Source organism: Trematomus bernacchii, unplaced genomic scaffold (genome assembly GCF_902827165.1).
Source record: "Trematomus bernacchii unplaced genomic scaffold, fTreBer1.1, whole genome shotgun sequence".
NCBI lineage: Eukaryota > Metazoa > Chordata > Actinopteri > Perciformes > Nototheniidae > Trematomus > Trematomus bernacchii.
Genome location: NW_022988082.1, coordinates 480,961 through 553,049, shown reverse-complemented (window position 1 = coordinate 553,049; position 72,089 = coordinate 480,961). Strand labels below are relative to the sequence as shown.

General features: G+C 39.6%; 2 protein-coding genes, 2 long non-coding RNA genes and 1 pseudogene across 5 annotated transcripts; 3 read left to right on the top strand and 2 right to left on the bottom strand.

The window, feature by feature from the left end:
* The first annotated feature begins 11,116 nt into the window (after positions 1-11,116).
* Positions 11,117-24,668, top strand: LOC117474930. 2 transcript variants are annotated; one of them, XM_034120965.1, is made up of 6 exons: positions 11,117-11,362; positions 19,000-19,368; positions 23,019-23,150; positions 23,401-23,451; positions 23,670-23,732; positions 23,816-24,668. In XM_034120965.1, exons 1-6 carry the CDS (start codon positions 11,311-11,313, stop codon positions 23,878-23,880), a joined length of 732 nt encoding a protein of 243 aa, XP_033976856.1. In that variant the 5' UTR covers positions 11,117-11,310; the 3' UTR covers positions 23,881-24,668. The 2 variants fall into 2 exon arrangements, with proteins under 2 accessions (XP_033976856.1, XP_033976855.1); XM_034120964.1 differs by having other exon boundaries at positions 11,128-11,362; positions 23,856-24,668.
* LOC117474889 lies at positions 24,294-30,317 on the top strand (annotated as a pseudogene).
* A 21,833-nt stretch (positions 30,318-52,150) lies between these two features.
* Positions 52,151-54,501, top strand: LOC117474873. The gene is made up of 4 exons (XR_004555125.1): positions 52,151-52,279; positions 52,889-52,953; positions 53,243-53,286; positions 54,393-54,501. It is a non-coding gene; the product is annotated as an uncharacterized LOC117474873 (long non-coding RNA).
* Positions 54,502-56,551: 2,050 nt separating this feature from the next.
* LOC117474922 lies at positions 56,552-61,910 on the bottom strand. The gene is made up of 16 exons (XM_034120957.1): positions 61,779-61,910; positions 61,454-61,552; positions 60,989-61,221; positions 60,684-60,862; positions 60,426-60,519; positions 60,224-60,333; positions 59,826-59,951; positions 59,559-59,673; positions 59,366-59,428; positions 59,015-59,069; positions 58,688-58,779; positions 58,330-58,447; positions 58,098-58,199; positions 57,832-58,002; positions 57,408-57,584; positions 56,552-57,042 (listed from the first exon to the last, which is right to left on the bottom strand). Exons 1-16 carry the CDS (start codon positions 61,903-61,905, stop codon positions 56,831-56,833), a joined length of 2,073 nt encoding a protein of 690 aa, XP_033976848.1. The 5' UTR covers positions 61,906-61,910; the 3' UTR covers positions 56,552-56,830.
* Positions 61,911-62,014: 104 nt separating this feature from the next.
* On the bottom strand, positions 62,015-63,044 carry LOC117474880. Its single transcript, XR_004555128.1, has 3 exons — positions 62,923-63,044; positions 62,468-62,542; positions 62,015-62,168 (listed from the first exon to the last, which is right to left on the bottom strand). It is a non-coding gene; the product is annotated as an uncharacterized LOC117474880 (long non-coding RNA).
* Between the last annotated feature and the right edge of the window lie 9,045 nt (positions 63,045-72,089).

The window sequence follows — 72,089 nt, the reverse complement described above, 5'->3', positions numbered from 1 at the left end:
AGCAAGAGAAATCACACTTAAGCTAGGATAGGCTACAACAATCAGCTCTACCGAGTGAGACGGAATTATCTGGCACTGGAGTGTGAACATGACCGGGGTTTTATGGAGGAGTTGATTAGGTGAGAACAGGTGCACGAACGAACACCACACTGCACAGGAGAGAGAGAGAGAGAGAGAGAGAGAGAGAGAGAGAGAGAGAGAGAGAGAGAGAGAGAGAGAGAGAGAGAGAGAGAGAGAGAGAGAGAGAGAGAGAGAAGAATGCAAAAAACCTAAACCATAACAACTCAGTTGGCAACGGCGTGTGGGATATATTTTTTGGCAACAGACAAAAATTTAGAGCAGTTGTCTTACTTACTTGTTTTCTTGGTGGCAGTCAAACACCTTTTTTTGCCACGACGGAAGTTTCATTTGAAATATCCTGGAAAAGATCTGTGGAATAAATTATGTTTTATATGTGTTTAATAACAATCAAGTGTTGCATACACAATCTAAATAGCACATGTTTATATATTTTCCAATGCTATTACAAAGCAAGTCTTGTTCAAGTCCAAGTTCATATTTAAATTTAATCATGTTAGCGATGGGACATACCAAACTTAACTACTGGACTTAAGAAGACTACATTAAGTTAGCCCTACATTTCTAGGTCTCTGTCGGCCTTCCTTTTTATTTATTTATTTTTATTTAGCCTTTATTTATACAGGTGTACAATCTCATTGAGACACAAGGTCTCATTTGCAAGAGAGACCTGTCAGTGGTAACACTACCACACAAAGTTACAGACAGACAGGACACTAAACACAGAGGCAACAATAAAATACAACATCATAAAAAAAGTAGTCATTGAAATCCATATACAGTAGTCAGATATAGCAGGTGCAAACACCCACAGATGATTTCTCCAGCTTTTTTAAAATGAGTTTAAAATCCGTAATGGGTATCAAAGTGGTCAGCTTAAGTTCCTGCTGAAGTGTGTTCCAGGTCGAGGGGGCAGAGTATGATATGGCTTTTTTCCCAAGCACCGTGCGAACTGAGGGGACGGACAGAGTGATGTAATTTTGAGATCGTAGGCTATAGCTGTACTGTTTGTGTGATATGTAAGTGGATATGTAGAGGGGCAGCAGTCCAAGCATAGCGGTATAGATGAGTTTGTACCAGTGTAGTGATCTGCGCATTGATAATGATGTCCAGTTGACTAAAGAGTACAGCGTGCAATGGTGTGTGAGGGGTTTACATTTGGTTATGAACCTCAGAGCCCCATGGTAGACAGCGTCCAGCAGATGAAGGGAGTGAGCTGTGGCGTTCATGTACACAACATCCCCGTAGTCCAAGAGCGGCAAAAATGTGGCAGCTACAAGCCGTTTCCTCGCACTTGTGGAGAAGCAGGCCTTGTTTCTAAAAAAGAATCCCAGTTTTAATTTCAATTTCCTTAAGACACCAGCCGCTTGCGGCCATAGTGTTAAGCAGCAAAGACACCAGGGTTGCAGTCGAATAGTCCATTTAGCTTAGGAACCTTCCTAACGGAGTGAAATGACCCGGAAGTCCCTCAGTGGCAGCCATGATAAGTGCCGTTCGAATTCTCTAGATGATAGGAAAGGAGGTTTCAAACTTCCTTTATAACCTCCTTTAGCTTAGGAACCACTGGACCTCCCTTTACGAAAGGAGAGGAAAAAATGATGACCCACAATGCCTTGCAGCCGCAGCATTTGCCGTCACACAACATTCGGCCGTTCACGGAAACAACCGATTATGAACGAGAAATGATATCCTGAAAGTTACGGTGCTTATTAAGCATTTTAAAACGTATGTGGTAAGTTGCCAAAATGCTTTGTTTTGAACGATCATCAGTATTATAATCAAAAAGACAAATATGAACGTTAGTTTTTACTGAAATGATCAAATAAAGTCAACATTTCACAGTCTTTACTGAACTGTGTGGGGTTTGTTCAACTTTTAAAAGATGTTTGAATGGTGATATACACAGTGATAGATGTTAAGGACTAACGTTTATAATAAATACATTTGTATTGATTTTAAGATCTTTTCATACAGTCATACGTATTGGGATCATTTGTATTAATGTAGGGAGAGGGTGACGAGCATAAGTTTCACTTTCCTTTTCTATTTCAATTCCAACTTTGGTCATGAAGAATATGTTTCTCTGTTGTCCACGTTCATAAAGCATAAAACAACAGCATCAGAGCATGGTGCAGAGTCTCTGGATGAGTTTACAGTGACATTTGACCTTTTTAGAGAGGTTTAGCAAAAGAAAACCCACCTCTGGGGTCATTTGGGTGGAAATGGGTGTATCTGCCGTTTCTCTGGAACCCTTTGGTCGATTTTGATGATTGACATCTCTTTTGAACCGTTAGAGCCAATAGAATCGAAGGGGGATTTCCACATACACACACACGTTACCATTAAGAAGTCAGAGCTATGCGCACGCAGTTTGCCCAAAGCGAAACCTATCTTACGCTCTGAAATCTGTAAACTAAAAACTAGTTTTATTGCTGATGGATTATCAGTAATCATTTCAAAGTGACACAGACACATTGGATTAACCTATGGATTAACCTTCAGCAGCGTTGTTATCGTTTTAATGCCATTGAAGACAACTTTTGATCAGAAAACAACAAAGGTAAGACATATTGCCGTGTTGGCTACCTAATGCTACGTGGTGTGATGTCTTTGTTAGCTTCTCATGTCGCGAGTTCGGATCGGTCAGTAATGATACTAATACCTGTCGAATCTGTGGCAGGTTCCCTTGTCCAAGCGGGCACAAGAAATATCGGCATTTATCACACCAGCTGGACTTTATTCATATAAAGTAATGCCATTTGGGTTAAAAAATGCTCCCGCTACATTCCAGCGTTTGATGAATCGCGTGGTGTCGGGTTTGGAGGGCTGTACTGTGTATTTAGACGATTTGGTGATTTGCAGTGATACTTGGTCTTCTCATGTTCAGCGCATCGAGCTGTTGTTTGAACGTTTGGCGGAGGCACATCTGACTATTAATTTGGCCAAATGTGCCTTTGCAAAGGCCACAGTGACATACCTTGGCCATGTGGTGGGTCAGGGTTGTGTGGCTCCAGTTCTGGCCAAGGTCAGGGCGATATCTGAATATCCACAGCCCACAACCAAAAAGGAACTCCAAAGGTTTCTGGGTATGGTGGGTTACTACAGGAGGTTCTGTGAACATTTTTCCACTACAGTGTTTCATCTGACTGAACTTCTTAGGGATAAGGTCAAATATACTTGGTCGGTTAACTGTCAGAGAGCGTTTGATAATGTTAAATCTCTGTTGTGTTCCTCTCCTGTACTAGCTGCTCCATGTTTTGATCGACCTTTTAGTCTCGAAGTAGATGCAAGCCAGGTCGGAGCGGGTGTGGTTTTGCTCCAGGGTGACAATGAAGGGGTGGTGAGACCAGTCAGTTTCTTCTCAAAAAAACGTAACTGCTACCAGAAAAATTACTCAGTGATTGAGAAGGAAGCGTTGTCGCTCATCTGGGCGTTGCAACATTTCAATGTATATGTGGGAGCAGGAGGACCTATTTTGGTTTACACAGATCATAATCCTCTGACGTTTCTGCATTCTATGAAATGTCCTAACCAAAGACTGACGAGGTGGTCTTTGTTTCTCCAGGCTTACAATCTTGATGTTAGGCACATTAGGGGATCGGACAATGTTATTGCTGACGCGCTATCGCATGCTCCATGGCACTAAGTAGGTGTTAGTTTGACCTTGATGTTGATACCTGTCACACTGTTTTGCTAAATCTTTCTCGCTCTGCCCATTTTTTTAAAGTGTGCTTCCCAGATACCTGTGTTGCTAAAGATGTGGCTGGTTGCTGAAGGCGGAGATTGCAGTGTAAGGTGGTATATGAATTTGTGTTTTCGTTGGGGATGGGGTTGGTTCGGTATGCCGGTGGTCCTGGGGACACCGACTTTAAGGGGGGGGGGTGTGACGACCCCTGCTTCAAGGTCTCCTGTGGGGTACATGGCCCTTTAACGTTTCTCCTCTTTTTGTGACGCCCTGATTGAGGACACCTGGCGGCTGTTGGAGGATTTAAGAGGCAGGAGCCGGAGTCTCGATCTCTCTCTCCCGCAGAGGACCTGACCGCGGAGCAGCCACGTCATTTAGCCTTTTTGCTTTTCCTTTGTGCTAGTTTTTTTGTGGTTTACGTTAAACTTTTGTTAATAAATATAATTTTTCATATATGGTCTTGTCCTTCCCACGCTTTTTGTTATGGCCAAGAGCCAGGCCATGACAGATGGGGGCTCGTCCGGGATTCTCCCAGGAAAGTTCTAGATTCCCCAAGGAAGCTGCTAGACTCTTCGAAGGTCTCTGCGCTCGACTCCCCCAAAAGCAGATTCTTTGATGTTGGTGGAAACTCTGAGCTGCTGTCCAGAAGCCGTCCAATACAGTTCTTTGATAACTCCAGCCTAGGAACCACTCCAGGGTTTTCCCTTGTCCCTGACCATCCAGACACAGAAGAAGCTTCAGGGGCAGACCGAAGAGAGGATGTGTGGCCTATGTCTCCAAAGCAAGAGGAAATGTGTAAAAGTCAGTAACATTTTTGTGTGCAATATTTTTGAATAACTTTTGTTTTGAAATGTTTCTAGATGTTGATTTGAAATTTGTATTCTATTGTTTGACTATTAAAGTATTTGTACATGAAAAAAATCTGTCATGGCCTGGCTCTTAGCCATAACAAAAAGCGTGGGAAGGACAAGAATATGTAAAAAAGGTGTTTATTTAGCAAAACTAAAGGATTTAAGAGGCAGGAGCCAGAGTCTCGATCTCTCTCTCCCGCAGAGGACCTGACCGCGGAGCAGCCACGTCATTTAGCCTTTTTTGCTTTTCCTTTGTGCTAGTTTGTTTTGTGGTTTACGTTAAACTTTTGTTAATAAATATAATTTTTCATATATGTTCTTGTCCTTCCCACGCTTTTTGTTATGGCCAAGAGCCAGGCCATGACAGATGGGCAAATGAGAAAACAACCCATCTAAATTACCCAGTGATTCAGAATTTCTCAAACGACCACAGAGCAAACTATCATCAGGTTCAGGCACTCTATCTCCCTCATGCATCAAACCAAGTGACGTCACAGCCACAGCTGGATGCACACTGTCCTTCATCACCTCTGTGTCTGTGTTAGCTTCACGCCGGTGATAAGGTTTCAGAAGATTTACATGACAGAGGCGTTTGGTCTTCCTCCGTTCTGGTGTTGCCACAACATAGTTTAAGTCAGACCTTTTTTCAATGACAGTGTATGGACCTGAATACTTAGCCTGAAATGGGGAACCAACAATAGGCATAAGGGATAGAACCTGGTCACCTGGATTAAACTCCTGTCGTGCTGAACCACGGTCATACAACTTCTTCATTTTACACTGAGAAACTGACAGCTTTTCCTGTGCCATACTCAAGGCTACAACCAAACGATGTCTGAATCCATTCACATAATCAACCAAACTCCGTGGTGGCTCAGTGTCAACACAACCCTCTTTCAGCACCGCCAAGGGACCACGTACAGCATGTCCGAAAACCAACTCATTAGGGCTAAACCCCGTACCTTCATGTGCCGCCTCCCTTGCAGCCAACATTAACCATGGAAGACCCTCTTCCCAGTCTCCATCTAGTTCAGTACAGTATGCACGTAACAAGGATTTCAACGTCTGGTGAAACCTTTCCAAGGCACCTTGGCTTTGAGCGTGGTAAGCTGTTGATTGGTTCTTTTTAATTTTCAAAAGCTTCAACACCTGACCAAACATGTGAGACGAAAAATTGGAGCCTTGATCACTCTGGATGACTTTAGGAATACCAAATATCGAAATAAACTGCGACAAAGCCTTAACCACCGCTTTAGTTGTAATCGACCTCAACGGATAGGCAGCTGGATACCTAGTGGTTTGACACATCACTGTCAGCAGATACTTGCAACCAGACCTTGCACATGGTAATGGTCCCACACAATCCACAATGAGATGTGTAAATGGCTCACTTACAACTTCTATCGGCTGTAATGGTGCTGGTTTGACCTTCTGGTTTGGTTTCCCTGTTAACTGACACACATGGCATGTTCTAATATACTGCGACACATCTCTTTTTAGACGTGGCCAAAAATAGTGTTTCAGGATGTTTAAATATGTTTTCCGAACACCAAAGTGTCCACACTCATGTGCGACTTTCAGGACAAGAGGACGAAACTTAGTTGGCACCACCAGCTGGAAAACATTATTCACCCCATCACCATCAGCCACAGGAACCCATTTTCTAAACAACAAGCCATTATGTAACAAGTATCCACTCAAAGCATTCTCCAGCTCTGCAACCGGCACAACACAGTCGAAAATGTCTTTCAATGAAGAATCCTGACGTTGCTCATCTAAAACTTCATTGTGTGTAAGTAATACCGAAAACTCAGACAAAGATGGAACCCCCACTGTATCACCAGACTTTCCATCTGGTGACCAGTGTCACTTTCCTCAGACAAAGGCAAAACAGAATCAACAATAAAGGAGTCAAATGCCCCTGTGTCCCTCAAGATTTTAACTGGAACTCTGACATCACTACCTACCAATGACACCGAGCCGTCTCTTATAAAAGGGGCATACGATGCCAAAACATCTGATCCACATAAGTGGGCTGTAAGCACATCGGTAACACAGCAGCTTTTCACAGGAGCAGCCAATGCAACCGGTTTAACGAAAAAACCTCCTCCCTTGGATTTGACCCTGAGCACAGGACAGTCTTCCTTCCAATGGCCCTTTTCCCGACAGTAGTTGCAAGTGTCGTTTTTTTATCCACATCAGATTTTACCAAACTAAATTTCCTTGGATCCATCCCAACATCCCTTCTATTTCCTTCACAAACAGTTAGTGCCCCAGAGCGCCCTCCGAACCTGCTCTTATGAAGCAACACAAACTCATCAGCTGCCACAGCAGCTCCAGCCGCGGAAGTTAACTTGTGCTCTGTTATGTAGGTAGCAATCTTGTCAGGAAGAATATTTTTGAACTGTTCCAAAATCATGAGTTCACACAAATCGTCAAAAGAATCGATTTCAAGAGCAGTTAACCAACGCTTAAAATGAACAGACAAATCCCTCGCCATCTCCACATATGTTTGATCTTGTTTTCGCTGTCGATAGGCCTCTGGCACCAGTTCATATGCTCTAAGCACCGCCGATTTTATTTTACTATAGCTAGAGCTATCTTCCAGACATAAAGAGGAATATGCAGACTGCGCTCTTCCTGTGAGAACACACTGAAGCATCAAAGCGCAGTCCGCATCAGGCCACTCTCTAGCCCTAGCTACACGTTCAAATAACAAAAAAAACGTGTCAGGATCACTTTCATCATGGGGCTTAACAGGTTAACACGATCATACTTTCAGTTAAAATTCCAACAATTCGACATGAAACTAGCGCTAAAATTAGGCTACGGATGTGTAATAAGAACGTCAACAGTCTGATGGCAACCGGAAATCCCTCTCTTTCCGTATATCAGATAGAAGATATGATTGGAGACGAAACAGAATCAGAATTGACCTTCTGGAGTTCTCCGATTGGTTGGTTTTGTGGCACATTTGTAACGCTGTGCCAACTTGAGCGAGCACGCAGGCAAACTTGAGCGCACACAGGGTGGAGAGGTTGAGCGAGGGAGAGAGAGGGAGAGAGAGCGCGTGCAGCAGTCTGCTTGCGCACAGAGCAGGAGTTTGTGAGAGGGCAAGAGTCAATATCTCTTCAAAATATAATTAATGTGCTTTCTGTGCTCAAAGATTTTCAATTGCGCGCTCAATAAAATGTTCTCTGCTCAAAATGTTTCATTGAGTGCTCAGGGTAGTGGCACAAAAATAACGCCATATAATACTACTTACTTAAAAGATCTGAGTACTTTTTCCACCACTAGTCCTCAGTAAATGTGTATGATGAATAAATACTGTGTGCAATCTGCAGAGCTTTACCCCTCTTTCATATTGTGCACGCATACCAGCATTATTTTCTTAATTTAAACTAAGAATAGAATTTAATATAGCTGTGATAATTACATTGTAATTGAGTTTAATAAAACCGAATGAAAACTATAATGAAACATAAACTTAAACAAAACACTTTATCTTGTTCTGACTGCTGCATGACACAGTCCTGATATAGCTCAAAACCACGACATCCTGGCAGTAAACACAGGGCCAACAAAAGGCCTTTTTTATGAAGACTAGACCACCAAAGCCAAACTGAGATGTACGGGTAAATTCGAACTCGGAAAAATTACGACAAAATGATCAGAGGAAAAAAGAGGAGGACTTTGATACCTACAATTTATTCAACGGGTGTGAGAGAACTGGATACTGCTCTGAGGTTGAAGGGGGGGGGGGGGGGGGGGGAAGGCGAAGTGTACGACTCCGTAACCCAGAGGTGGAGGATGAAAGAAAAGGAGAGTGACAGAAGGTAAAGAAGCAGAGCTCGGATGATTCAGAGAAGATGTTTCCCTTGCAGGGGAGCGGCAGCTCAAAGGGCTCATGTTATCAGAATGAGACATTCATTTCATTAGGTTACTTTTTTTGACCTGTTGTGGGGGCGTGAGCAGTGTGAAATGTATGAATTATATAAGTGACTCGCTCTATCAAATCAGTCACACCCCCGAAACACTTTGAGTCGCACACACTGTCAGGGTGAGGAGATGATTAAGAGGCCAATTCCAATGATGCTTGTTCGGTTTTTGTCCTCAAAATGTTAGGCTAAATACTCCATATAACATGATGACTGTAACTTAACCCGAAATTAGATAAAGGCCTTCAGAGTTTTTTTTAAATATTAGCCAGACTTATTGTATGGGGGGGCTCTAGGCTTAATAACATTGGGGCATGTTAATTGTTGTCCCCCAGTAGGAGCAACGCTGCATTTGCTGTAATAAAGGCCGATTTTCTCCTCATTACCAGGTCTGAGATGCACCTGCGTAAGTTACTGTTGTCTTTTTATTTAACCCCTCATTATTTTGACAACATTTGTGCCAATTTTGTGCTTATTAATTCACATCAACCGAGTGTCTCTCCACACCCTGTATCACTCAGAGTAGTTGTGGTGTTTTTCCATCTGATGGTCGCTGTATTTCTCGCTCAAGATTCTCACGATTGTGATTTGTTGAAACGTGCTACGTTCTAAAGCCAGCTTGTTCTTCAGATAAGATGCTTTGTTTCAGTTTCAATATATTCTTGTGCGGGAGGCCACAGAAGTTGAGCATTACAAAAAAACATCATACAGGTAATTCAAGCATGCATTACTTTTTCTGCGCTGACTTGAGAGAGACACAGTCTCTTGTGGTTCTGTTCTGAATCAAATGTAAATGTATGTTCTCAACTAGTTTACATGGTTTTTATTGCAGTTTCAGTTTCCAGAACCAATCATCCAAAGTTTGGTTTTGTCCTGTTTTGGCTGAAGAATATTCTCAGCCTTCCATAACTTATTTTATATTTAAAATGCATTTTAAAAGGGCATCAATTGTTTCAGAGTCATCAGGAAACAGGGCAATGTAGGACTACAGTATGGAAACTTATGCCGTGTCTCAAGATAGAAGCATATACAGATTAAAAAAGTGTAGGACCTAACATTGAGCCTTGGGTAACACCACAATTCATCCTAAAGGACCATTCATCCATGTAAACAAAAAACAGTAAAGTACGATTTAAGCCAATACCACAAATGCCAATAAGATTGTTATTCAAAATCAAAAGCAGCACTTAGTACAACAGAATAGAACAGAGAGTCTACATCTGATGTCATTTACAATCTTAAATAAATAGCAAAATTGGAGACGGATTGGTATACTTCAAAATACTGTGAGAATGAATAAAATCAAAAACCAAAATCTATAAAAATCAATCAACTTATTAAAAACATCTTTTCTACATGTTATTACATTTCAAATATTATGTTCATGTCCTTTCTAATAGTGTTAATTATTGTGTCTCTGTCTTCACTTTTGCTGTAACTATGTAAATGTACCCTCTACAGGACGAATAAAGGTATTCTGATTGTGAAAAATGGCAGACTGGATGCTGCTCTGTAGTTTCACCAGGCTGTCTCTAAGGCAGCTGGAAAAAAGCAAGGGGTTGACGATGTTAAGAAATTGGGAAATAACCCTTCATTTTAAATTCACCTTAAAAACATTTGTTCTTATATTTTTGATGTGAGTGTTCTGTAAATTATTCACACTTGGAATTGGAAAACATAGTATAGATTTTGTAAGAGCAGGGTTAAAGTGATCTTTGGTTGAGAACATTTATTTTCGGATGGTTCCGTTTTTAAGTTATGAGTGACTTGTAAGTTTGATGGCCTTATATTACATTTTCAGTTGTTCAATCATTTATTCTTTCTCAGTCTCTTTTTGCTTTTCAAACATAATTGTTAGTTTCTTTTTTTAATTTCATTTATTTCCAGGTGGTGTCAGGTCACAAGAAATGTTTCAGCTGTCTCAATGGTTGTTGTTGTCAATGGTAGTTTACTGTTAAAACGATCTACAACAAAGTCACAGGAGAAGGGTAAAATGTCTGCAGGAATTTCATTTGAAATATCAATAAAACTGAGCCACTATCACATTCTTTTGATAATGTTCATTTTGAAATGTATCCTAAACATTAACCTTATAATGTAACCATAATATTCCCTTTTAATTGGGTAAACAGTATTTAACCAATACAAACCTTTAATCAAACTATTGCAAGTAAAAATACATTTTGGGAATAGTTAAGCTGGACAAAATATAAGGGATATAATATATAATATTAGGACCATTAGCACTCAAGGTGGTGTTTCTACACATGTAGTGAGTAAACAATCTTAGGATGGGCTTTGGTATGGTAAGTATTTGCAGTGATACACATGATGATTATTTGGTTGGCTGTATCACACATACAGGTTTTGATTCCATCGTACAGTTCAGCTCACAGCCTGTGTCCCTTAAAGAGGGTTTGGTGACAAAAAAAGTAGATCTAGTTCAGAGTCACGTAACTCTTCCATTTCGCTCTTCGTCATACCTGTTCTTCTATCCTCCCTTCTTATCATCAGTTCTCTTTCCCCCACCCCCCTCTACGTCTCTGCTGCATGCTCCCTTTGAACAGAGGAAATGTGCAAGTCTGCAGCAGCAGGAGAGATGAAGTGATTCACGGTACGGAGAGAGAGCGCTGCTTCCTTTCTCATCTGTCTTTCTGTTGCTGGCGTCTTGATCTGATTTGTGTTGTTGGTTCTCCTCCTGCCTGTCTGTCTGCCTGTCTGTCTTCCACCTTTACTTGTTGTTCATAGGAGCTCTGTTATGGATATCAGGACTGTTGTGACCATCTCAACTCTTTTACTCATGACTGCTGGTAAGTGCACATTATTATTGAGACATATGGAGTACAGAAAAGTGGAGTGTTAGCCTTAATCCATTGAGATGATTAGACACTACCAGGCAGGCCTGAACTGAAAACTCATACAATATATAAGAAGTGTAAAACTTGTTATATCTTTTGTTATATACTTGTTACTAACAGCGTTAGGTTACAATCGAAAACAAAAAATATGTGAGAAAACATTATATCTCATATTTGATTCATCCAAGACATGAGAAAAAGCATGTGAAAACCTGTGACCATTGTGGAACAAATTGTCTCCCAGATAGTCATAATGTCCAAACACAGCATCACCATTAATAGTGTCGCCTGATAAATGGCCAGGTAACAAACAGCTACAGTTGACTTTCCTGTTGGTTAAATGGTCAAATGTTGTCTTATCTGGGGCTCCTACTGTAGTTCTACTGACCATGTGATTGTGAAATCAACATGGTCTGGTGGAGGTGGCCTACAGCTAAATATAATATAAGTCTGATTCACTTACTGTGGCACTCAGTAGAGTAGATTTAGCAACAGTTCACCGTACACGCAAACTATTGCTTTGTAAAATAATGTGATCCCATTAGCTAAATCAAGGCTAAATACATTTTATATCCACAACAACAGATTTGTTTGAAAATACTGTATATTAAACATGATTTTAACATAAGTAGAGCTAAAGATTTGATCTGCTTTTTGCTTAAAATGTTAGCGTACACTATATGCTATTAGCACCATAGTATTTCTAAATTATTTTAAACTACAAAGTTGCATGTGTTAATTGTACAGACGGGGTGAATGTTTTCGTTGTCCTGGCGTTCTGTCTCTTGTTGTTGAATTCATTTCAAAGTCAGAGTCCTCTCAGGGAAACCTCAGTCAGAGCCTTGTCTTCAAGCATTCAACTCATATGGTTCTACACTTAGGAGCCCTTCCCCACAGCAGACTTTTGAACTTGTCATTCACCAGGTGAACTGATGACATTACGCATGGCTGCATTCCATTTATGTGTGTGTGTTAGGGCTGTCACCGTTAACACGTTAACGCTCAAAATGAATCTGGACACTTTAACATAAAAAAAAAAAGAATCAAATTACCAAGTTTGACCCCATCGTCCTCCCATAATTTCGTGCCGATGTTTACCATGAATTGCTTGGCAGTGAAAGAGCAAAGAAAGTCGAGGAACTGCATCAAGCTACATGTCCTCACTGACTGGAGAGCAGTGGACATCAGTTAAAACCTTCGCTGTAACAGAACACCTGATCCATGACCAATGTTCTGCACTCGCTCTTTAGGTGTGGTGAAAATGAAGGAAAGGCATTTCTTCAAATCATGCTCCAGTTTCTTGACGTTACACAGGATGTGAGGTAGCAGAGAGGGTCACCACTGTCGGAACAGATAGTGCTGCAGTATGAATCCTGCCATACGAGCATATGTTAGTGCACATCATACAGAGGGGAGTCTCTGCGGCTCTCTGTGACAGCAGCTCTGTCCGTGCTTTAGTGTGGGAAACTTGTATAATATAGTAAAAAAAACTCAATTTCTCTGTTCTCAGTTCTTTGTTACAACTTGGTTTTCTCTCTCCCAAATCAACCCATTAAAATGTAAACAAATATTGAGAGCATGAATTGTTCTTTGTTTTATGTATTTTCTAGTGCACTCAATCATGTGTGAAAGCCCAAATTTAAGTGAGATGACAATAATAAACGGCCGACAGACAGAGACAGAGGAGAAAATGACTGTCACCATGGTAACTTTACACAAACTCGTGCCTCTCTTATCATATTCAAACCGTCCCATCTCAATCATATTTCATCATCATAATGACTCAGTGTGACAGCGTTAAAAAAAAAACACAGAATTATCACATAACATTGCACTAACATGGTTTACAATAAAGTAACTCTATCATTAGTAATGCAACTTAAATATTACATGTTGAATGTTGAATGACTATGTTTTTAAATCTTGAGCATTAGAATTCACTTCCTAGAAAGTTTTGAACGTTGATTTTTCACCGTAAATTGCAACCCAAACCCTGGCAGGTTCCTATGGAATGCCATCCAAGCCAAAATTAAATAAATAAATAAATACATAAATAATTAAATAAATACATATACAAATAAATATGCCTATGAAATAAATAAATGAGGCAATACATATGTATACATGTACATTTAAATACACATTTATTTATTTCATGAGACTTTTATTTCATAATGACACATTTATTTATTTATTTCAAGAGACTTGTATTTCATAATGACACATTTATTTATTTCAAGAGACTTGTATTTCATAATGACACATTTATTTATTTCAAGAGACTTTTATTTCATAATGACACATTTATTTATTTCAAGAGACTTGTATTTCATAATGACACATTTATTTATTTCAGGGGACTTGTATTTCATAATGACACATTATGCAACAGCACCACAACACTGACTCAATAGCTCTTGTTTCACACTCCAGTACTCTTAAGTGGTTTGCAAACTGCCAATAAACCAAACCGGTTCCGGTTCAAGAACCGTCCTTGTGCTTTTCTGTTGCTTCACTGGTTCTTCTCTGATTCTGCCCCTTTTCCACCAAACCGGTTCCAGAGCCAGTTCCGGGCTACAGCCTGATTTAGCTCTGGTTCTTCCTGTTTCAGCCACAGCGGAGCCGGCTCTAAACACCGAACACCGGTTCTTAGCTGACCCCACTTGGCTGCCCGGCAAGAACCAAGAACCACGCTCACGTCGGAAGGGGGCGAGATTAACCTGAGCCATAATAACACCTTATGGCGAGTACGGAAAATGAAAGTTGTAACAAGCAGTAGCGCTGAGCAAAGTGACTAGAACGCAACCACACACTTATAAAAAAATAACACAATTTATAAAGTCAGGCAACACTAACCAGGCTTCGTGTGATTCTGTTTATTTGTACCTTACTTTGACCATCCGTTCTCTGTTATTGATCATTGTGGAGAGCAGGCAGACGTTTTGTTTGTTATTATAGCAGCTATCAGATGGAATCAATACATGGGCTGCACAGGTTGTCATGTCCGACTATCACAAGTAGAATCATAATGAAAAGGTAAAATGTGCCTGTAGAAAACGGCTTATGCCACAATAGGATAGCAACAAGTAGTCAAGATAGTCAGTTTAGCTTTGGTTGCTGTTGCATAACTGCGGTCAACTCAGCCGTCTCTCGCGTTCGCTTGGTCAAATCAGCAGCTATTCATTTTTGAGTGCGCAATTAATAGCGCCTTTACGGTAATCGCTGTACAAGAGTAAAATAATGCATGTTTTTTTCTGCTTTATTTGCAATACAAGTCATTTGTACCATAAGTTCTTAATAAAACTGACACTGTTTGACTCAGTCCTAGTTTGACTGCTACAATCAAATGAAGTAGGCTACTTTTACTGTGTACTTTTTGGGTAATACTCTCTCAAAGTCCCTGAGAACAAACTCATGCCACTTCTGCTATATTTGATGAGATAAAATGATTTTTATCCATAAGTTCTTAATAAAATTGGTACTGTTGGACTCAGTACTTGTTAGACTACTACCACAAATACAATGAAGTACTTTTATTGTGTACTTTTTGAGTAATACTCTGTCAAACTCCCTTCCAGAGTACAATAATGCATGTTTTTAGCTATCTTTGATAAGAGACAAAATGATATTTTTCCAAAAGTTCTTAGTTAAATTGGTACTGTTGGACTCAGTACTACTTGGACTACTCCCACAAGTACAATCAAGTACTTTTACTGTGTACCTTTTGAGTAATACTAGGTCAAACTCCTGTCCTGAGTACATTCTTTCATGTATTCTGCTATCTTTGATAAGAGATAATATCTATATTTCAGATATTTATTTAAATAAGTAGTGACCTTTGAATAAATATTGCAAAACAAAGCCTATATCACCTGCAGGCTTAGCCAGTGTGTATTTCTTCCTGCACTACAAGATTTCGATGTGTACACATCTGGGCCATTTATTGTGTAATTTTTCCAAACATATACAAATGCCTGTATTGGAGTCTTAAAAAGGTGCAGCAGAAGGACTTTAGCAGCATCATAAGAGGCCAACAAGAGTGACAGGGGTGTGTCACTGTGCTGAAGGAAGGTTGTGAACAGCTATCCAGGATAGTCTCTAAAGACTTTCCAAGGGGTAACAATGCTGCTGCTGGAGTAGTGATCTAGTGGATCTAGTGTTGATGTCATCTGTCTACCTTGTCCTCTTAAAATACTCTGTCTAACATTATCTGTACATTACATTACATTACATTCCATGTCATTTGTTAGACACTTTTATCCAAAGCGACTTACATACATTCAGTACTGTGGACAATCCCCACAGGAGCAATTTGGGGTGAAGTGTCCTCCCCTGTTCGTAGTCCAGCACACTATCCACTGAGCCACAGCCTCCCAGTATTGTGAACGCTTTTAACGCTTATTAAATATAGCAGAAAACATGCATTATTCTACTCAGGAGGGGAGTTTGACAGGGGATTACTCAAACACTTGATTGTACTTGTGGGAGTAGTCCAAGTAGTACTGACTCCAACAGTATCAATTTCATGTAGAACTTGTTGCAAAAAATCATTTTATCCCTCATCAAATAGCAGAATACATGCATGATTGTACTCAGGAGGGGAGTTTGACAAAGGATTACTCAAGAAGTACACAGTAAAAATACTTTATTGTACTTGTGGGAGTAGTCCAAGTAGTACTGAGTCCAACAGTCCCAATTGTATTAAGAACTTATGGCAAAATATCATTTGATCTCTCATCAAAGATAGCTAAAAACATGCATTATTGTACTCTGGAAGGGAGTTTGACAGAGTATTACTCAACAAGTACACAATAAAAGTACTTCATTGTATTTGTGGCAGTAGTCTAACAAGTACTGAGTCCAACAGTAACAATTTTATTAAGAACTTATGGATAAAAATCATTTTATCTCATCAAATATAGCAGAAGTGGCATGAGTTTGTTCTCAGGGACTTTGAGAGAGTATTACCCAAAAAGTACACAGTAAAAGTAGCCTACTTCATTTGATTGTAGCAGTCAAACTAGGACTGAGTCAAACAGTGTCAGTTTTATTAAGAACTTATGGTACAAATGACTTGTATTGCAAATAAAGCAGAAAAAAAACATGCATTATTTTACTCTTGTACAGCGATTACCGTAAAGGCGCTATTAATTGCGCACTCAAAAATGAATAGCTGCTGATTTGACCAAGCGAACGCGAGAGACGGCTGAGTTGACCGCAGTTATGCAACAGCAACCGAAGCTAAACTGACTATCTTGACTACTTGTTGCTATCCTATTGTGGCATAAGCCGTTTTCTACAGGCACATTTTACCTTTTCATTATGATTCTACTTGTGATAGTCGGACATGACAACCTGTGCAGCCCATGTATTGATTCCATCCGATAGCTGCTATAATAACAAACAAAACGTCTGCCTGCTCTCCACAATGATCAATAACAGAGAACGGATGGTCAAAGTAAGGTACAAATAAACAGAATCACACGAAGCCTGGTTAGTGTTGCCTGACTTTATAAAGTGTGTTTTTTTATAAGTGTGTGGTTGCCTTCTAGTCACTTTGCTCAGCGCTACTGCTTGTTACAACTTTCATTTTCCGTACTCGCCATAAGGTGTTATTATGGCTCAGGTTAATCTCGCCCCCTTCCGACGTGAGCGTGGTTCTTGGTTCTTGCCGGGCAGCCAAGTGGGGTCAGCTAAGAACCGGTGTTCGGTGTTTAGAGCCGGCTCCGCTGTGGCTGAAACAGGAAGAACCAGAGCTAAATCAGGCTGTAGTCCGGAACTGGCTCTGGAACCGGTTTGGTGGAAAAGGGGCAGAATCAGAGAAGAACCAGTGAAGCAACAGAAAAGCACAAGGACGGTTCTTGAACCGGAACCGGTTTGGTTTATTGGCAGTTTGCAAACCACTTAAGAGTACTGGAGTGTGAAACAAGAGCTATTGAGTCAGTGTTGCGGTGCTGTTGCTTTGGTCTGGATCTGTGAGCTAACCACGCCCCGTTCATTTGCATATAAGAAATGGAAATGTGTCATTATGAAATACAAGTCCCCTGAAATAAATGAATGTGTCATTATGAAATACAAGTCCCCTGAAATAAATAAATGTGTCATTATGAAATACAAGTCCCATGAAATAAATAAATGTGTATTTAAATGTACATGTATACATATTTATTGGCTCATTGATTTATTTCAGAATTTATTTCATAAGCATATTTATATATATATGTATTTATTTAATTATTTATGTATTTATTTAATTTTGGCTTGAATGGCATTCCATAGGTTTCTACAGGATGTGATCACTGTGATACATTTATTATCGCACATCAAAATATCTCAACCTGGTATTACAATGTTATTGGACACAGACATGATTGGACAAATTAACGTGGAGAAACCGTTTCTTGATTTTATATTTGTTTTTTAAATCTAGTTAAACGTGTTTTAAGTAATTTAATAAAAACAATATATATAAAATTTAAAATAAAAAAAATAACACTATAAAAACACAGGTTTCAATAATCAGATGAACAATAGCTGAATTCCATTTAGCTGCATCAGGTACACATTTATTCATTTTCATTTAATATTTTCATACAAAGAATAAAAAATAACTGAACATAGAATATAAAACTAAAATACATAACCATAAGAAGAAAAAGTTACAAACCATTTTTTCTAAGAGTAAGGAATTTCAATTATCTATTAAACAATATATAATGAATTATATATAATACATTATGCTGATATTTATATGAAAATGTATTGTTATAAATAACTTACTAATAATTAATATATTATTGTCACCCGTACTAATGAAGTGTCACATATTCATACAGTACATACATCAGGATTTATTTAAAAAAAATGTGGCCCACGCAGGCTGAAAAAATATTTAGCTTTTTCAAATCATTGCATCACACATCTGCAGACAGTTTCAGTACTGTTTGCAGGAGCCCCTCCCAAAGCCACAGACACACACACACACACACACACACACACACACACACACACACACACACACACACACACACACACACACACACACACACACACCTTTTTGTAAATATGTTCTTGTGAATGTCATGACATCATGAACAGGATGGCTCATGACTAAATTGTATTTTTATGTCATATATTTATAATACATGTTTTTGTATTTATCAGGCTGATTCTTAAATAATGAAATGCAAAATGTAAATATTTCAAGCATGACAGCTTGAATAAATAAAACATGTTGGGATTACCTAACCATCATTTCATATATGAAGTGGATCAATATGGCACTGCTGATAGAAAGATCCTTAACAGAATTGTAATTCAACATTATAATTGTAATCAATACAAGTGTATACCCACACACACACACACACATGTAAATAATTGTGTTTTCTCATCTTCAGAGCACTGTGCTTGTCTAGCATTTCTTTATTCAGGATGCCCCCCCTCCATCCAGATGCTAGTATGTTGCCTGAGAGGCAGACCCAGTCTCCCCGCAGGCCGCTGAGCAAGGCACACGCTTCAGCTCCGCAGGGACCCTAGGAACAGTTTGACTTATGCCTTCTCCATACTAACTGATCTTCTTCTCCCAGAATCCAACCAATCAACACCTGGGCCAAACATCACAGAGCCCCCCCATACTTACAGCAGCACCAGGGGCTGTTCCTGCCCCCCCATCCCCAGCAGCCCTGCCCCTCCCACAGGCCTCCTGTCCATCACATGGAGGAGTCAATGTGAAGGAGACGTCCAGCTGATATTCTACCACCCCGTCAACTCCTCCTCTCCTGTCTGTCATGGAAGTGAAAAAAACATCCTGAATATTTTGAGAAGTGTGTGTAAGAACCAGCGAGGATGTAAAAACTCAATGAGCTGGGTCAAAGGAGAGGAGCAGCAAGGTCATAACATCACTGAGAATGGAGCAGAGGAGATCAGCTGTGAGACCCTCAGGGTCCGCTGCCCAGGTTGGTCTGCTGTGTGTGTGTGTGTGTGCGTGCGTGCGTGCGTGTGAGCTAAAGTGTTGTCATGCCCTCTCATGGTTTGACATGGTAGACTCGGCAGCCTTTAGCAGAAGTGTTATCTTCACATGCAGGTGATTAAAACCATACCACTATTGAAATGTGGTATCGGTACACCTTTGATTTCCACGCTTCTTTCAATATCAGAAGTTAGGGGAAATAAAGTTATTTCATAAAACACATTTCGAATTTATAGAACATTAAACAGTCTCTAATGTCTCCATGTGTATTTGTGTGTTAACCATAATAGCCAAATAAAAACTGAATGACTTATAATATATGTATGTTACATATGGGAACATTTGGATTTCAATCAGAAACATTCTTATTAAATGTTCAGGCAATCAATGCTACTTTCAGTACCAGACCATTTTTTAACCCTTAACACAAATGCCACTTTATAGAAAGCCTGCAATATAAGCAGAGATGAAACAGGAGTGTGATTCTTACTAAAACACAGTCCACACCAAGAAAAAATATACATAATAATAGTCACTAAACATCATGTCATTTTGAGATGACTGACGGTGATTGGCAGCATGTGAAGAATGAGGATCACAGTGTTGTCCACAGCTGTGTCCAGCCTTCTGACGGACCACCACTCATTCTGTGTGTTGTGTGATATCAGATCAGATAGCAACCAACATGTTCCAAAATACAAACCTTCTCTGTAATGATATTATGACTTATTAAGAACTTTTTATCCAGTTTTAACCGAACATCTGGATCTTATCTATCTAAACCAGCTGAGCAGAGGTAGCAGGTCTGTTGCAGCCATCATCATGAGGCAGACAAACTGCACACTCACTTTGAACTCTGAACTGCCTTATTTAGTGTTTTCATCAGTCTGTGACCCTGTCTGTTGATTGAAAAAGAGGTTTTGGCCCAGTTGAATTGCGGGTGAAGAAAAAAGAGCGACTTTTGTTCTGTCAAAGGGATTCAGTGTTACATGTGTGAAACGCCTTCCCTCCCATCCTTGAAACTGATCGGATCATCTTGTCTGATTTACTATTTTTGTACAGAATGAATATGTTTGCGGAACCATAAACAAGTCAGTGGTCTGTCTGCAGTGTGCCCTCTTTGTAGAGAGACGAGAAAGAGCATGTTGTATTCTTCTTCTTCTTCTTCTTCTTCTTCTTCTTCTTCTTCTTCTTCTTCTTCTTCTTCTTCTTCTTCTTCTTCTTCTTCTTCTTCTTCTTCTTCTTATTATTATTATTATTATTATTATATATATATATATATATATATATATATATATATATATACAGTGGAGGAAACAAGTATTTGATCCCCTGCAGATTTTGTAAGTTTTCCCACTTACAAAGAAATGAACAGTCTGTAATTGTGATGGTAGGTTTATATACAAAGTGAGAGTAAGAATATCAAAAAGAAAATCCAGAAATGTACATTATATGAAAGATACAAATGTATTTGCATTTAACTGGGAAATAAGTATTTGATCCCCTTGCATGTGTTAGTACTTGGTGGAGAAACCCTTGTTGGACACACAGAGGTCAGACGCTTCTTGTAGCTGGTCTCCAGGTCTGTGCACATCTCAGGAAGGATGTTGGTCCATTCCTCTCTGAAGACCCTCTCCAAACCCTTCAGGTTTTGAGGCTGATGCTTGGCCTCTGGAAGCTTCAGCTCCCTCCACAGATTTTCTCTGGGTTTAAGGTCCGGAGACTGGCTAGGCCCCTCCCTCACCTAAATGTGCTTCTTCTTTAGCCCCTCCTGTGTTGCCTTGGCCGTATGTTCAGGGTCATTGTCCTGCTGGAAGACCCCTCCATGACCCATGTTCAGTGTCCTGGCTGAGGGAAGGAGGCTATCGGCCAAGATGTTACGTTACATGTCCCCGTACATCCTCTCCTCGGTGCATGGAAAAAATGTGTACTCCTAACATCAACTTGTTACCTGTATAAAAGACACCTGTCCACAGAATCAATCACTCAGATTCCAACCTCTCCACCATGGGCCAGACTAATGGCGCATTTCCACTACACGGCCTCGCTCGGTATGGCTAGGCCTCGTTAGGACTGGCTCACTTTATGGCGCATTTCCATTACAGTTTAGGAACTGGGGTAGTATCTATAGTAACGCAGTGTAGGCGGAGCCGTGACGTCATCTTCAATGAGAACCCCAGAAAAACAACACAGCCGTTAGCTGTTAGCACTCAGAGCTCACAGCTCCTCATATATGTTCAGAAACTAGACAAAAGTTAAACAAGAAGAAGAAGAAGAAGATTCAACTTATTGTCATTACGTAGTACAGGCACTATGTAACGAAAGGGTTTCTCTGCATTTGACCCATCCTAGTGTTAGGAGCAGTGGGCTGCCATCATGTCCGGCGCCCGGGGAGCAGTGTAGGGAATGGTGCCTTGCTCAGGGACACCTCGGTAGCACTTGGTCTTTCTGGGACTTGAACTGGTGACCTTCCAGTTGCCAAGCCAAGTCCCTATGGACTTCGCCACCACCGCCCTAAACAAGTACAAACCACAGACTGCCTGTGTCATGGCGAGTACAGTCGCTGCTTTATTTATGTCTGTATAGGCCGTTGTTGTGAGTGTGGACGGTCAGAGCATATACAACGTTAGCTTAGCCAATCTCCATTTAGAAAACACGCATTTTAAAAGGTTTTTCCCCTGCCGTCTGTCTGCAGACTTGACAAAGCATTAATTCATGGTTTTTACTAACCGGTATCAGTATGTTGTTACTTCGGCATCATTTTGAAACGTGTATTACAATTAAATCACGGTCAAATATGTCCATCTTGTTGTAGTTGTAGCCCCCTTGCCAGCGATTCTCTCTCTAGTTTAGCATACTCAGCCCGACTCAGCCTGGTTGTCTCTGGCCCTAGACCCACGATTTTATGAGGCCAGTAAAACTGTGAATTAGGACCCGCCAGCCGGTACTAGGCCAAGTGGAAACGCAACCAAAAACGGGCCGCTGACGTCACAGCTCTCTTAAACCGTGCTCCGCGCTGTAGTGGAGACGCGCCATTAAGAGCTCTCTGAGGACCTCAGGGACCAGATTGTAGACCTGCACCAGGCTGGGATTGGCTACAAGACCATCAGAAAGCAGCTTGGGGAGAAGGAGACCACTGTTGGTGCCATTATTCAGAAATGGAAGAAACACAAAATGAGTATCAGTCGCCCTCGGTCTGGGGCTCCACACAAGATCTGGCCCCGTGGGGTATTGATGATCATGAGAAAGGTCTGGGATCAGCCAGAACTACACAGAGTCTCTTTTTGATATTCTTACTCTCACTGTTTATATAAACCTACCATTAAAATGACTAATGGTAATTTCTTTGTAAATGGGTAAACTTACAAAATCTGCAGGGGATCAAATACTTATTTCCTCCACTGTATATATATATGGAAAGAATGTGCAAATTAAGTCACCATTGTACTACAAACACCATGAAAGACATGTGCACCAGGCAGAGGGTCTCTTTGCTCTCGATCCTGGGGAGCACAGTGGCAGCCTCTCCTGGGAGCCAGTAGGGGCAAGGAGGGGCCAGAGGAGATGGCGGGGACTGTAGGTGGAAACTACAGCATGCAACAGCCACATGTGTGTGTGTCTCCTGTGTGTGTCCAGTTGAAGTCCTCCCAGATGTGCAGGGGCAGCTGCAGGCCTACAGAGGGGGGACAGCTGTGCTCTGCTGCCTGCTGCTGGTCCTGGTCCTGATCCGCTTCACCAGACCCACCGTCAGAGCCCTGCAGAACAGACGTGAGTGCACACACACACACACACACACACACACACACACACACACACACACACACACACACACACACACACACACACACACACACACACACACAAGAAAGTTTGATATTTTCGGATTAGGATTTGTCAGATTAAAGATGTTGTCAAAGAAAGGCAGTTGTTTTAAATCTGATCTGATTAAATTCTAGAAATGATCTGCAGTATGTAAATGTGGGTTTAGTGTTCAGGTTGCTATGTTTTTGGTTCTTAGTATCTGAAAGGAGGCAGAACCGCTGGATCGGACCTACGCAGAGTCACAGTGGTAAATCAAACACAAACACCCACACACACACACACACACAAAGTGTTAAAGGATAAGTGTCCGTCCATCATTATTGGATTGTGTGTGAATCTTAAGCCTGATGGGAGCGTGTTGAGGGATGGACAGAGATTGTTGCTTTGGGTCTGTATATGATATTTGTTCACAAACGAACGTTATAGAAAGTATTTGTCTCTCATCTGTCTGATGCTCTCTTTCAGTGGCCTATCGAGGAAAGACTGCAGTTAAAATCAATGAAGGAGAGAAGAGACTTTCCTACCCTGGTAACACACACAGACACACACATCTTCAGTATAATGTTAACCTAACCATCGCTCATACATTTGGCTCACTCCTGCTCTGGCAGTCAGGCACTCTAAGACTCTGAATCGCTTTCTGTGTGTCAGCTCTGGAGCGCCTGGCAGTCAGTGACAGCAGAGAGCCCTCATCTAACAGGAACAGTGACTTCAACTTCTGATATCATTATCATCACCATCACCACCATCAGCACAATCCTCATCATTATCATCACCATCATCATCATTATCATCACCATCACATCATCATCACCATCATCATCATTATCATCACATCATCATCATCATCACATCATCCTCATCCTCATCCTCATCATCATCATCATCCTTTGCATGCCCCTACATGTGGGCTAAACATATGTTTATATAATAATAATAATAATAATAATAATACATGAGACTTGTATAGCGCTTTTCAGGAAACTCAAAGACGCTTTGACAGAGAATGACCATTACTGTCTGGACTGTATCTAAACTTAATTTAGTTACCCTTGTTACAAATGAATCTGAAAAGAACCACTTTAAGTTATGTCCACCTGTCAGAGGTTATATTAAGATATGAAATGTTCACAGAACCATGCAACATTTTGGAAAGCCACTTAGCAGTTAGCCTTTGAGCTAAAGCTAAAGGCGTCAGGGGCCGCAGAGCCAGGTGACTTGAATGGTGATTAGCTTTTTCGCATACAAAGTACAACATCAGCTTGCTCTTTAGTTTTTAGAAGGTGTATTTGAAAAAAAAAGATTTGCAGTCCTTGTGGTAATATTGACTGAACACGTTCCGTACCTGACGGAACAGCAAAAAAAGATCATCTCAGTGTTCCCAAAATGTTGGAGTAATCCTTTAATTAAACCATGAAATAAAAACTATGATATTGATTCAATGTCATATGAGTGACTTACACTGTAACTCAAATGTACTTGATTTTTTTTAATACTGTGAAGTTTATATTTTTTGTAAAATAATCTAAGTTGTGTTTGATCTGTTGTCTTGAAGGACGTGAATGGAAAATATAGACATTGGAGACGATAGGCAGACAGAGAGAAGGAGGAGGAGAGACGAAGGTGATTACTAAGTGCAGGGATGTGGTTTCCTCTGCCGTTGACACCAACTTCCTGTTTGTGTTATTTCCATCGTAATAGCTCCCCCCCATCTCCCACTCGCTTTCGATTGTGTCTTTTGTTCTCTTTCGCCCGCCTATGTTCTTTGCTCCCCCCTCTCTGTCTCCTGTGTCGGGGGTTGAGCTTCACTCAAATGTTAATCATCACACATCTCAGTTATCATCGATTCAGCCACCGGACTGCAGTCTGCCTACATGTTTATTCTGGTATTAGTCACATTTAATTCTAGACAGTTTGAGTGGTTGGGGTGAAGGGCCTTGTTTAGGGCCACCTCAGTGGTAATAACACAGTTAAACGCTTGCTTCTCCAACCTTTAGGCCACCACTGACTGAAATTAGGAACGTGCTTGTGACATCAGATGGTGTAAAGGAACTTCACATTATCTTCATACCATTCTACATCTCCATTTTTCATCATCCTTGTTTCAGCAGCAGCATGCAGCTGTCTTTATAAGAACAACTTGTCAGACAGACAGAATGTCTCTCACCACAAATGTAGGGCATATTTGTCAGAAGTGGAAAATTACTTCAAACTAAGGCAGGAACATGCTGTAACTTTTAACCGGAGGAGAGAGGTTTTTTTATTATTATGAGCTATACTAGAATACTGTCTCGGCGCAACAAATAAAGAACATCAAAACCACACCAGTAACCGACCGTGTGCCGGGTGCTTTATGCGGGACATATTGAGCCTCATGGATCAACATATCTTAAAGGTCACCTATCATGCTATTTTTATGTTAAAAAAACATGTCTATGAAGTGTTTTGGTCAAAAAACCAAACAGATCACCCATTCTAGCCATGCCTCACATCCCTCTATTTCTCTTCCTGTTCAAAAAGTGCTGATTCTGGGTATAAACAGGTCTCTCTTGAGAATGAGACCCTGTGTCTCAATGAGATTTTCACCTGTATAAATCAAAATAAACGTCTTCTTTTTTAAATACTGAAATAAGAGGGGGCGGAGCTTATGCCGGCTCATGCAGGACCTGGCAGATACTGTCTAAAATGCTGCGGTGATGAAACGCAAGGATTATTAGATCAAGGATTATTTCTGAAACACTATGGAGCTCAAAGGCTTTCTCTCTTGCCGGTTATACCACAAGGTGAGTTCCTTCTTCACACACATGCTCTCTCCAGTACAGGTTAGCTCTGAGTGTTAGCGATGCTAATGTAAACACCGACCATATAACATCCAAAATAGTCGGGCATTGTTTCTGATAGCAACGTTTCTGATAGTGCTGTGGGTCCGCCGCCGATATGACGTCATATTGGCCGCAAATCTGGATCAGCTCCGTTGTAGCCCCGTTTTTAGAGATTTGGGTATGGAGGAAAAGAGAGAGGGTTTTATTTTCTGATGCTGCATGAGTTCCCTGACACACCGGGGACACATATTTATGTATAAATAATAACCCCCAGCCCCAATTCCGGCTCCAGTTCCGGCTCAAGCAGCCATGGTTCCGGCTCCAGTTCCGGATCCAGTTCCGGCCCACGCAGTCATGGTCCCGGCTCCAGTTCCGACTCAAGCTGCCATGGTTTCGGCTCCAGTTCCGGTCCCAGCAGCCATCCTTTATGAAACAAAAATATATTGTAATATATTGGTAAATATAATACAATATACTGGATCATACATTTCCATATATGGGAAAGTAGTCCTTATATTTTTTAATATATTGCAATATATGCATGGACCATGTATGGCTATATATTGATACATATAAAAAAAAATATTGCAATGAAAACAAAAACTGCACTATACATATAATATATATATATTATTATATGTAATAGTTTTATTGAAACACTAATTTATCTTTCATGAGTTACACGCGTGTTTACATAAAATTGAACAGATATTCATAAACAGTTATCTCACTTCGTTTTGTATAGTTACCCACTTTATATATGAACATATGTTTGATGGTATATATTAAAAAAGTACAAATACTCCATTGTCCATTGAATGATGGAAAATAATATACAGTTTATAAATATATACAGACACACACATATATGCACGCATATATATATATGCATATATGCACGCATATATATGTATATATATGCATATATATACAAATATGCATATATATATACACATATATATAAATATGCATATATATATATATATGCATATATGCACGCATATATATATGCATATATGCACGCATATATATATGCACATATTTTTTCATTCTTGAATATACTATAATATACTTACTTCTTATTTCTGTTTGTTTAATATATATGTTTATTTTGAAATTGGAAAAAACCCAGTACTGAGATATTCTTGGAAATTAAATGAGAATCCATAAAACAGCTTGCGTTGGGATTCTGGTTACGGCCGACCGGCTATTTGGAGTGGAATGCAGCCCATCCACGGCAGACAGCCCAAACAGTATTCGAATGCGCCACTTCCGGCTGACAGTGGCTGACCTCCGTCTTCGCTAAACATAACTCTCTAAAACGTGTTAACATTCTCATTGGACACATTACCTGCCAGTGATCATCACCAATCAATCTCACAGATTCCGGGGAGGCCCCCCCCCCTCTCCAGCAATAGATTGATCTGATTGGCAGATTCAAATCTGCGTTGCCGCCTCTGTCTGTTGATGATGGCGCCGTCAAAGAGAAAGCATTCATCAGGTGCTTCGAAACGGAAAATTAAAAAGAAACGAGAGGAAAATACAGCACGAGAGTCAGGTATGTGTGTGAGCATTTAAAACTATTTTAAATTGAAATAATTCTGCATGTACACTACAAGTAGTCTAGTTGCTTAATCCGTATGTCCCGTATCTCGGCACTACAACAGCTACATTAGCTAACGTTAGTTAAATTAGCTATGTTAGTTCCCTCGTGTATAAGTGTATAACCGGTCCGCAGCTTTGTGAACATTCAATTTCGAAGATTTTCGATGTTACAGTCAACTGAAGTCGACTCAAAACAGCCAAAAAGAGCGGACCTTTAGATCGCTAACATTTTAGCATAAGTCAATGGAGTTTAACATAGCGGAAACTAGCCTCGCGGCTAACGGACATTTTCTGACTGGTGAAGATGATGAGCTAGTTAAGTAATGTAACCACAGTTAGTCTATGTGTTCTGATGTTAGTAACTATGTAGGCTAACATTAGTTAGGCTATGTGTTGTGGACTAATGCATTCAAGTTAGTTCACATTTTAGTTGTTATTGCCCCTGATGACAATTGTGTGGATAATATGTAGCCTACAGTCAATGGAATTTCACATTTTGCTCTCCAGTGTATGTTATTTTAATGTTGACCCATAATACTATATCTATATATTTTACAGGAGCATTGTTGAAATTCATAGGTCGAACTAAGCCTGCAGAACCACAAGTCAAGAGGACAGAGGAGCCAGATAGCAGTGGTGACTGAGACAGAATAAATAAGGAGAGAGGGCCCATGCAGAGAGGCAGACATCAGTAGTGAGGAATCAGACCCAAAAGACACGAGGACAGAGGAGCCAGGTCGCAGTGGTGAGGAACACACTGTCATTTAATTTCACTGTAATTTTACTTTTCACATATCACTTTATTCACTTTTCAGCTTAGTTATTTATTCAGTTATTTTATTACTGGTACTGTTAATTTCACTATGCGTATTGTTGTATATTGTATATACGTATGTATTTACTACTACTACTTACAAAATCGAGGGTCGTAGCTTTGTGTCAGTACATATTTCAGGGTTTTTCTATGCCTTTGTTCATCTAAATTCTAATACACATAGGCGACTACAACTCCTGCCGATGCCGAGGCCCAGTTCTCCCTTCCCACCACCCCAGGCTCATTGTGCTAGGTAAAACTCTCATTCAATAAAAGTAGTCTTTTAAAGGTGGGGTAGGTCATTTTGGAGAAACGAGCTTGAGTGCACTAGAATTTGAAAATACACAGCCGGAAAAAATCTGCCACTTCCTTACAGAGCCCCTCCTCCAACACACACAAACGCGCACATGACCAATGAGGGCACGAGATAAGTTTGTGCACAGATGGAAGGCTGACAGGCAGGTAGGCCATCCAGTCATTTCAGCCGGGCCGGCTAAAATGATTGGTCGTACTTTTTACAGTATTACGGCTTCCACAGATGAATTTTTTTTATGGATTTTTTTGTCAAAGCACTTAAGATATTCATTGCTATCGGGGTGTTAAGAGCATTCCATGGAATATAACAAAAAGTGTATCTCGAGCCGGTTTCTCAAACTTACCTACCCCACCTTTAAAGATGAACGCAATTACATTTTTAAAAGTTTTAAACAGAACTGTTACAGATGCAGATGCTTGGTCCAAATTCCATAAAATATACCAACCAGTAGCGCCACACTCAGACGAAAATGTACAAAGCCTATTCTTCCACTATTTGCATTCCCACATTATTCACCAAGCCAGCCCATGCTTTAATATAGATATTATGGATATTATTATAATTCCTGCTGCCTTTTGTGAACTTCTAATTATTTGTAATTGTTCTGTTCCACAGATGCTGTAGTAAACCACCATCCAGGGACCAAGACTGTCCTTCACTGCAAACATCGCTGCTACAACCCGCTGCTGCAGATACACCCTTTACAACATCAGGAGGATACGTCCGCACCTGACCCAGGAAGTGACGCAGGTTCTGGCCCAAGCTCTCGTCATCTCACGCCTAGACTACTGCAACTCCCTCCTGGCTGGTCTACCTGCATGTGCCATCCGACCTCTGCAGCTCATCCAGAATGCAGCAGCTCGTCTGGTAGATAGAATAGGGAGGGATGAAACCCTCTTTAATGGTCACACATGCAGAGCACACAGCACACACAGTGAAATTTGGCCTCTGCTTTTAACCCATCCTAGTACAAGGAGTCTAGTACTAGGAGCAGTGGGCAGCTATTGTACAGCGCCCGGGGAGCAATGGGAGTGGGGGGGGAAGGGGGGTGTCCGGTGCCTTGCTCAAGGGCACCACGGCAGGGCAGGAGGTGAACTGGGACCTCTCCAAGTAGAAGTCCACACTCCATATTTAGGTCTGGTCGGGGACTTGAACCAGCGACCCTACGGCTCCCAGTCCAAGCCCCTACTGACTGAGCCACTGCCGGACATGGTCTTCAACCTTCCAAAATGTTCCCACGCCACGCCGCTCCTCCGCTCACTTCACTGGCTTCCAGTAACTGCTAGAATCCACTTCAAGACAATGGTACTTGCGTACCATGCTGGGAATGGATCTGGCCCTTCCTACATCCAGGACATGGTTAAACTGTACACCCCAGCCCGTGCACTTCGCTCTGCATCAGCCAAACGGCTCGCTGCACCCGCACTACGAGGGGGACCCAAGTTCCCATCAGCAAAAACACGTCGGTTTGCTATCCTGGCTCCAAAATGGTTCCCATTGAAATCAGGACAGCAGATAGCTTACACATCTTTCGGCGCAGACTGAAAACTCATCTCTTTCGACTCCACTTCGAGCGATATAATTACTAGCAAAGAACTGCTAACAGAGCACTTATATACTAATAAAGGCTTATCTAAAGCCAGTTGAGTAGCACTTGAAATGTTTTGGCTCTATGAAACCTGATGTACTTATATGATTCTGTTTTCGTCAAGTTTGTATCTTCCTGGTCGAATGTACTTATTGTAAGTCGCTTTGGATAAAAGCGTCAGCTAAATGCAATGTAATGTAATGTAAAAGACATCAGATATAAGAAAATCCATTAACACAAGAATTTGTGAGTTAAGGCACCAGGTGAAGCGAAAAAACAAGATGGACGATTAAATAGGGTACAAGACTGTTTTTTTTGGCCCTGTTCCGGACCTTGTTTTAATGAGTGATCAGCTCATGTTTAAAGTTGTCACCAGGTGAAACAAAAAACAAGATTGTTAAATAGGATAACAGACTGCTCTTTTTGGCCCTGTATGAAATAACAATGCATAATTTATTAACTATACCTATACAAAATGTAATACATTTTCCCTTCATTATGTAATAACACCTCCTTTTGTAATAATTTGCCCATTATGTAGTAAACAAGTTCAATGCAAATATGTAATACATGTCGCCACATTTTGAAATATATTATTACATATTGCAGTGGTTATTACAAAATGAGTTGCAAACAATAACATTACAACTGTTTATTTATTTATTCAACCATGAATCATCCTTACTCATAATTTAAAAATATTTCAGTAGAATATCTTTCATTGGCCAAAACTAGATCAAGTGTTACCATATTCATTAGCCAACATGTATATCAACATTAATTTTGGGATATATTTACAGTTTGGTTATGGTTACATAATGAATATTACAGTTTTTTAAAAGGGCAACTCACGCATTTTGTAATAACCATTGCAAAATGTAATAATTTATTACAAAATGCAGGGAAATGTATTTTATATTGCGGTCAGGCTGTTGATTACAGAATGCAGCAGATTATTACAAAATGTGGGTTTTATTACATAATTACGTGGAAATTGTCTTGAGTCATTACATAATGTGTTGTTTATAGGCCTTTTCTTTTATTCTTTCCTTGTCCTTCTTTTAATGAGTATTTTGATAACTGTTACACATTGATAGAAAAAAACGAATTCAAGATTTTTTTTATCAGAACATGCATTTCTCCTCATTGTGAACATATATTGCACTCATGTTCGGAATATATGGTACGTACATGGTCTTTTATAAATCTGAATATATAGTACATACATGTCCCTATATAATTGTGAATATATATTACATATATGTTCCCATATAAATCTTAATATATATTACATACATGTCCCCATATAATTGTGAATATAGTACAAACATGTCCCCATAGAATTTTGAATATATAATACATACATGTCTCCATATACATCTGAATATAGAGTACATACATGTCCCCATATAAATGTTAATATATAGTAAATGTATGTTCACATATATACACAACCAATATATTATATATATTTACATATATTACTCAATATATGGAAAGCGGCAATTACTGATGTATTATCCCATATATTGCAATATATTAACACAATATATTATTCTATATATCAATATATTGTAATATATTAACACAATATATTATTATATATATCTTCAATATATTTTGTAGATATGAATAAATATGTTTTTCATGTTGATTATTAATCAGTATCAGTTGGTGTAGCCAACAGCAAGATTTATTTTATTAAATCTTTTCAATTAACCAGTAAATCACAAAACAAAATAATGCAATATATTGACAGTTAATATATGGGGAAATATATTTTCTTTGCGTAAGGGATGGTCCCGGCTCCAGTTCCGGCCCACGGGCTTCAACTTACTTTAAATATATGTTATTACGTCACATATTTAGTTTCGGCGGCACTTCTTCCTGTTTGTCCAGAAGTCTTCTCATCAGGGCTCTATAAATAAAGAACTATGGCAGATGTGTAATATTTAATGCAGCCGAACCGTGTATTACAATGCCGTTATGTGATGACTTTCAAAGAGAAAAGCAAGAACACTTGGAATAAAGTATTATTTAATTTTTTTTAAATGTTTTCCGATTTCATATCGCATAACACCATATCCCGACGTGCATTGCGGCAAAACCTCTGAAAAAAGAAATGTGTCTCTCAGAATCGAAAGACACAAAAGCATTGTACACAATTTAAACCAATTCATGTCGTATAATTAACAAGGATAAACTGATGTTTTTTAGTGGATGAGTACTGCAGATATCACTGTTAAATCATTTGATCATTGGTTTTATTATGAAAACGTCGAGACCGGAAATACTGTTTTCAAACCCATAAACTTTACATGGAAGCTACCGCATATACACGTTCTCCTGTCGAACCTCAAATCATCTTCGTATATATCTATCAAACTATAGATCCTACATATCGACTGGACGTGGATTCTAAATGTACAATATACACTTCTCGCTAGAAATCTAATCAAAAAGCGTTTTAATAGCCAAACTATCCTACAATTTAGGATTTTACAGAGAGGGTTATTTGTGAATAAACGACCATCTGTAACGTTTGCATTCAACGGGAGCACTAGAGGGCGAAAACTTTAAAACGTAATTATAGGTCGTATTAAGCGCTTGAACAAACGACATATTTGGTCGTAATAAGGGCTTGAACAATCGGCCCATTTGGTCGTATGAGTTGGAGGACTTGTTGATTCAATTGCATTTCAAAGAGGTCCAGTAAGAGAAAATGTAATTAAATGCTCTGTTTTCGCTGTCTACCTTTTTTTTTTGAGCACGCCATTTGAAATTACTCCGACTGTTTCTCTCTTCTTGTCTCGTCTCTGTGTGTGTGTTTGAATCTATCGTGCTGAGTCCCAGTCTTCTCTGATGTAAATCAGTAAAACACTGCAACCTGCCTGTGAGACAGAGTCCAACCACACGCTCTGTCTGTCCAACACATGTCCTGCAATACACATTGCTGCAGCTCTGCCCAGCTACTCACTGTTTGTAAAAGTAAATAAATAGTATTTTCATTTTAATAATTTACTTTCTTTACCCTGCTTTCAGAACAATACTGACATCACCTGGCTCCTCCGAGTCTGGGGGTCCGGGGATGTGAGGACAGCGCGAGGACACAGACAGGGAGGCTGCTTTACTTCATAAAGGAGATGGAGGTCAATATTAACAACACAGGAGCTAAAACGCTTAATAACCTTCATTACGTGTTAAAGAAAGAACATAAGAAAGGTTGACAAAGATGAGGCTGTTAAACGGGCAGCGGAGCCGCTGTGTGTAGAGAGAGAGAGAGAGAGAGAGAGAGAGAGAGAGCGAGAGAGAGAGAGAGAGAGAGAGAGAGAGAGGAGAGAGAGAGAGAGAGAGACCGAGGAGAGAGAGAGAGAGAGAGAGAAGAGAGAGAGAGAGAGAGAGAGAGAGAGAGAGAGAGAGAGAGGAGAATGCAAAAAAGGGAGGCAGCGATCAGCTGACACGGAGCATAGAGAGAGAGAGCTGCGGTCCGCGGGGCTGGGCCTCCGCTTCCTGTCCTCACAACACTTATTATTCCCGGGACCGGACAATTGTTATTTGTTCTTACTCGGAACCGAGTTTTGCTTCCCAACCCTGCCACTGTGCTACACGTCCCGTCCGCCCCGTCTAACAGTACAGAAAGCGGCGAGATACATTTCCTTAAGAATCGACAAGCAGAACCGAAACTAACATTTATGGGCGAAAAACGTCACTTGTCACTGTCACTGTCAATGGAAAAGATGTACTTGTCCGATATTATAAATAACATGTCGATCGGACATGTGCTTTTTCGCACACTGCATGTTGCCGCTCGCATCAAGTTAGCTGAAATTAACCAGCTAGATTTCACTGTTTCTCGTAATATTTTTCTCCCGCTGCGCCTCCCCTGAAGCTCTCGTGCTAGCATACCACTGGCTTTACGATGCTGAAATATTCCACCGCACAACTTGTTAATCTCAATAGTTGTATCATGCAACCTCTATGCTTAGCAGTCATCAAAAGCTTGGGCTGTTACGTAGCAGACCCCGGTACATCCATAGAGGCTCCCGGCGTAGGTTTGTTTTCGCCGGGTCGGAGCCTCTCACCAGCTGGTCCTGCGCGCGCACCGTCCCAGGCTCTGTTAGAAATTAAAATCAATGTTGATGTGGCGTAATTTGAATGAAATACACTGTATTTAATTTAAATCGGTTTTATTCTGAAAACCGAAGATTCACAAGTGACTTCCGGTTTTCCGCTGGTGAATTTCGTCATTTCCGGTTAGCATTAGCATGTGGCGAAATGCTATGTTTTCAAACCGTAAATTGAAGGTGAAATAACGTGATGTTGTACACTAAACACCCTGGGTATAACACTCATTTATTGACGCAGGAATGAGGTTTATTAGGGAATGTTTAGATGACCACAGACATCTGAGTGATGTAATTCAGCAGCAGAAACCGACAGGATTTGCATTGGACATGCCCCCGTCGACGCCGGCCAATAGGAGAAGACACAGTTGTTACCCCGGGAGACACAAGAAGGAGCTCTCTCTCTCCTTGCCCCCAGCTGACCCAGCGCGGACCGGGACCAAACAGCTGGCAGGGGGGAACCACCAACGTGCACATTTCATTTGTATATCACCGCATCTTTTGTGTAATTAAATGCTGTTAACTTTTATAAGCTTGCCTTGACTCTTTTCAGTCTCTCCTGCTCTCTGGGTTCAAGAACCACTAACAGCTCGCTACGTCATCACAACAAACCACACACGTGCATTGGCAATCTGAAGGCCCTGGTCTGTGTTTACAGTGTCATTCTGCTCACACCGCCAGCATCCAGTAGCAACACTCCCACATTCATGCTGCTGAATACCCGTTCCCTCAACAATAAAGCACCACTCATTCATGACATCATCACTGACAGGAAAACGGACTTTGTATCCCTAACGGAGACTTGGCAAAATCAACAAGACTTTTTCACCCTCAACCAAGCCTCACCCCCAGGCTATGTTTACCTGCAGAAGCCCCGCTCCATGGGTCGGGGTGGTGGGCTGGCTGTTATCCACAGAGCGGAAATCCTGATAAAACAACTCCCTGTTGTAAATACAACCTAATTTGAGTGTATTGCCTTTTCATTGGCCGGCTCATCACAGCTACAGGTTGTCCTCATATACCGCCCCCCCCAAAGCCTCCGCCATCTTCATGTCTGAGTTCGCTGAGCTGCTCACCTCTGTCTGCTCCAGATCTCCATCCACATTACTGCTTGGTGACTTCAACATCCATGTCGACTGCAGTACATGCACCTTTGCCTCTGAATTTCTTTCACTACTCGACTGCTTCAACATCACACAGCACGTCCAAGGTCCCACCCACACCAAAGGTCACACGCTGGACCTAGTGTGCTCTATAGGCACCCTTCCCTCCCATCTCCAGTGCCTGGACCTAGCTGTTGCGGACCACCATGCCATACTATTTTCTGTTCCTGTCCTCCTGCCCATGCAGCGTGCAAAACGCACCATCACATTCAGGAACACCAAAACACTGAGTGCACCAGCCCTGACCAGCACGATAGCAGCCCACCTAGCCTCCATTCCCCTTACCACCACACTGGATGGCCTGGCTGCTCACTACAACACAGCTCTATCCCTTAGCCTTGACTCTTTAGCCCCCCTCAAAACCCGGACTGTCTCCTTTACCCGTTCGGCCCCTTGGTTCACCACTGAACTCCGCACCCTGAAGGCTTCTGGTCGTCGGCTAGAGAGACTCAAAAAAAGAACTGGCCTCACCGTCCACCGTGAAGCCTATCAGGACCATGTAAAGTCCTACAAAGAAGCCCTGGAAGAAGTTCCTGGACTTCACGTAAACGAACGAAACTCACTACGCATATCTAGGGTGCGGAGACAAACCAAAAAGCCTCTTGGAGGGGTATACAATAACGTACAGGAAGCCGGCCATTTTGAATTTGGCGTCGGAAAAACGCGATTTATCGAAATCTATCTTCTCCCAGGGACTTTATCCGTACGACTCGAAATTCGTCGGGTAGCGCCTCGAGACATGGGCAATTCAAAGTTATCACGGAAGTTTTTTTCTTTCGCACGGCGTAACCGTGAATTGGCGCCAAAGTTCGCGTTCGCTCGATGCTAGGCGATCCCTCACCATGGAACACGATGATGTCATAACGCCAACTGACATACTCAGAACGCCACCAAACTTCACACGATGGTTAACACTGCGGACCTGAACAGCTCTACGTCAAATTTGATGTTACTTAATATGGCGTTACCGTGGCAACGCATCCCTCGCCATAAAACACGGTGTCGCTGTAACTCCAATGGACACGGTCCCATCGTCCCTCCAATCTTCACTTTTATATCACCGGTCCATGCCCCAACAGCTCTACGTGAAATCTGAGATCTCACCGTATGCCGTTTCCATGGCAACGCATCCCTCGCCATAAAACACAATGTTGTCTTAAGTCAATGGAAATGGTCCAAACTGCACCACACTTCAGATGATGGCTAATGGTCCGGCCCTGAACAGCTCTACGCCAATTATGGGATGTCATCATATGCCGTTGCCATGGTGACAGATCCCTCGCCATGAAACACAGTGTTGTCATAACTCGATGGAAAATGGTCCAAACTGCACCAGACTTCAGATGACAGTTAATGGTCCGGCCCTCAACACCTCAATATGACAATAGTGAGTTTTTCTCAAAAGCTGTTGCCATGGCAACACATCCCTCGCCGTTAAGCACGATATTGCTATAACTCCTGTGTAAATGGTAAAAAAGTGTTCAAATTTCCCATGTGTGCTAACCGTCAAGCCCTCTACACATATGTGTCAGTTTTGAGATTTCGTCAAATGTCGTTGCTATGGTAACAAAATGGTCGCCGTGAAACACGGTTTTCTCATAACTCCAGTTAACATGCTCCAAACGGCCCAAAACTTCACAGGTTTGACAACGATGCAGCCCTCAACACATCTAGGCGTATTATGGGGTGTCATCAAATTCCGTTGCCATGGCGACAGATCACTCGCCATCAAACACAATGTTTATGATACTGCTGTAACTCCCATGTACGTTGTCCGATCGGCCTGAAACTTCCCACGTTTGCCAACGGCCGAGTCCTTGAGACACCTAAACACACACGTCGACGTGCGGACAACAGCCTGCGGAGCGTCGAAGACCCGCTCAACGCTGCTTGCAGCTTTAATTATTATGTTTCATTTAAAAGAAGAGGCCCCAAAAATAAACATTGTTATTTCAATAAATTTAGTTTATTTTGTCTTATTAATTGTTTAAAGTAAAGTAGATAGAACTGGTACTTAAGAGTTTTAATACAGTCTGGTTGTGGAGGAGGCACACAGGTAAGAGCACTAACTAGCTATACATCACATGTAACTAAGCTTGACTTGAATTTATTAAAAGTATAATTAAGTAACAGCAAAAAATCAATAACTAAAATCATGCAAATATTTGAATCTTTGCTGGGTCCACTGTTGAATTTACCACATATTATATATTTTAGAAACCTGAAGGCATTTTAAGATTTGTGTGCAAGTATTATCCCAAAAACTCAATACCTTAGATTATTATTGAACGTTTTGCTGAATAGTTTCATGTTCACTTACCTTAAGCAATGTAAAATGTGCAGACCGGGAGCAACAGATGTAGGTTAGCCGGCTAGCATCACAGAACAGCACTGCTGAGCATGTTAAATAGCCTCAGCTAGCTCTGGAACTTCCAGCTCGGTGGCAGGAGGTCCCGCCTCGGCTCCACCTCTTTGCCCTAATTTGGATCAGGCGGGAGTTAGACTCTGACGTCACTGTTGAGCCGTTAGTTCAAGGTTCAAGGTTCATTATTTGTCATATGAACATAGCTACAGTGTAGTTATGCCAATGAAAATCTTGTGTCACAGGCTTCTCCAACAGTGCAACACAAAACACGACACCGCCTACTTTAGGCTTCTCAGCAACTCTGCAGAATCCTATGGGTGACGTCACAGACACTACGTCCATTTATATATACAGTCTACAGATGTAGCACCTAATTTAGGACAGTTTGAAACGCGAGGGCCGTGGTCGGCACGGGGTCTGCCCTCGCTCAAGGGAAAACCTCCAGCTTGACTTGAGACCGCCCCCGTGATAAATAAATGTAATTATAATGAAGCCAGCTGCAATGGATCATTGATCCACCAGGGGGTGCAGTGGGGTTACACACTGGAGCTCATGTGAAATAAAGTCTGATACAGTACGCTGGATGTACAGTATGTCTGGTACTACTGTATAGCGGATCTTTGTTAAGATCCATATGTCACGGATAGGATCATACTCTGTGCTAAATAAGAGACATGTAATCATTTACAAAACATCACCATGTTGTTATTTAACTAAATAATGTTGTTTAGTCGAAAAAAAAGAACGGGAGGAAATGCGGCCCGGCTCTCGATTTTTAATCCTAATTTAATCATCATCTTCACCACGATCATTTATGTTTATGTTCGCCGAATTGACATGAAATCACTGACAAATATGAATATACTGTATTCAACTTCATTAAAACGTTATTAACGTGGCTAAACTCAGTAATTCACAAAAAATATTTATATTTTAATGGAGCCTCGTCAGGCAGATCAGGATCACGACGGGTGTTATTTTCCCCACAATGACCAAGTCGCTGCAAATTATCCTGCTTATTACATGGCCACATTCTCAACAAAGTAACGACATGACTCCCAATATTAATTGAAATGCTTTTATGGATTTAGAAAATGTTTTTATTGATTTAAAAAATAGTTGTATGTATTGATTAAAATTGACATGCATCAGCTAAGAAAAATAGTCACTAGACACTTGACACAGTGGCTTTTGGCAAAGCAGAAAAAGAACACTCAAACCGAGAGATGAGTTATTGTTATTACAACGTGACTTCACTATTATTTAACAACTGTTTTTATTGGGTTCTTTTATTTGGGGTTAAGTACATTGTCAGAATAAGTGAGAAATGGATTTAACTTCTGTTAGACAGCTATCATACATACTGAAGAAATATTGACTGTGAATGTAATATGTATGGCATTCATAATTGATATCTAATTACATTAACTGTGAATGTCCTTAATTTTATTTAAAATAAAATAAAATAACAAAAGATTTTTGTATGGATATTTGAGACGTTTATGCTTCCCGGACTGCAAGCCAGCAACATGTGATTTTCTGCTGCTCAATAAAGTTACCTTTTGCACCTTCGATGCACCGCCTCCGACTCCTATCTCTCGGCACTACAATACTATTGTTAATAGTTCATTCTTATCTAAAAACAGCGGGACGATAGCTCATTTATGACATTTCAAAGGTCTTTTATCTTGAAATGTTACATCAGAATGTCCTGATATTCGCTGACTTACTTTCTCAGTCTTTTTTTTAACATTTATATTTTATTAAACATTTTCAAAAGACAAAAACACACGGACAAGGACATGGCTCACATACATTGCAAGTAGGACAGGACATAACATGAAGGGTGGGGGGTAGGGGGTAGGGGGTAGGGGGGTAGGGGTGGGCAGATCGATCCCAAAATATCGATACTTCCGATATTACGTTACGTTTCAAAATATCGATACTAGAGCCAATAGGATCGATACTTTTATACTTTTTTTCCCCCTCTCCTCTACTCGTCAATTTCATCAAAAACTATGTGCAGAGTGCAGACGAACACAAGTATATGCGCTCTTTCCTTCTCTCTCCACTGCTGTCCTCCTCTCCTCGAGGCTCGCACACGCGCAGCGCACTCCTTGTCTGAACGCCGATTATCAAGCTGACTGACAGCAGCCAGCAGGGCAGGACAGCAGCAGCCAGCGACTCGCAAGTGCGACACACACACGCGCATGATGGCTGAGAAAGAGGAGCGTTGTGTGGAGCTATTTTACAACTGGCAATGAAAACTTAGCGAACTGTGATGTGTGCAAGAAGGCAGTTCGCTACTGTGGCCACGTTGTGTTGTTATTTTTCATGTTTGCACTTTAAATTTGCAAAACTAAAACGTTTATTTGTCTATAAAAACTGTCCTGTCTTTAATCATGAAAATGAATTCAGATTTAGTCTATGATGCTTTCAGCTCAAAAATCATGTCATGCAGCTCTCCCCTACATGAAAGTATACATAAGACGCTTTTCATTTAAAAAGTATCGGTATCGGCGATACTGGCCCTGAAATATTTGGTATCGGATCAAATCCAGATGTTGTGGTATCGCCCACCCCTAGTAGGGGGACTACAGTGTCAGTTACATTTGATGTATGCATATGGCGTTGTATTTATACATGATTTGCTTCATAATATAGGTATACTTCATTGTTTAATAGGTAAATAAATAGATAGATAGTCAAATAAATAAATACATATATATATGCACACATATGTACATATACACACACACATCTCTTCCTTTTATGATTAATTCACCTATTCATCCATTTCCCATTTAATTTCACTTCTTTCATTATTATTACCGTTATTTTTAGTTTCTTCATAGCTTATTTCTCTTTATTTATTAATATTATTAATTAATATTATTATATTTATTGTTGGCAGCCGAGATGGTTTGAGTCCAGGAAAGCCCTTATCTTATCCCAAAGCCTGTTGTCTGGCTTAACCAAATATAACAGGGAGAAAGCAGCTTCTTCCATACTTAAGATGTTTAGGAAGTCCTCCAGCCATCTATTGAAATTGAAGCAGTTGGGCTTTCTGACTTTCCAGTTCCTAAGAACGAGGCGTTTAGTTGAAAGGCATGCTAGGGCTATAAGTTTACTTGCAAATGTTGATGTTATGCCATTGAGCGGGGATCCCAGCAAGCATGTAGCTGGAGTTAAGAGTATCTCTATGTTCAGAATCTCAGCGAGAGTATCTCCAACTACGTCCCATAGAGATTTTATAGCCGGACAGGACCAAAGACAAAGTCAAAGGGTACCCACTTCCGCACAACCATGCCAGCATAGGCCCGCGAGTGTTTGATCCATCTTTTTGAGTCTACAGGGTGTGATGTATGCTCTGTGAAGGATTTTTAACTGTATTACTCTAAACCGGACACACTTGCAGATTGATGTTGAGTTCGACCAGATTCTGTCCCACTCAACTGGGGTAAGGGTGATGCCTAAGTCCTGCTCCCATCTTTTCTGTGATTGCAGATTAGTATTGGCGGTTGAGGTGAGGAGAAGTTTATATATACCTGAAATCATTCCTTTCTTGTTTGCAAGTCTTTTTAGGTTCATATCAAGGTGTTCATGACAACCTATCTTTATACCTTTTGATGTTAAGTTTTTAATATTTGATTGTAATTGCATATAGGAGAGGAAGAGGGATTTATTCAGATTAAAATCAACACTGTGAACGGAGTTATGATATTGTTTTTTACTATTTGCCCAATGTGTTGTATGCCATGTGCTTGCATATGTATATTATTCAATGGGCCCGCTGTGAATATTGGGTTTTTCCATAATGGGCATGAAGGGAGGGAAACACCAGTGATGCCTAGCCTCCTTTCTACAGATTTAACCACACTGATAGAAAATTGAATTAATGGATTATTCAGATTGGATTTGGGAGAGTACCATAATGAATTTAAAGATATTGATTTATTGTTTTCTGTAATTATTTGTCCTTCCAGCCAGTCCCAGTTAGCTTTTTTCGGTGTCGCTCCATAACCCCATACTATAGGGAATCTGGCATTATATGAGAGATAAAATAAGTATAAATTGGGTACCCCCAGTCCACCTGTTCTCCTCGGCATAGACAACTTTTTATGGTTGATTCGTGGTTTTTTATCCTTCCATATGAATTGAGAGAATATAGTATTTATTTCTTTAAAACAATATTGTGGGATTTGAAGGGGAATTGAGGATATTATATAGGTCAATCTTGGTAGGACATTCATTTTTAACACATCCACCCTTCCCCACAGCGACAGGGGTAAAGAAGTCCATCTTCTCAAGTCATCTTTAATAGTTCTAAGTAAGCCTGGACCATTCATTTAGAAGATCTTGTTAATTGGTGATCTGATGTTTATGCCCAAGTATCTCAATCCATCAGCTTTCCAAACAAAAGGAGCAGAGCCTAAGTGATTAGAGTGAGTCTGACAGTTTAGTGGCATGGCTTCACTTTTACTCCAATTTATTTTATATCCTGAAAATAAGCTAAATTCTCTAATAACCTCTAGCACCTTAGGTATAGAGTTTAGTGGGTCAACTAAACTAACTAATGTTAAAAGGATATCATCAGCGTATAAGTTTATTTTGAACTGATGTCCGCACTTTGAGATACCCATAATTCCTGGATTTTCCCGTATGGCACAAGCCAAGGGCTCAAGAGCTAAAATGAATATTAGAGGGGATATTGGACATCCCTGCCGTGTTCCCCGATGCAGGGGGAAAGGATCAGAAAGCATGTTGTTGCTTCTGACTGAGGAGACTGGCTTATTGTAAAGAGCTTTAAACCATCTCATACAGACGGGGCCAAATCCAAATTTTGATAGAACATTAAATAAATATGGCCATTCTATTCTGTCAAAGGCTTTCTCTGCATCCAGTGATATTGCCATTGCTGGGAGATGGAGGGTGTTAGCGCTAAAAATAACCTGGAGCAGCCTTCTCATGTTATTAGCTGACTGGCGTCCAGCTACAAATCCTACCTGGTCTAGATTCACTATTGATGGGATAACTCCCTCCAGGCGAAGGGCTAGGATTTTTGCAAACACTTTGTAATCATTGTTAAGAAGACTTAGGGGTCGGTAGTTGCTCATGTATTGATGATCTTTCCCAAGTTTCGGAAGTAGACATAATGTGGCGGTACGGTCAGTGTATGTTTTGGTCATTGGATTTTCTTTTCACAAATGGAAATTCAAAAACAAAAAACGACTGGATATTTGATTTTCGTTTTCAAATTGAAAAACCAAAATTGAAATACAAGGCGTTTTTCTTTATCACGGTCAAAAAGGGATTTACTAAACTTAAAAAACGGGATGATTTTCATTTTCTACTTCTCAAAACAAAAAATAAAATCACTAGAAAACAGAAACAAAAAACCCCCCCCGTTTTTTTCATATTCGTTTTTTCATATTCTGCTACAGTTACCTTACAAAATAAGAGCGCAGACGAAACTCACGGAAGTGATTTCAAAACAAAAGCACTCGTAGGCTATGCTAAAATCACACTTTGAATCACTACAGTATCCTGTTGAAGGAACTGTGATTATTATAAACAAGGGGAATTTAGCGATCACAATGAAAACGGCCAAGACACACTTTGAGCCCAGAAAATGAATGTTATAAAGGGCTGTAAATATAATAGGCCTATGTCTAAAATGGACAACATTGTTAGGAGATTTCAACTATACAGCGATTCTGCACTGCGGTCAACTCCAACCTGATCTCACCAGAATGCGTGACTCCACCACGACTGCTTAACACTGCATTGCGTGGTGGAGTCACGAACTTTGTTACATTTACGTGTCTGCACCACGCAAACAACGCCAATGTAAAGTGAATGAGGCTCCTTTGTCGTGGTGCACACACGCATTTCTACAACGTCCAGCAGTGGGCTTTTTAGTCTATAAAACGTTTTTAAAATCTACTTTATAGCTTGTAGTAACTCACGGGAGGCTTCTTTTATTTTATTTGTATTCATAATAATTTTTATTTTTCGTCAGAATGTATTATGGTGCATTATTTACCAAATTTGTGTTCTCAAAAAACGTGCATTGTGTGTAATACAACTGTGATTTTTATTAAATGAGTTAGTTTTTAAGGAAGGCCAGAGCTTCAGCTGTGTCAAATAGATTGTTCCCTTTAGTTTACGTTATTTAAAAGACAATTATATTCCTATTTGATCAATAAAGGGGTAATATTAGAAATACAAGGCGTTTTTCTTTATCACGGTCAAAAAGGGATTTACTAAACTTAAAAAACGGGATGATTTTCATTTTCTACTTCTCAAAACAAAAAATAAAATCACTAGAAAACAGAAACAAAAAACCCCCCCGTTTTTTCATATTCTGCTACCGGAAGTTGTCTTTCAAAATAAGAGCGCAGATGAGGACGGTCAATCCGTGTATCTACGGTCCATTTGTTTTCACAACGAAAACAGCCAAGACACATATTGAGCCCAGAAAATGAATGTTATTAAGGGCTGTAAATATAATAGGCCTATGTCTAAAATGGACAACATTGTTAGGAGATTTAAACTATACAGCGATTCTGCACTGCGGTCAGCTCAGCCGTCTCTCGAGTTTGTTATAATGTTTTCTGCCATTAGTTCTTCGTGAGATCAATCCTGTTGGACTCAGTAGGCTAGTAGTGAAACTACTCCCACAAGTACTATGAAGTACTTACTGTGTACTTTTTGAGTAATCCTCTGTCAATGTCCCCTCTTGAGAACAAGAATGCATGTTTCTCTGCTATTTTGAATCAGCGTTAAAACACCTTTCTTCATGAGACTGATATTGTTGGACAGAGTATTTTAAGAGGATGGTAGACATGATATCAGCAATACTTCCAGTCAGTACTCCGGCAGCAGCATTTTTACACCTTGGAACTTCTTTAGAGACTGGCCTGGATAGGCTACTATGGAGGGGACTCTGACAGAGGATTACTCACAAAGTACACAGTAAAAGTGCTTTATTTTATTTCTGGTAGTGTAGCACCCATAAGGTTGAGGTTGTCTACCTGCACATGCAGGTTTATACCACAAGGGGGCAGATCACCTGATGGTTCATCATTGTTTTATGCTGGAGATGAACAGAAGAAGTGTGTCTGTGTGTTGTGCTTTGAGATCGTTTGAGATGCTGACATCTTGCACATGTGCCTTGTGGAAGTTAATAAATGAACGTTTTCTACACCTATAATACCCTTGCGGTCTGAGTGGTGTAACAGTAGCAGTCAAATTAGTACAGAGTCCAACAGTGTCAGTTTTATTAAGAACTTGTGGACAAAAATATTTGTATCACTCATTGAATATAGCAGGAAAAAAAATGAAGAGCAGCTGATTTGAAAAATCAAACTCGAGAGACGGCTGAGGTGACCAGGTGCCAGAAAGCCACAAGTGGGACAGAGCTCTGTCCCACTTGTGGCACAAACATACTCTAGAGTTTTTTACCAAAAGTTCTTAATAAAACTGACACTGTTGGACTCGGTACTAGTTTGACTGCTACCAGAAATGAAATGAAGTACTTTTACTGTGTACTTTTTGAGTAATCCTCTGTCAGAGTCCCCTCCATAGTAGCCTACATAATGTATGTTTATCTGCTATCTTTGATGAGTGATAAAAAGACAATTTTACCATTAGTTCTTAATGAAATTGATACTGTTTGACTTTGTATTAGTTAGCCTACTACTACAATACATTGAAGTAATTTTACTCTTTACTTTTTGAGAAATCCTCTGTCAAAGTCCCCTGCTGAGAACAAAATCAAGCCACTTCTGCTCTAGAGTATGTTTGTGTGGGACAATGTGGCCCGTGGGACATGTAAATGCAATGTCGACGCGTGAACTGTCAACGGGGGTGGAGAGACACTATGGACGCTCGTGAACTGTCAGCGGGGGGGGGGGTACACTGTGAACCTCTGTCGCTGTCAGCGCAACTTACATGATGCCGTTTAAAACCATAGACTGTATATATAAAGTTTAAAACATACCTTTCTCCGCATCTGATTCATGTCATAAATCAGATTTTAGAAAAGCGTTTTAGCCAATCTAAATGAAATATGCGGGACATCGTCTCAATTTGCGGAACGCACCAAAAGTCGTGAAAATGCTGTGCAATACCGCACAAAGCGGGACATCTGGTCACCCAGACGGCTGAGTTGACCAACCTGATCTCACCAGAATGCGTGACTCCACCACGACTGCTTAACACTGCATTGCGTGGTGGAGTCACGAACTTTGTTACATTTACGTGTCTGCACCACGCCAACAACCCCAATGTAAAGTGAATGAGGCTCCTTTGTCGTGGTGCACACACGCATTTCTACAACGTCCAGCAGTGGGCTTTTTAGTCTATAAAACGTTTTTAAAATCTACTTTATAGCTTGTAGTAACTCACGGGAGGCTTCTTTTATTTTATTTGTATTCATAATAATTTTTATTTTTCGTCAGAATGTATTATGGTGCATTATTTACCAAATTTGTGTTCTCAAAAAACGTGCATTGTGTGTAATACAACTGTGATTTTTATTAAATGAGTTAGTTTTTAAGGAAGGCCAGAGCTTCAGCTGTGTCAAATAGATTGTTCCCTTTAGTTTACGTTATTTAAAAGACAATTATATTCCTATTTGATCAATAAAGGGGTAATATTAGTCATTTAAAAAATATATAATGATGATAATGATGGTGAAAACCACTCCCCCCACATCGGAATGACGATGGCTACTGACTGTATTTTAAATGCTTTTTGTTTAATAGTAATAATAATCATTTTTATTATAACAACAATAAACCAGAAGAAGATTTCGTCGTTACCACGGCAACGTTACGTCGCGCTTGACGGCAACGTGACGTAGCCACGTTACGTTACCCACAGTCACCTCACTTTCATTAATTTCATCTGACAACGGACTACAGTAAGTATCTAAAATCAAGGGGAGTTTATTTCTTTAAAACACGAAATAATATTGCTTTTATTTATTCCACTGTAGCACAGTCTCTATAGCGTTTAATTCCTGGATATTAGGTTGAGTTTTGTAGAGTTTTGTAGTGTGTGTAGCTTTTACAATAGGCTACGCGTTGCGCGTTTGGCCTTCCGGTCAAAGTTTTTAGCTGGATAGCATTTATAGTTTATACAGCTACATGACATTAGCTGTCCCCGGCATAGTTGGATAGTGGAGGTGCCTGCTAGAAAAATATGTTTAAATGCATGTATTTGCACATGTGTTGTAAAGACAGTCTTCAACACAGAGTTGTAATAGTGGCTAAAGGGCATCGGTGATGGAGTGGAACAAATATGTGGAACTGGAGTTTTTCCAGAGGATTTGACTGGCCAGTGGGGACCACCCAATGTCCCACTCTGAATCAGAAATACTTCATTGATCTCCGGGGGAAATTGGGATTGTTACATTGTAGAATTAAAATATATAGTAGAAGATATAAGAAAAACAAGTATGTCAAAATATGTGCATAATATAACAATATGCACAGTATAAATGCATAATGTATGCCAGAGTATTGCTCAGATTCATTATTATTGCATATAGAGTAATGCACAGATGAATTATTATTACATAGAGTATTGCACAGATGAATTATTATTGCATAGAGTATTGCTCAGATTCATTATTATTGCATATAGAGTATTGCACAGATGAATTATTATTACATAGAGTATTGCTCAGATGAATTATTATAGCATAGAGTATTGCACAGATGAATTATTATTGCATAGAGTATTGCTCAGATGAATTATTATTACATAGAGTATTGCACAGATGAATTATTATTGCATAGAGTATTGCTCAGATTCATTATTATTGCATATAGAGTATTGCACAGATGAATTATTATTACATAGAGTATTGCTCAGATGAATTATTATTGCATAGAGTATTGCACAGATGAATTATTATTACATAGAGTAATGCACAGATGAATTATTATTGCATAGAGTATTGCTCAGATTCATTATTATTGCATATAGAGTAAAGCACAGATGAATTATTATTACATAGAGTATTGCTCAGATGAATTATTATTGCATATAGAGTAATGCACAGATGAATTATTATTACATATAGAGTATTGCACAGATGAATTATTATTGCATAGAGTATTGCACAGATGAATTATTATTGCATAGAGTATTGCTCAGATTCATTATTATTGCATATAGAGTAATGCACAGATGAATTATTATTACATAGAGTATTGCTCAGATTCATTATTATTGCATATAGAGTAATGCACAGATGAATTATTATTACATATAGAGTATTGCACAGATGAATTATTATTGCATAGAGTATTGCACAGATGAATTATTATTGCATAGAGTAATGCACAGATGAATTATTATTACATAGAGTATTGCTCAGATTCATTATTATTGCATATAGAGTAATGCACAGATGAATTATTATTACATAGAGTATTGCTCAGATGAATTATTATTACATAGAGTATTGCACAGATGAATTATTATTGCATAGAGTAATGCACAGATGTTACTGTTATTCTAAATAATCCTAATCAAGTTTTTATTTTTCCTGTTTTACAGCTTCATTACAACGCTTACTATCACCAACACACACATATCCACACACACACACATATAAAACCAACGGCACTTTTAAGAGCCACTCTCTCTCTCACTGTCTCTCTTTCTATCACTCTCTCACTTTCTCTTTCAATCACTCTCTCTCACTTTCTCTTTCAATCACTCTCTCACTCCTACAAATGGCTGGAGGGTCACAAAAAAAGACCTGCCCAAACTGTAGAGAAAGTATTTACTGTGGAAATAAAATCTGCCCACTATGTAAACATCCACAGCCAAACAATGTGAGACTCAAAAAGAAAATGGACAAATTCCAAAGCCAGCAGAAGCAGTGGTTGTCATCCATGACTAAAAACAGAATCAAGTCCCACGTTCTTGATGACGCCGCCCTTCTGGTATGTAGTTTACAGAATTATCTCATTCACCAAAATTGTGAAAAGTAGTTTTATTACATTGACAGAGGATTATAAATTAACTGGTATTGCTTCACATCCACAGTATTAATTGTATCATTAATGAGAATATAATTCATGATTAATGATTTTCAAACAGAATTAACTATTATGTGTAGGAAGTTTAGGAAGTGTCTCATAAGTTAAAAATCCCAAATGTATCCAACAAAACATTATGAACAAATCATTGTTTCTATTATGATGCCAGGATATTAGGATACATTCAAATGTAAACAACAGTTTTGTGTATTTATTTAATTGATCTCTCTACCTCTCAACAATTATTTTCCCAGCTGGAGAAGTTGCATGCCCTTGGCTTGAAGCCCCTGCTGCTGCTGGCGTATCCCCCTACCAAGAGGGTGCCACGGACACCTAAAATGAAGGTTTTGATGCCCATGCATGCCCAGCTTAGCACATCAGCCAAGACATGCCTCGGCAATGTGGAGGCCATTTTCAAGCTGATGGTTGCAGGTGAGATTGCATTTATTTAATAACCATCTGCACGAGTCACTCATGCATATATTGACTATCTGTTATACAATGTGTGGTGTTGATTTGTCCTGTTTATTTCAAAGCAACAAAGAGAGTCATTTTAAAGAGCTGGGGTCTCATTTATAACTGTTATGTATGCACAAAACAGGGCTTGAAAGAGGTGTATGCCACTTCCCATGCAAAAGTTGTAATCTATATATTTTTTTTAATTGACAGAAGATTATGATGACAGGGGAAATTGTCTATGCAGATGGTGAGGTGATGAATTGAAGCCAGATTGTAGAAATACATGTTATAAGCATCATTATACATATAATAAAGCCTCTCACATATTTAATTTCAGTTAATATCACACGTTTCTTAAAGATCCTACATTCAAACCATCAGTGTTATTTGTGCATATGCTTGTGAGCCATAACTAATTCCATAAGCATCTTTCAATTGTAAAAGAAGTAAGCCAACTCAAATCTCAAATCAAATTCCACTTAGTATTTCATCAGCACTGTCTCGCCATCACATTCCCCACCATCGGAGCGCAGAGGAGATGGTCGAAACAGTATAGTACTGACACTCGTGGTCAGTTGTGGAGCGCACCACAGCTGATGAAAAAAATCCAAGATAACATGAAATAGCAGTAAACAATAGCAGAACAGATGCAAGTACCAGACTGTGTCTCCAATGCGTTCTGTGGTGCACAAAGAGCGCACTGAAGACACTGCGGCCCCCACACACGTCTTCTCAAGTGACCTCACCCAGCACATCTTTCTCACCTACACATATGGATAGCAAAGTCTAGAAATAAAGCCAGTGACAGCTCTCGCACAATCTCACATATGAGTCCTAATTATATTGCAGGCCAAAACTTAAATAAATACATTTTGTTCACTTATCAAACTTCCATTTTCCAATGATAACCCAGTGTGGGGGATACCATTGAGTTTTGCAAATATTGAAGCGATCAGTTTGATTGCTGTAAACATTTAATTACTGTATGATACTCGTAATGCTGCATGGTGGACCACTGGCACTGCTAGGACCCCCTGCATGTAAGAATTAAGAGGGGACAAGTGTTCTGGGACATCCTCCATCACAATCAGAGTCACAGTCACACAATCAGAAAAAAAAATTGTTTTCTTCTTCAAATAAATTGCGCTGAGCAGTGTGAACAACCCTCAGCTTCTCTGACTCCTCTGCCCTGATGCCAAGCAGATACCTGTGGGTGACATCATACTCAATCAATCTTTTTTTTACAGTTTAGGTTGATTAGGGTTGCCTTTTTTTGCATGTTTTGCACATTGGCCTAATTTCATATTTTATAATGTATGTGTGTGTATTCCATGTTCCTGTTTTCAAACATTCAATATTCAAAGGTGTTATTGTCATATGCACAGCTACAGCGTAGTTGTTGGCAATGACAATCTTAACTCCCAGGCTCCTCCAACAATGCAGCATACAAATAGTACAAGAAGAAATAAAATAGTGCAAGAAGAAACTAGTCCAACAATGTAGGTGCAAAACTAACATGCAGGAATAAGTCAAATATATACTTATAAAATAGAATAAGATAAGACAGAAAGTAAAATGAAATACTAATATGGGGAGGCATGAATGAAAAGGTTGTATAAACAGATGTGGATATGTATAAATATATTATATATGAACAGATAACTAACCAATGCAACATTATGGTATTATACATAATAAATAAATAAATAAATATGTGGGCTTTTAAACAGATTTGTACTACAAATCCTTTGTAGGTTGGACAAGACTCAACCCAGACCAAGAGGAGAACCCTGACACACCAACACCACCCCAAGACCCACCCAACCAACTGCCCGATGGAAGCTACATCTTAAATTTGGTGCCATGTGATCCATCACCCATCACCCATAACCAGCAACCACAGGAAACAGCAGATCCACCACCACACCAGGCTCCAAGTACCCACCCACCACCACACCAGGCTCCAAGCACCCACCCACCACCACACCAGGCTCCAAGCACCCACCCACCACCAAACCAGGCTCCAAGCACCCACCCACCACCACACCAGGCTCCAAGCACCCACCCACCACCAAACCAGGCTCCAAGCACCCACCCACCACCAAACCAGGCTCCAAGCACCCACCCACCACCAAACCAGGCTCCCAGCACCCACCCACCACCACACCAGGCTCCAAGCACCCACCCACCACCAAACCAGGCTCCAAGCACCCACCCACCACCACACCAGGCTCCAAGCACCCACCCACCACCAAACCAGGCTCCAAGCACCCACCCACCACCAAACCAGGCTCCAAGCACCCACCCACCACCAAACCAGGCTCCCAACACCCACCCACCACCACACCAGGCTCCAAGCACCCACCCACCACCAAACCAGGCTCCCAGCACCCACCCACCACCAAACCAGGCTCCCAGCACCCACCCACCACCAAACCAGGCTCCCAACACCCACCCACCACCACACCAGGCTCCAAGCACCCACCCACCACCAAACCAGGCTCCCAGCACCCACCCACCACCACACCAGGCTCCCAGCACCCACCCACCACCAAACCAGGCTCCCAGCACCCACCCACCACCACACCAGGCTCCAAGCACCCACCCACCACCAAACCAGGCTCCCAGCACCCACCCACCACCACACCAGGCTTCCAGCACCCACCCACCACCACACCAGGTTCAAATTATGCTGGAACCATCACGCCAAATCCCACCAATGCGGCAGCCACGTAAAAGAGACAAAACAATGAAAGGTATGTTTAGCTTGTCTTCTACTCACATTTAGATGCCACATAAGCATCAGTAAGTTAATGTTGCGATTTTTGTAGACCAAACATGGATTTATTAAAGGCCGGACTCATATTTGCCTTCAAATGTTATGCATGGATGCTAAATTAATGTTTCGCACACATGCACATTTTGGAGTTAAAACAAAGACACAACAGAGTAACCTGTATGTATGTTGTCTGATAAGCTGGAGTCACATTCATTAAAACCTTTCTATACTTTATCATTTAATAGAAAGCTTGCACATCCTTGCTTAATGTAATATAGTGCTACAGAGCCCAATTCCCAGTGTAATGAATATAAGACTAAAACATATCCACTCAGTAGCAAGCAATGTAAGATGTAATCAGTCCATTAGCAGACACAGCAACATCCCGAAGGAATGGCAGAGAAGCTAAGATTTTGAATAAAACCATGTGTAGACTCGTAAACTTCTGTGATTTCTCAGTAGGAAACACTAAATGTGCTTATGTCACACAGTGGAAATGTTTGTGCATTCTGAGTTGAGCCCTATACAAAACGTACTTTACCTGTTCTGCACATTTGTGCAAATAATGTATTCCATACAATTACAGATTGCTCTCACAACCATCTCGAGGTGTTCCCTGTCCGCAAAATAATAAAGACAAGGAACCGAAAGGTAGGATAATGATTACCTGGATGACAGTGTTTGCTGTTGGATAACTTTTCTGAATTTGTATAGCTATTACTTTATCTTACCTTGAAGGAATGCTGTTGTCCAAGTCACAATATTAAGCTATTTGTGTAAACATCCTGTAAATCCCTCTAGTCGGTCAGATGTCTTTTTTCATGACTATTTTTTTTAATATATGCAAACTATTTGAACAATACATATATTATAAGTACTTGTGAAAGTACAAAGTTCAAATAACATACAGATGTACAATGTCTTTGTCTGCCTGCCACAGGGGGGGACGGAGCACCTTTATGACTGGGAGCCCTGCACCATTTGGTATGTTAATTTGCTTTTGTACAATTACATCTATGTGTGCTGTTAACATTTGTGGTAATTGTTGGCACGCCATTATCTTAGGTGGCATTTGTTAAAGAAAAATGCAAAAAGTTCTGCTGTCTGTAGCACCAGCTATACACAAGTTATTTTAAATGTGCGAAGTCCACACTAAACGATAAATTGAAACTAGGTAGTTTATTTAATTAAAGCTGTGTCAATATTTGATTACACCACAGAGACACCAGGTTCACGTTAGCTACTCTGGCGTTAAGTCCACACTTACTAAAGTATTAGTAAATAATCACCAAACAACAACAGAAATGTAAAGGAACTAGGAGAAAGAATTATGATTAGACATTAATCTACAGATAGTGCAAATTAACAACAGTGACAATCACGTGGTGAAACCGTAAACTACAACAAAGGGTAATATATCAGTACCCTATTATTGGGCAGATAAAATTGTAACGTAACAAACGCATCATGATATAATTTCCCCCAAGGGGATCTATAGACTGTTTCTTATCTATCAAATGCTATTTTATCCCTTATCTTGGAATACAATGTGCCTGTTGGAGTAGTTATTATTCACTTGAAATGTTCTGCTGTAAGGCTCTAGGGATGCAATGATTTTACATTTTGATGCCATGATAATAGTCTGAGGAAACATCACCTTTGTCAGGGTTTTACAACTATTACACTAAGGATGGATGAATGTGTACTTATAATTAGAGGTTTTATAGGATTTTTCCACAACATTTTGGCATTTTCAGCTGCTGTGCCTATTTACCTTTATTAACACGATTAACCAGTTTTCCATATTTTCCAATGAGCAACAGTTGCAGTAAGGAACCTTAACGTACCATAATGTAGTTGTAGAGAGTGAGAACAAAAACACTCAGTGTAGCTGAACTGTTAAAAGTGACATTGGTTAATCGCTGCATCCATACACTGGAATACCAAATACTTCATACAACACTGCACTTGTCTTCAAACGTTTCTAAAACAGTATCACAATTTTAAAGTAGCCTAATGAAAATCAATTGAATGTGTATTACTGCTCACTAATTCTTCTTCACCCTCCCTTTATTTTCTTTTTTTCTCAGTGGTATGTCCTGGCCTCCATCCTGGCAAGCAGCCTGATTCCCACCCCATGCAAATCCCATTGCCAAACAAAACAATAAATGTTTTGGTGTTTGTATGGAATTAATAAAGTGCAACAGTTTAACAACTGCAACAGACTTAACATTTTTTTGACTTGAAGGATTGTTGCATTGTTTTATGGCCACTGGCAATTAATTTCACAGGTGAATTGCATATTGATGTAAAATGAAGCTCAGCGCAAGTTCTTTCAGGAAGACTGGGTATATATATATACATTCACTCCGCTACCTGCATAATATACACCTAACCCTAATTTATTTCAGTTACCAAACACACTTTTTCCGAAGATTGGTGTTAAAAATATCAAAACAATATATGTGTGGATAACAAAATACATCCATCATAAACTAAACTGGAAACAGCAGTATAATTTCTCTTGTTAACACTTGCAAGTTGACCGTTTTTTTAACCCTAGTGGTTAAAGTACGTTATTGATTTTTTGTTGTTGAATTATCTTATATTTGATGAAAACATACAAATATTAAGAGTACATACATAGGGGGAAAGTAGAAGGTCAATCATAGAAATAAAGATGAAAATATCAAGAAGATACTGTAGTGATCTCTACAATAACACAGTGGAGTGCAGGACACCCAAAGATATTAATAGGAGGATGTGCAAATCAGACAAACTAATTAGGCTTTATTTAAACATGAAAGAATACTTTAGGTTAAGGTCTTCTTTTAAATAAGATAAAAGATCTGACAAAGTCTGACAAAGTACTTAACGTTTAATATATTGCATAGTTTGTTTTGGGACTTGACAATCAACTTTCCTGCAATGTTAACTATGTTGAAGCACTTATTTTAACTGATATTATACATATGTATTATACTCTTATAAGATGTATGTAGATAGAATAAGAAATGTGCAGAATATGGTGGAGGTACACAAATATCGATAGATGGCTTGTAATGCACTGTTGAGGAACCTGTGACCCAAGTTTTTAATCTCTGACCTTTTTCATCTCCGACCTTGTCAGGTATTGAACATTCAATAAATGAGGAACAGAGAATTATTCAATATAAAACACAGAATATGTGTGATTATACTAAATGATTTACAAATAAACACCACTGCATATTTACAACTGTTACACATGCTGTTGTAACGAAAAAATTGCCCCGCGTGGGATCAATAAAGTATATCTTATATTAAGATGATCGATGGTTACTGCCATATTTGAAAAATGTGCCTCTGAACCTTGACAAGTGCATGTTTCAGGCTTATCAATTAACAACAGGAGGGGTCACAGACATAAGACCAGCTGTTAAATAAAGCTCTTCTGACCTTAGCTGTCATGTGGGTATACTGCTGCCCATTATGGACACAAGTCATTTTCACCCATTTATTAATTATATGTTTTAAATGTGATAACACCACTGTATTTCGTATCCCCTAAACCTCCAGGGGTGTACACAGTTTAATACTGGCAACTTCTAATTATGGGAAATACGAAAACGTATTTTAAAACTACAATTCCCGTAGAGACGTGCCAGAGAACATGTTGCGAAACACACAATAGTCAGCATGTGTAGTTCTGGGGACGGGGTGGGGTGTACCCGTCCGACTCCAGTTTTGGATAGTGTGCCGTGGTTCCATTCCATTTCAATGTGCTGTTTGACGCTCGGCGTAACCCTCGGCGCACTGCCACTCCAACATCCAATCACAGAGCTTGAGGACTAATCACGGGGTTTGAGCAAAGAAGAGAGAATACTTACTTCCGGGTGTAAAATTCTCTAAAGCAACTACTATGAGCTGCTCCGACCCTCGGTCCTGACGGACTCCAAAAGTCCGACATTATACAATCAAACAAATAAACACAACGATAATTGTGTGTTATTGTTGAGTAAATAACACTGTGTGGTTTAGAAAATAATACAAAATTAGAAGTACGAGTTGGGAATGAGAATGTGTTGGTATTTACCCTGCATTATGCACATGTTACTAATAAAGGATTATGTTATTGTATGAACTCCATTTACAATGTATTCACATTAATAGTTCATAATCAACGAATGACTAAATGCAGTGACAAGAAAACAACCATTGTATAGCACTTGTTTGAGTAATAAGAGGCAGTTTAATATAAAGGCAAGGCAATTTATTTTCATACACATCAGCAAGTCAAAGCGCTTTAAATAAACGGAAGTACAAAATATAAACACATTTTCACATTACTATGAACTCAGTCGGGCGAAACAAGTGCATAGTTTCATATTGTTCTCATATATAGTGTTTTATAATGTCTTTATTTTGTATGGCTTTAAGTGTGTTTTAAATGTGTTTTGTCATTATTATGGCGTGCGCCAGCGTGTGGACGTGACACGTCGCTTGTGAAAGAGCTCTCCAGTGCCTCTGTATTGCTTGGCAGAAACCTTTACAGGTCTTCTTCCTCAGACTCAGGGCTAGTGTAGTCATTGTCATCCGACTCCTCAATGTCCGGCTGTAAATGAAGATCATGGCATTCCATAGCGGCTACACCGCTGTACGCATGTACAGCCTGTTTGTGTTGGCTTTTGAGGAAGTGCCACCTCCGACTGAGGACACTCTTGAGCCCATGTGCAGCATCCTCTGTCAGGTCACCGAAATCTGTAGAGGAATAATCACACAGCAAAAGGGCTCAATGTAAACAAACCATGACAATTGCAAATCTCTTTGCATTGTACAATGCTGCATATGTAAAAACACTACAAAATAGGTAAATCCATCTTAAACTGAAGGATGTTACTATATATTGGGTGCCAAATGGGACATGTTGATTAATGTTTGATATAGTGATTAACAATTAGTCAATAGACAGAAAATAATCGATTATGATCTTGATAATGAATAGTTTCAGTAATTTACTATTTCACTTCGACTTGACACAGTGACAGATGTGTTCTACTTATGTAAGACATGCAATGTGTTGAAGAGTGGATGAAAATATTCAAATGTTAAGATCTCAGACATACTGCTGGTTTTGATGCCCTCCAAAGTCTGTCCTCTGAGTGCTTCCACTTCTTGCACTTCCTTCAGAAGGAACATGATGTGCTGCGACATCTCTCTCACCAGGATGCTCTGCTCCTCCTCCAAACGTTTGACCAGCATTACCTGGTCAAAGACAGACCTCTTCAACCTGAAGGTGTTGCCTTTAGGTTGAGGAAAGGAATGGAGTAGTGGACAAGGAATATTTATTCATATATTAGATTATTACAGAATGATTTTAATTTCTGAGACACAAATCTTTGTAGCGATAGCATTGGTTCTCTATAATGTAAACAAATAACAAATATTATATATTTGCAGGTATCACCATTGCTTTTTCTGCCCCACGATAAACTGTCATATTTTGGTATAGACTAAAAAAACAACAAGCCAAACTAGCAATTATCCTACCATGTTCATGCCTCTCCCATGGTAGGATGTAGCCCTCTGTCAGACTGCAAGCCAACTCCTCATCAATCTGTTCTTCCTGCACTCCGGTGTTGTATTGCACAACTTTTTCGCGAAGCTTCTTCTTCAGCTCTCTCATTCTCTTCCTCTTTCTTTGCCTTGCCTGGTTGCTGTCTGCAAAGTGAAACGGAAACAAAACTGTGTCATGGTGCCAGAATGTTTTTGTTGTTTTTTAAAGGTAATTTCAATAACTACATTTGACAACAAACCATGCTGACGATACAGATCTTGCTTCTTGCGCAAAAGACTGACGGTGATGTTCTCAATATCCACCCTCAATCCTTCAGTACACCCTGGGGCGTAGACTCTCTCTAAATAGTGCAACAAAACAATTGGAGAAGAGATACAATCAGTGACAGTCTCAGTTTCAACATATAGCCAACTTATATTGTGTACAGTAATTAACAGATGTATATATGGAAAACCTGTGGTATGTCTTACCTGTGACCGCCCATTGCCTGACATCATACACCCACTGCTGTATGGTCTCCTGATCAAGGTTGTGCTCCTTTTTGAAGTCGCTGAAGCTGGCAGCTTCCACCTTTGCCCTCTCTGTGATCTTTACAAAAAAAAGAAAATGTCAGAGCAAAAGCGCCATGCAACACCATAATGCAAAGAACACCAGTTTTCAGTACAAGACCTTCAGAAGAACAGTTGAAACATTACATGACACCATCTGACTTGCAAGAGGAAGTGTGGATAAGGGAGAACATAATGTATATAGCTGTGAGGTTGCATTGCAGACACCCTTCATAAATATGTAATGTCAGATGAGAAGACAATTGTAATTTGCCCTTACTTTGACATATCTGTGGGCTAAAACTTGATGAAGGTTGTCCCTCTTCCTTCTGTTCCAACCCATGGCCTGTTGAGTGAGCATGTTCACTCTTCCTAAAAAAGACAAAAATATATCCACAAATAAAAAAGTAAGTGTTCACATCAAAAAGGCAATACTGAGTGAGAAACATGATAGACATGACTAAACCCAATCGTTAAAAGGTTGTTGAACTGGTAATTACAGTAAAGTAATACACCAATAATGTTTTTAAGGAGGGAACTCTCTGTAAAATACTTATCAGGGTTGCCTTATCACAGTGTGTAGTATTAGTGTAGTGTTAATACCAACCTGCTTTTGTCATGTATTTTGTGACCAGAGCTGCCCTGGAGAGAAAGCTGTTCACCTATAATGAATGTTACAATTAATGTTCGGTCACCATTACATAACAATATTACCTACACATCATAGATCTTGAACTGGGTGGTTTAAGAGAAAACTTGTGTACTGACTTCCTACAATATGCATCCATTTAGTGTTGCTGAACATAAGAACTGCCTATCTTTCATTTGAACTCAGACATAAAGGATATGCTTTAAACTAATCAACAGGCTTGTCACTGAGATGACACATACATATTTGTACTGCTTTCTATTAAGACCTTGTATCCATACAGTTACAATAATGCCATTAATAACATACCTGCTCTACTTCCTCTCCCACTGTGTTTCCTGCTCCGTCCTGACTTCTGCCACCCCATCTCACCTGCAACACAGCGCAAGTAGTGTTATGTAGCATATATATATATATATATGTTCTTTATACGTTTTTGATATCCAATAATGCATGCCATGCACAACATTTAAAAATCCTTTGTATTAAAGATGTTATGTACCTCGCATTTTGCTGTATGGGCTTTAGCATGCATCACGCTAAGAAATGGCCTCATTTCTGTCAACGGCAGAAGCTCTGGTAATCCCTCTGCTATTTTGTTAAGGTATGGCCAGTACCTAAGAAGCAGGAGCAGCATTTTGTGACTGAGTGTTACAAAGATACACTTTTAATTGACATGACAACAATATCAATATCATCTAAAATGACTGCTGAGGCATAGGCCATTTTAAACATTGTTGTGGATGTGCAATATGACAGTGAGGATTACCTGCATGTTACATCCATACAGAAGAAGTCAACATTTGCCTTCTTGGACATCTCTTTTTGGAGAAACATTGGGTAAGCGTATATTTCTCCACGGAAGTGGTTCAGTCCTCGTAAGAGAAACCCATGTCTGATTAATCAGAAGAAAATCTAGTTGTTAATAATAAACTGACACAGCAAGGCCTGGCTTAAGCACTCATCTCTGTCATCTAGGTGGCTATAACAAAAAATAACACTTGGATGCTACAAATGATGGATAAATTCCGCTCCACAATCAAAAGTGTTTAATGCTTCCAATTCTTACAAAGACTTAGACTTGGATTGCTATTAAAACTGAAATAATGAGACCAGACTCAAGAACCAAACACATATACACACACAGACACACTTACAAATACATACCTGCAAACTGCCACTTGAATGCCCTCCTCGTCTATCTGGGCACCAGACTTTTTTGACATCTCTCTGCCAGCGGTGAATTTGGCAGTACCACAGACGGCACTGTCATTTCCCTATAAAGTCAGTTTATTACACACAAGTTTTGACATATATAAAAAAGAACACCACAGGTGTAACTGCAACTATCATAAGAAAAAAAACGTACACTTTTCATGTTGCTTCTGACAAGGTCAACAAATGTTGCGACTTCCTCGTCCTTGGCCAGGAACAAGCCCTCATAGATTGGCGGCTCCTCAGTCCTGTCCATGATAAGTTAACATACAAGTCAATAATAAAAATCACAAAGCACTACATTACTATGATTTGTTTTAATGTCTGTTATGGCTACTCAAAGACAACCCCAAGGGCTACTATTTGTATTAGCGGTGTGTTCTTTATCATTTTCATTAATACCTATACCTACCCTTTTGACTTGGAAAACCGGTAATGCTTGCGGTTTCCATCACAGCAGACAGCCAACATGTCTGGAGAACATGCTGGACAGACAAAGTGATGGACCTGGCACATATCCTCTTGTTTGTACTGACAGAAGCAAAACTCGAAGAAGCTTCGCTGAAATGTATCAGCACAGATACTACCTGTCTGTATATTGATTTAAAAAAAGTGGATTAGTAATTGTTTTGAAAGCAATGACAACAATTAATGATATGGTATACAGTAATATTATATTGTTTTTGGTATGTTTCCGTGTGATTCAGGCAGATTTACCCGTCCAGCTTGAACAGATCTGTGCTCCAACATTTTCAGAAATGCCTGCCTGGACATGGCTGGTGCTGTCACCTTCATGTGCTCGAATGAGGTGAACACATCATATTTGTAAAGCGTCTGGCAGCTGGTGCTAGCTGGCCAGTACCGATACAAAAGCAGGTCTTTAACCTCAGGAGTCCATTCTGCAGAGCAGGATGGACAGGATTTCCGAGGCAAGCAGACATTGTATCGTCCTGTGAACAAATGGACAAAGTAAAGGTATTTCGGTAATCAAACTGTGAGTTTGCCTTAACATATTGTATTTTATACATAGATGTGCATATATGATATATTAGCTATTTCACATGGCATTTGGGTGTTGTCTGAAAATGACCAGGTGATAAAAATCTTTGCGTTGCACAAAGTGGTAAAACTCTGCCGTACAATACTACTTGTACAAAAAGAAGGGCTTTCAGAACAACATACCGTTGATGGTGACCACAGAAATATGCTTCCAAGGAGTAACTGTGACGTCATCAGAGCATTCACAGATTGACCTTGGAGTAGGAACAGGCAGTTGACATACTGCAATATAGAAAATAAGTTAGGAAGGGTGTATTTACAGTTTTTCCTTAATTCTCCAGATTATCAAGATATTCAATAACATTTGGCATAATTTCTACATATCTTGCAGCCCTAGTCAAAACCAATCATACTTTTTTCAATCAGCTATGTACACTTCCCATTCGCACTTAATTTTGGGAACTACACTATAATGGGACATTGTAATGTAATGTTAATCTTTACATACTTTGTTCACAAAACTGAGGCTGGCCATTTTCATCCACCACCACAGCAGTTGTAGGGGGAATGGGCTCCAGAAATCCATTGAACACAGCCTCTCTGTCATGGAAGATATTCCTCTTGTGGGCTTCCATGTCACAGGTTGCACAGAGGAACTACATGTCCAGTGGAACACAGTCCAGGCACCTAATAGCCGCTTCTTCTGCACAGCATCTGTGGCACTTCTGAATGGCTATTCTCTCAGCTGAGAGTTTTGCATTAAAAAGCATTGGCCTAGCCGTTTTCATTCTCACATCTGTGAGAAGCTGCCTTTGTGCCCAGGCAGAAACCGTTCCGTCTGTTGCCTCCGGAACCTGGACTGCAGTTAGGGTGTCCCTTAACTCTTGGAGATGTGTTTCTAAAAAATAAAACAGCTGTTAAGCCACCCTAAAATTGGTATGATGGATATTAAGGTAGTATACTGAACCACTTTTGAGTTGGAAAAATATATGCGGACTAATAATAGCAACATGCTATGAATCATTATATGCATCCAAAGCAATATTAGCAAGTGATACTTATACCAAATATGCATTCACTTGTCATGAAACAGTCAATACTCAATACTTTATTATGATTAACTAGATGAGTATAAAAATGGAAAAATTGGGAAAAACTGTAGTGCCAGTCAACTGCTGTTATAACCAATATACTCACCAAGACTACCAAACTCTTGATGTTCTAGCTGAAGGCCTTCCTCATGCACAGGATCGTCTCTTCTGGCTTGTGAAGCTGCAGAGACAGTCATTTTTGCTTAACCCTTCAATCAATCTAAAATTACACCAATTAATTGTAATATGAAAATGCTCTGTAAGGACTGCAGGTAATGAAACTAAGAACATATTACCACAGCATCACAATGACAATTTACATTTGCCATACTTTTATCCAAATCGAGGTACACATTTTCAAAAATACAACACAAGCAAGGATTATCAGTCACAGGCTCTTAAAATATCTTGATTTAATTTGAAAATGTTTTAAACATTGCAACAGATTTGTCAAGAGGTATTTTTAAATTACATAATTTCATACTGTGTACACCAAAATAACTTTGTTATGAATTAACTTTATTCTTAGACTTAGAAATCATGATATAGTAAAGAACAAACCTGATGCGGAACGTTGTGTTTCCCGTTGTCTCTCACGTCTGCGTGTGACCACTGGATTAGAAAGAGGTCTCTTCCTGCTTTTTCTTTTCTTTTCCGGAGGGATGGCAGGGGTTTCAGTGGCCATGGCAGCCTATATTTTTTCAGAGGTTGAGATCATCAACAAAGTTGTAATACAACATAAGACAGCAGCACTTATATTTTAGCAATTATTTAACGGTTGCATATAAAGGTCTAACTGACCCTTTATATTACATCAATAAAACGCAATAGCAATGATTATATTACAGACTTGGGTATTTGCTTATCATGAAAAGCCTCACCCTGGCCTCGTGGAGATGAGCCGCGCTAATCAATGCTGCCATGTGCATCGTGGCCTCATTGGGATCCTCAAAGACCCTCACTTCAGGGTTGAGGGACATGGCATACAAATAATACAAACAATACAGACACAATATACAAACAATACACAAAATGAAGAGAGTGAGAGAAAGACAGGAGAGTGAGAGTGATTGAAAGAGAAAGTGAGAGTGATAGAAAGAGAGACAGTGAGAGAGAGAGTGGCTCTTAAAAGTGCCGTTGGTTTTATATGTGTGTGTGTGTGGATATGTGTGTGTTGGTGATAGTAAGCGTTGTAATGAAGCTGTAAAACAGGAAAAATAAAAACATGATTAGGATTATTTAGAATAACAGTAACATCTGTGCATTACTCTATGCAATAATAATTCATCTGTGCAATACTCTATGTAATAATAATTCATCTGAGCAATACTCTATGTAATAATAATTCATCTGTGCATTACTCTATATGCAATAATAATGAATCTGAGCAATACTCTATGTAATAATAATTCATCTGTGCAATACTCTATGTAATAATAATTCATCTGTGCATTACTCTATGTAATAATAATTCATCTGTGCAATACTCTATGTAATAATAATTCATCTGTGCATTACTCTATGTAATAATAATTCATCTGTGCAATACTCTATGTAATAATAATTCATCTGTGCAATACTCTATGTAATAATAATTCATCTGTGCATTACTCTATATGCAATAATAATGAATCTGAGCAATACTCTGGCATACATTATGCATTTATACTGTGCATATTGTTATATTATGCACATATTTTTGACATACTTGTTTTTCTTATATCTTCTACTATATATTTTGATTCTACAATGTAACAATCCCAATTTCCCCCGGAGATCAATGAAGTATTTCTGATTCAGAGTGGGACATTGGGTGGTCCCCACTGGCCAGTCAAATCCTCTGGAAAAACTCCAGTTCCACATATTTGTTCCACTCCATCACCGATGCCCTTTAGCCACCATTACAACTCTGTGTTGAAGACTGTCTTTACAACACATGTGCAAATACATGCATTTAAACATATTTTTCTAGCAGGCACCTCCACTATCCAACTATGCCGGGGACAGCTAATGTCATGTAGCTGTATAAACTATAAATGCTATCCAGCTAAAAACTTTGACCGGAAGGCCAAACGCGCAACGCGTAGCCTATTGTAAAAGCTACACACACTACGAAACTCTACAAAACTCAACCTAATATCCAGGAATTAAACGCTATAGAGACTGTGCTACAGTGGAATAAATAAAAGCAATATTATTTCGTGTTTTAAAGAAATAAACTCCCCTTGATTTTAGATACTTACTGTAGTCCGTTGTCAGATGAAATTAATGAAAGTGAGGTGACTGTGGGTAACGTAACGTGGCTACGTCACGTTGCCGTCAAGCGCGACGTAACGTTGCCGTGGTAACGACGGAATCTTCTTCTGGTTTATTGTTGTTATAATAAAAATGATTATTATTACTATTAAACAAAAAGCATTTAAAATACAGTCAGTAGCCATCGTCATTCCGATGTGGGGGGAGTGGTTTTCACCATCATTATCATCATTATATATTTTTTAAATGACTAATATTACCCCTTTATTGATCAAATAGGAATATAATTGTCTTTTAAATAACGTAAACTAAAGGGAACAATCTATTTGACACAGCTGAAGCTCTGGCCTTCCTTAAAAACTAACTCATTTAATAAAAATCACAGTTGTATTACACACAATGCACGTTTTTTGAGAACACAAATTTGGTAAATAATGCACCATAATACATTCTGACGAAAAATAAAAATTATTATGAATACAAATAAAATAAAAGAAGCCTCCCGTGAGTTACTACAAGCTATAAAGTAGATTTTAAAAACGTTTTATAGACTAAAAAGCCCACTGCTGGACGTTGTAGAAATGCGTGTGTGCACCACGACAAAGGAGCCTCATTCACTTTACATTGGCGTTGTTTGCGTGGTGCAGACACGTAAATGTAACAAAGTTCGTGACTCCACCACGCAATGCAGTGTTAAGCAGTCGTGGTGGAGTCACGCATTCTGGTGAGATCAGGTTGGAGTTGACCGCAGTGCAGAATCGCTGTATAGTTGAAATCTCCTAACAATGTTGTCCATTTTAGACATAGGCCTATTATATTTACAGCCCTTTATAACATTCATTTTCTGGGCTCAAAGTGTGTCTTGGCCGTTTTCATTGTGATCGCTAAATTCCCCTTGTTTATAATAATCACAGTTCCTTCAACAGGATACTGTAGTGATTCAAAGTGTGATTTTAGCATAGCCTACGAGTGCTTTTGTTTTGAAATCACTTCCGTGAGTTTCGTCTGCGCTCTTATTTTGTAAGGTAACTGTAGCAGAATATGAAAAAACGAATATGAAAAAACGGGGGGGTTTTTTGTTTCTGTTTTCTAGTGATTTTATTTTTTGTTTTGAGAAGTAGAAAATGAAAATCATCCCGTTTTTTAAGTTTAGTAAATCCCTTTTTGACCGTGATAAAGAAAAACGCCTTGTATTTCAATTTTGGTTTTTCAATTTGAAAACGAAAATCAAATATCCAGTCGTTTTTTGTTTTTGAATTTCCATTTGTGAAAAGAAAATCCAATGACCAAAACATACACTGACCCGGTACGCATTGTTAGGGGCATTGATTGTTTTTCTATATGTCGTTATACAACATAACCAACAATGGCGACAACACTTCCAGAAAGCATTTATAAAATTCAATACTAAAGCCATCGCACCCAGGGGTCTTACCCGATGTAAGAGATTTTATGGCAGACGCTATTTCGTTTGGCGTGACAGAAGATTCCAACTCGTGTTTCTGAGTAGGATTTAGTACAGGAAGTGTAACATTCTTAAAAAAAAGTATCCAGGCTATGGACTTGTGCTGTGCACTCAGTTTGATATAAATTGGAGTAAAATGTTTGGAATTCGCGGTTTATTAGCTTGGGATCATTTATAATATTACCTCCAGAGTCTCTTATAGCTGGAATTGATGACTTTCTCAGTCTGAAGTGGAATGACTCTTTGATTATGGACAGTTCCCATTAAACAATAATCAAAATATAGATGGACAATAGATCTAATTTGAGATTTTAAACAACATACATTTTAAATTGTGCTTCAGAAAGTCATGTTATTTTTGGAGTGTTGTGAGATGGTGTCAACATCAATTGAAATTAGTCACCCAGTGGAAATGGACATTTTAATAATGTATTTAACGGTCAGATATGTCTTCATAACTGTATCCTCAAGTTTTACATTCACTCAGTTATAATGTGGTAGTTTTACGTAGTTTGTTTAAAATCATTATTGATCACATTATAGGCTACACATTTCTTAATTTAAGCTCCAGTATATATGAATATGTTTGGTATGTTTTTTAGGTATATTTGTTATTTACCGAGTAAGCGCTCATTTTTAATCACACACGTCTCCCCGTCCCGAAAATAATAAAACAAATGAAAAGAGGAAACAATTTGATATGTCTACCATTTATTTTACGAGTGTAATATTGTTAAGATCCATATGTCACGGATAGGATCATACTCTGTGCTAAATAAGAGACATGTAATCATTTACAAAACATCACCATGTTTTTATTTAACAAAATAATGTACAAAAAATCTGAATCTTATATTATGGTATATTTAACAAACTATGCCTATCTGCGGCCTATCTATGCCTATCTGCGGCGGAAACCAGGGCGAGGTGTTTCTGGATCCGTTTTTCGTGGGCTATGTAAAAGGTTCATAAAATAAAAACACAACACTGTCATTGCAAGTGACACTCAGATGACTTTTATGTTTTTATGTTCAGTGAAGTGTTTTATTATTTTCGGGACGGGGAGATGTGGGGAAACCAAACTAAGTCTTAGTTTGGCCACTCATTTTTAATCACACACGTCTCCCCATCCCATTCAAATTCAAATTATTGACGGGAAGAGCGGTGTAGCCTACATGTAAATGGGTGGCATAGCCTATATGCATTTGAAAAGAAATAGTACCCCCCTCTGAGTGACTATTGGCGCGTTTCCACTACACAGCCTCGCTCTGCCCTGCTCGGTATGGCTGGGCCTCGTTAGGACTGGCTCACTTTATGGCGCATTTCCATTACAGTTTAGGAACTGGGGTAGTATCTATAGTAACGCAGTGTAGGCGGAGCCGTGACGTGACCTTCAGAGAACCCCAGAAAAACAACACAGCCGTTAGCTGTTAGCTGTTAGCACTCAGAGCTCACAGCTCCTCATATATGTTCAGAAACTAGACAAAAGTTAAACAAGTACAAACCACAGACTGCCTGTGTCATGGTGAATACAGTCGCTGCTTTATTTATGTCTGTATAGGCCGTTGTTGTGAGTGTGGACGGTCGGAGCATATACTGCGTTAGCTTAGCCAATCTCCATCTAGAAAACACGCATTTTAAAAGGTTTTTCGCCTGCCGTCTGTCTGCAGACTTGTCAAAGCATTAATTCATGGTTTTTACTAACCGGTATCAGTATGTTGTTACTTCGGCATCATTTTGAAACGTGTATTACAATTAAATCACGGTCAAATATGTTCATCTTGTTGTAGTTGTAGCCCCCTTGCCAGCGATGCTCTCTCTAGTTTAGCATACTCAGCCCGACTCAGCCTCGTTGTCTCTGGCCCTAGACCCGCGATTTTATGAGGCCAGAAAAACTGTGAATTAGGACCCGCCGGCCGGTACTAGGCCAAGTGGAAACGCAACCAAAGACGGGCCGCTGACGTCACAGCCCTCTTAAACCGTGCTCCGCGCTGTAGTGGAAACGCGCCATATCTGTTGACTTCACATCTTGTCACAAACCAGGGGACTTTACTTCCTGATTTTTGGAAGACAAGACTGACCCAAGATACCTGTAGTCGACTAATTACAGGCCTCAATAAAGTTCTGCCATTGGTTGTGCAAAATAAAGGTGGACATAGTGGAAAGTGAAATTGACATTGTCATCAGGTTCCATAAGGCTACTTCAATAAAAATACAAAATAATGTATCTGTGTACGTGTTTTACTGTACTGTGATCTGCATGCACTTATCAAACATTTAATTAAAGAATGGTGATATACACAGTGATAGATGTTAAGGACTAACGTTTATAATAAATAGCCTAGTATATATCCATATTCATAATAATATAAAAACAACAATTTTTAATGTAAAAGGTTCATAAAATAAAAACACAACACTGTCATTGCAAGTGACACTCAGTTAGTTGACTTTTATGTTCAACTGCTAAATTCGTTACTGATAAAAAAGGGCTTCTACCTAATTACCTTAAATAAACTCACAAATTAATGAAACCAGTTCAATACGCATTATTCTTATCATTCTTTATGAGCGCAGAAATAGTTTTAAAATCAGACCTGTTTTTTAAATGAAATCTGACGGCAAGCAGGCAGCTCTGATCACCTAATGATAAATGCGCCACACCTAATCGCCGGCCATTCAGCCACAGCTCCCTCTATGCAAATCAAACTGTAGACGGTGTGAAAGCACCTATTGTTTTAAATAATGGTCGGAATGTGACCTGTGAGCCTTCTGAATTACCGTGGGATAGCACATTCTAAACTAAAATGTTCAATCAATAAAGTAACATCTTATCTTATCTTAATAATATCTTCATATTAATAATAATAATAAATCATACAGTATGTGTCCGAAAGGGAGCAGGAGGAAGCAAACACAAAAATATACAAAAAATATATTGCATATTAAAGCAAACGATTGTAAAGGTAAAAGTATCAGCATAACAAATAAAGAAGTGTAATGTAAACATTTACATTATTATTATGATTATTTAATATATAAAGACTATATATTATGGAATTACAAGATTAGATATACTTTATTTGATCTAAAATATTGATGTGTTCAAATGCTCTTCAAAACACAACTGAAAGTCCATGAAAAGTTGTCTTTCTGTATTTGTGAATGAAGCGCCATCTCCTGGTTAAATCCTGAAATTGAAAATCTGGACAACCCCCTTCCCCCCTCACTCCCATTGCTCCCCAGGCGCTGTGCAATAGCTGCCCACTGCTCCTAGTACTAGGATGGGTTAAATCCAGAGAACAAATGTCACTGTGTGTGCTGTGTGCTCTGCATGTGTGACCATTAAAGAGGGTTTCATCCCTCCGATTCTATCTATCTGTGTTTATATTAGGGCGTTAATAATGCGTTAACGCAAAAAAAATTAACGCCACTAATTATTTTAACGCGATTAATGCATGTGCATTTTTTGTCCTCGGCCACCCCGTAGTTTCAGAGTTTAAAATACCATCTATACAATCCAAGCACACTGCTGATGCCGACAGCCCCGCTCCTGCCGCCGGCTTGCAGCAGACCACACTTGAAAGTGTGCGGGGGAGACGCCTGGACACGTCTACGAGCAGCAAACTTTCAACAAAGATCGCTAAATGGGTGGCGACAGCTTGCAGGCCAATTAACATTGTGGGGCTGCGTGACATATCATTTGGGTCGCATCCAACGACTGCACTTATAAATTGCCTTCCAGAGCCACCACTGTGTCGAAAATACACAACTTGTATGAAGTCCAAAAAGCTAAAGTAGAGGAGGATTTAAGAAAGACTTCCAGAGTTGCGCTCACCGGAGACTATTGGACTTCACTCAGTAATGACAGTTACCTCGGGGTCACAGCGCATTATTTTGACCGCAGTGGGAACTTCAGTCTCATGCTTTGACAGTTATGAAAACAGAGGAGAGGCATTTCGCCGACAACTGCGTCGACACACACACACACACACACACACACACACACACACACACACACACACACACACACACACACACACACACACACACACACACACACACACACACACACACACACACACACACACACACACACACACACACACACACTTTGTATTGTATTATTGTATTGTATGAGAGAGGTTCCAGGTTGAATTGAGGCGAATATTTGTAATGTTCAGAGGTTGTTGTGTTTAATATTCATGAGAATATTTGTCATTGTTCAAATGATAAACAAACATTTGCATAAAGCATATTTGTCCACTCATATGTTGAGAAGAGTATGCAAAACTTGAAAAATATCCCTCTAAGGTAAAATTTGCGATTAATTTGCGATTAATCGCGATTAACTATGGACAATCATGCGATGAATCGCGATTAAATATTTTAATCGACTGACAGCCCTAGTTTATATTTATCTATATTTTATCTTGCACTTTTTTGTGTCTTAGGTTCAGAATTAGATTTTTTCTGTGTACTTTCTTTTCATAGATATTTAATGACTTGGTTCTGTCTGATTCCCCAAAATGATCATCACCAAACAGCTGCTTCTCTATATTTGTTGCACACATAATACAAATTAAACACTTGATAAACACAGTTTTGCTGATATTTGTTTTACTGCTGTTGATGACTGATTTATTCTGTCTTAGAAATGAAAGTTCTCATAAAAGAAGACATTAAGCTGCAGAGAGACTACTTTCTGATTAGAGGCAAATACAAAATGTAATTAAAATAGTAATTGTTAAACACATTGTTTATTTCCTTTACTGAGTTTTTAACCATTATTTACAACATGAAGTACAACATCAGTGGAATAATATGATATCTCTAGGTCATTAAACAGTCTTAAATTCAGTTGAATTATATTGATAACAAAAATAGGGCATAGAAAATGTTTAATTGTATATTTCAGCAGAACAGGGGGTCATGGTGCTGCTCGGACATCATCTGGGATGATTTAGGGCAGGGGTTTTCAAAGTGTGGGAAGGTGAGCCTCCCCTCAGAGAACATAAGAACAGCCGGGCCCCCCCTCCCAATTATTATTGCTATTATCATTATTATTATTGTTATTGTTGCTATAATGCAGGGGTATTCAATTGCATTTCAAAGAGGTCCAGTAAGAGAAAATGTGTTAAGGCTGTACAAAGGCGTGGAATCAAATGCACGATGCAGAGACAAACAAAGTATCAAAATAAAGTGTTTTAATGTAATCAGGTAACAACACACTGAATACATAAAGCAACAAAACAAACACTCAATAAACTGTCTAACCTATACTATCAAAAAACTACAAAAACGACTTACTTAATCTAACTCTCTATGGACGATAACTCTATGGACAATGACAAATGATCTTAACGCTGGAATGCTTGGAACACACAAGACAATCTGGCAACGAGACAGGGGAAGACGAGAACTATATATACTAGACAGACAACACCAGAGGCCTGTACTACGAAGCCGGTTCAACATAACCTGGATATGTTTGAGTTAGCCGGTTGGCCTAATCCAAAACATACGCGCTCTCGCTAAACGGTCCTACGACGCTGGTTATCAAGTGGACCGCTCAAGCCAGCCGTGCCCTATCTAGTTAGGTGCGCGTTCACATGAAAGGGGTGGTATTTGGAGCATTCGACCAATCACAAACATGGACAAGCGTACTGACAGCGCAGTGTCATACTTCCTGAATGAAAAGTCAACTATAATATTAGACATATGAAGAAGTTAAACTTTAAACATCCATGACTTAAACACTTTATCCAGGATCAAAGCCACATAGCTGCACCTGCAAGGTGAATACAGCTGGTAACAGAAAAAGTGTTTGAATGCGTACATTAACAGGTTTATGATATCACTGCCCCGTCTAAGACACGAGTGGATCTGACTTTAATTACATTTGACTCGAGTGTTTCGTCAACTTAATGTGTTGCTTAAAATAATACTTCTGCATACAGTATGTGACACTGTGAGTGTTGCACGGCCAGATACGGCTCAAGAAGCT

What these genes read in the sequence shown, in the direction of transcription:
- LOC117474930 (XM_034120964.1), top strand. Translation starts at nt 11,311, where the DNA reads ATGGATATCAGGACTGTTGTGACCATCTCAACTCTTTTACTCATGACT. An exon ending in TCTTTTACTCATGACTGCTG is followed by an intron (nt 11,363 to 18,999) that starts GTAAGTGCACAT and finishes TTCTTCTCCCAG; the next exon opens with AATCCAACCAATCAACACCT. An exon ending in ACCTACGCAGAGTCACAGTG is followed by an intron (nt 23,452 to 23,669) that starts GTAAATCAAACA and finishes GCTCTCTTTCAG; the next exon opens with TGGCCTATCGAGGAAAGACT.
- LOC117474922 (XM_034120957.1), bottom strand. Translation starts at nt 61,905, where the DNA reads ATGGAAGCCCACAAGAGGAATATCTTCCATGACAGAGAGGCTGTGTTC. An exon ending in TTCTGTGGTCACCATCAACG is followed by an intron (nt 61,222 to 61,453) that starts GTATGTTGTTCT and finishes ATTTGTTCACAG; the next exon opens with GACGATACAATGTCTGCTTG. An exon ending in ATTCAAGTGGCAGTTTGCAG is followed by an intron (nt 59,952 to 60,223) that starts GTATGTATTTGT and finishes CTGATTAATCAG; the next exon opens with ACATGGGTTTCTCTTACGAG.